The sequence below is a fragment of the Homo sapiens genome, chromosome 2, assembly GCF_000001405.40.
Source record: "Homo sapiens chromosome 2, GRCh38.p14 Primary Assembly".
NCBI lineage: Eukaryota > Metazoa > Chordata > Mammalia > Primates > Hominidae > Homo > Homo sapiens.
Window position 1 is genome coordinate 130,452,706 of NC_000002.12, and position 72,089 is coordinate 130,524,794.

The following is a 72,089-nucleotide window of genomic DNA, read 5'->3' on the forward strand; positions in this document are numbered from 1 at the left end:
GCTGCTTGTTTCCTCTCTGTGGCTCCATTTGTAGCACTGTTGTTGCACTGAGGCTTGTGCATGCCAGGCAAGGCCAAGCTGGCTCAAAGAGCAACCAGTCACCTCTGCAAGGGTGCGCCAGGAGCCGGTGCACCAGCCACCAACCTCACTTGCTGCCAGACATGGCACATCAGTACTTCTACCCTAAAGGTAGGGCCACAAGGCCATCTGCTTTTCCTAAGGCCTCTGCTCCATCAGCCATCAGGAGACAGCCACTCAGGCTGTTGGAACCTGGCCATCCCGGCTTCCTTCAGTGGGTGAAGCTGGTGGCTGGTCCAGTTGGTCAAGGCTCACCCTTGTAGAGGTGGCTGGTTCCGCTTTGAGCCAGCTTGGCCTTGCCTGGCATGCACAGGCCCCAGGTACTAACACACTGCTCCAAGTGAGCTTGTCCTGCCTTGACACAAATTCTAAGTCTGGCAAGGGCCACAGAAGGCCGAGTCCCCAGAGTGGTAATTCTGGCTGCTTTCTGCACTTCAACATAAAGTCTTCCTCAAGACAGCCTGTGGTCTGCCTCTTGGCAACCAAGAAGCCCGCAGTGCCATAGGACCCGAGGCATGGACTGGAGCCCCAAAGGCAGCGCACACCCTGCTCCTAAGTCTGCCACTCGTTTCCTCTCTGTGGCTCCATTTGTAGCACTGTTGTTGCACTGAGGCTTGTGCATGCCAGGCAAGGCCAAGCTGGCTCAAAGAGCAACCAGTCACTTCTGCAAGGGTGCGGCAGGAGCCGCTGCACCAGCCACCAACCTCACTTGCTACCGGACATGGCACATCAGTACTTCTACCCTAAAGGTAGGGCCACAGGGCCATCTACTTTTCCTAAGGCCTCTGCTCCATCAGCCATCAGGAGACAGCCACTCAGGCTCTTGGAACCTGGCCATCCCTGCTTCCTTCAGTGGCTGAAGTTGGTGGCTGGTCCACCTGCTCCTGGCACACCTTTGCAGAGGTGGCTGGTTGCTCTTTGAGCCAGCTTGGCCCTGCCTGGCATGCACAGGCCCCAGGTACTGACACGCTGCTCCGAGTGAGCTTGTCCTGCCTTGGCACAAATTCTGAGTCTGGCCAGGGCCACAGAAGGCCGAGTCCCCTGGATGGTAATCCTGGCTGCTTTCTGCACTTGAACATGAAGTCCTCCTCGAGACGGCCTGTTGTGTGCCTCCTGGTAACCAAGAAGCCCACAGTGTCATACGACCCCTGAGGCATGGACTGGAGCCCCAAAGGCAGCACACACCCTGCTGCTGAGCCCGCTGCTCATTCCCTCTCTGTGGCTCCATTTGTAGCAGAGTAGTTGCACTGAGGCTTGTGCATGCTGGGCAAGGCCAAGCTGGCTCAAACAGCAACCAGCCACATCTGCAAGGGTGTGCCAGGAGCAGTCGGACCAGCCACCAACCTCACTCGCTGCCGGACATGGTACATCGGTTCTTCTACCCTAAAGGTAGGGCCAAGAGGCAGACCACAGGCCGTCTTGAGGAGGACTTTATGTTCAAGTGCAGAAAGCAGCCAAGATTACCACCCAGGGGACTTGCCCTTCTGTGCTCCGCAGTGCCATACAAGCCTGAGGCATGGACTGGCGACATCTGCTTTATAGATAAATTAACTTAAGATCCATTAAAGAGTTAAATGTGCCATCTGACTTTCCCCAGGCCTCTCCTCCATCAGCCCCCAGGTGGCAGCCACTCAGGGTGTTGTAACCTGGCCATCCCTGCTTCCTTCAGTGGGTGAGGTTGGTGGCTGGTCCAACTGGTCCAGGCGCACCCTTGAAGAGGTGCCTCGTTGCTCTTTGAGCCAGCTTGGCCTTGCCTGGCATGCACAGGCCCCAGGTACTGACACGCTGCTCCGAGTGAGCTTCTCCTGCCTTGACACAAATTCTAAGTCTGGACAGGGCCACAGAAGGCTGAGTCCCTTGGATGGTAATCCTGGCTGCCTTCTGCACTTGAACATGAAGTCCTCCTCAAGACGGCCTGTGGTCTGCCTCTTGGCAACTAAGAAGCCTGCAGTGCCATACGACCCGAGGCATGGACTGGAGCCCCAAAGGCAGCGCACACCCTGCTCCTAAGTCTGCCGCTCATTTCCTCTCTGTGGCTCCATTTGTAGCACAGTTGTTGCACTGAGACTTGTGCATGCCGGTCAAGGCCAAGCTGGCTCAAACAGCAACCAGCCACCTCTGCAAGGGTGTGCCAGGAGCAGGTGCACCAGTCACCAACTAGTGGCCAGACATGGTACATCAGTTCTTCTACCCTGAAGGTGGGCCACAGTGCCATCTGCTTTTCCTAAGGCCTCTGCTCCATCAGCAATTAGGTGGCAGCCAAGGCAGGACAGGCTCACTCAGAGCAGCGTGTTAGTACCTGGGGCCTGTGCATGCAAGGGAGATGAAGCTGGCTCAAAGAGCAACCAGCCACCTCTGCAAGGTCTGGCCGGGGCCACAGAAGGCTGAGTCCCCTGGATGGTAATCCTGGCTGCTTTCTGCACTTGAACATAAAGTCCTCCTCAAGATGGCCTGTTTTCTGCCTCTAGGCAACCAAGAGGCCCACAGTGCTATACGACTCGAGGCTTGGACTGGAGCCCCAAAGGCAGCGCACAGCCTGCTCCTGAGCCTGCTGCTCGTTTCCTCTCTGTGGCTCCATATGTAGCAGAGAGGTTGCACTGAGGCTTGTTCACGCTGGGCAAGGCCAAGCTGGCTCAAAGAGCAACCAGTCACCTCTGCGAGGGTGTGCCAGGAGCCGCTGCACCAGCCACCAACCTCACTTGCTGCCACACATGGCACATCAGTACTTCTACCCTAAAGGTAGGGCCACAGGCCCATCTGCTTTTCCTAAGGCCTCTGCTCCATCAGCCATCAGGAGACAGCCACTCCGGCTGTTGGAACCTGGCCATCCCTGCTTCCTTCAGTGGGTGAAGCTGGTGGCTGGTCCAACTGGTCCAGTTGCACCATTGCAGAGGTGGCTGGTTGCTCTTTGAGCCAGCTTGGCCTTGCCTGGCATGCATAGGTCCCAGCTACTGACACGCTGCTCCGAGTGAGCTTGTCCTGCCTTGGCACAAATTCTGAGTCTGGCCAGGGCCACAGAAGGCCGAGTCCCCTGGATGGTAATCCTGGCTGCTTTCTGCACTTGAACATGAAGTCCTCCTCAAGACGGCCTGTGGTCTGCCTCTTGGCAACTAAGAAGCCCGCAGTGCCATATGACGCCTGAGGCATGGACTGCAGCCCCAAAGGCAGCGCACACCCTGCTCCTGAGCCTGCTGCTTGTTTCCTCTCTGTGGCTCCATTTGTAGCACTGTTGTTGCACTGAGGCTTGTGCATGCCAGGCAAGGCCAAGCTGGCTCAAAGAGCAACCAGTCACCTCTGCGAGGGTGTGCCAGGAGCAACCGGACCAGCCACCAACCTCACTTGCTGCCAAACATGGTACATTGGTTCTTCTACCCTAAAGGTAGGGCCAAGAGGCAGACCACAGGCCATCTTGAGGAGGACTTTATGTTCAAGTGCAGAAAGCAGCCAGGATTGCCACCCAGGGGACTCGGCCTTCTGTGGTCTGCAGTGCCATATGAGCTCTGAGGCATGGACTGGTGACATCTGCTTTATAGAAAAATTAACTTAAGATCCATTAAACAGTTAAACGTGCCATCTGATTTTCCTCAGGCCTCTGCTCCATCAGCCCTCAGGTGGCAGCTACTCAGGCTCTCGTAACCTGGTCATCCCTGCTTCCTTCTGTGGGTGAGGTTGGTGGCTAGTCCACCTGGTCCAGGCGCACCCTTGCAGAGGTGGCTGGTTGCTCTTTGAGCCAGCCTGGCCTTCCCTGGCATGCACAGGCCCCAGGTACCAACACGCTGCTCCGAGTGAGCTTGCCATGCCTTGACACAAATTCTAAGTCTGGCCACGGCCACAGAAGGCCAAGTCCCCTGGGTGGTAATCCTGGCTGTTTTCTGCACTTGAACATAAAGTCCTCCTCAAGATGGCCTGTGGTCTGCCTCTTGGCAACCAAGAAGCTCGCAGTGCCATACCATCCCTGAGGCACGGACTGGAGCCCCAAAGGCAGTGCACACCATGGTCTTGAGCCTGCTGCTCATTTCCTCTATGTGGCTCCATTTATAGCACAGTTATTCACTGATGCTTGTGCATGCTGGGCAAGGCCAAGCTGGCTCAAAGAGCAACCAGCCACATCTGTAAGGGTCCACTTGGAGCAGATGGACCAGCCACCAACCTCACCCACTCAAGGAAGTAGGGAATGTGTGTTTGTACCATGCATTTCACTACAAGTACATTTCCCCTGAGGTTGGTGGCCTACATTTTCTTCTAGATTTTTTGCTTTTAGGTCTTACATTTAACTCTTTTATCCTTCTTAAGTTAATTTTTGTATAAAGTGTAAGGAAGTGGCCCAGTTTCAGTTTGCTGCATATGGCTAGACAGTTTTCCTAACACCATTTATTAAATAGGCAATCCTTTCCCCAGTGCTTACCTTTGTCAGTTTTGTCAAAGATGTGGTGGTTTTACATGTGTGGTGCCATTTCTGTGGCCTCTGTTCTATTCCATTGGTCTATATATCTGGTTTGGTACCAGTACCATGCTGTTTCCGTTACTGTGGCCTTGTAGAATAGTTTGAAGTCAGGTACTGTGATGCCTCCAGCTTTGTTCTTTTTGCTTAGGATTGTCTTGGCTATGTAGACTCTTTTTTGGTTCCATATGAAATTTAAAGTAGTTTTTCTAATTTTGTGAAGAAAGTCAATGGTAGCTTGATGGGGATAGCACTGAATCTATAAATCACTTTGGGTGGTATGGCACTCAGGCACAGAAATGTCCTTGTGTTAGGCAATACCATTCAGGACATAGGCATGGGCAGAGACTTCATCACTACAACACCAAAAGCAATGGCAACAAAAGCCAAAATTGACAAATGGAACCTAATTAAGCTAAAGAGTGTCTGCAGAGCAAAAGAAACTATCATCAGAGTGAACAGGCAACCCACAGAATGGGAGAAAATTTTTGCAATCTATCCATCTGGCAAACGGCTAATATGCAGAATCTACAAAGAACTTAAACAAATTTACAAGAAAAAAAACAACCCCATCAAAAAATGGGCAAAACATATGAACAGACACTTCCCAAATAAGACATTTATGCAGCTAAAGAACATGTGAAGCAAACCACATCATCACTGGTCATTAGAGAAACGGAAATCAAAACCACAATGAGATACAATCTCACACCACTTAGAATGGCCAACATTAAAAGATGAGGAAACAACAGATGTTGGAGAGGACGTGGAGAAATAGGAACGCTTTTACACTCTTGGTGGTAGTATAAATTAGTTCATCCATTGTGGAAGACAGTGTGACAATTCCTCAAGGATCTACAACTAGAAATACATTTAACCCAGCAATCCCATTACTGGGTATATACTGAAAAAATAATAAATCATTCTAATATAAAGACACATGCACACGTATGTTTACTGCGGCACAGTTCACAACAGCAAACACTTGGAAGCAACCCAAACGCCCATCAATGATAGACTGGATAATGTGGCATATATACACTATGGAATGCTATGCACCCATAAAAAAGGATGAGTTCATGTCCTTTGCAGGGACATGGATGAAGCTGGAAATCATCATTCTCAGCAAACAAACACAAGAACAGAAAACCAAACACCTCATGTTCTCACTCGTAGGTGGGAACTGAACAATGAGAACACGTGGACACAGAAGGGTAACATAACACACCGAGAACTGTTGTGGGGTGGGGGAGCAGGGAGGGATAGCATTAGGAGATATACCTCATGTTAAATGACGAGTTAATGGGTGCAGCACACCAACATGGCACATGTATACATATGTAACAAACCTGCACATTGTGCACATGTACCCTAAAACTTAAAGTATAATAATAAAATTTAAAAATTAAAAAAAAGTTTTAAAAAATTTCCAACTGGATTTTTTTTTGTTTTTTGTGGTTTTTTTTTTTGTTGTTTTTTTGTTTTGTTTTGTTTTTGTTTTTGTTTTGCAGCCCCAGGAGTTTTAGCCAATTCAGATGCCTTGCTCCCCACAATTTGGAACATTCCTTTGGATTTGACCAAGTCAGGAAGAGATGGGAGAAAAGTGAAACAACAATAAAACCCCAAACATAAACAAAAAGAGTTAAGCAAAACAAACAAATGCACAATTCATATGATTAACTGAGTGTTCTAATGGTAAGGAGGAATTAAAAGCAGCTGGTGGGTAATCTTAAATTTTAGTCATTAAGGAAAAATTTTAAGACAAAACTCTAATTCAGCTACTTACCTGGAAATAAGGCTCAGACTGGGTGATCATTCTCTGCCATCTTAGAAGCTGGAAAAACTTACACTCACCTTCCCTGTCAGAAGCAAGCTGAAACTCAGGAAAGGAGGTGCCTGCTCTCCTTTGTCAATGGAAGCAGGAAAACTTGCCTTCCTTGTTGGAAATGAGTAAAACTTCAAAAAAGGAGTTGTACAGCAAAATCAACCTTACATCTCAACCAAATTTTCGGAGATCAGGGACTCTGTGAAGGGGAGAAGCTCCACAACCTCAGCAAATTATCCTATTGGTTTGGGCAATACAAATAGCCCAGGTTGGTATCAAGCAATAATGAGATTTATCAAAGGTCAGGACCACCTTTGTAATGTCCTTCTCTTTTTTTATCTTTATTGGTAGAGTCTGTTTTGTCAGAAACTGGGAGTGCAACACCTTTTTTCTGTTTTCCATTTGCTTGAAATATTTTTCTCCATTCCTTTATTTTGAGCCTATGTATGGCACTGCACGTGAGATGGGTTGCTTGAAGACGGCATACTCCAGTGGGTCTTGGTTCTTTACCCAGCTTGCCCCGTGTCTTTCAATGGGAGCATTTAGCCCATTTACATTTAAGGTTAGTAATGGTATGTGTGGATTTTATCCTGTCGTCATGCTGTCAGCTGGTTATTTTGCAGACTTACATATGTGCTTGCTTTTTAGCATCATTGGACTGTGTACTTCAGTGTGTTTTTGTAGTAGCAGGTGATGATCTTTTCTTTCCATATTTAGTGCTTCCTTCAGGAGCTCTCGTAAGGTAGATCTGGTGATACCAAATTCCCTCAGCACTTGCTTGTCTGAAAAGGATCTTATTTCTCCTTCACTTATGATGCTTAATTTTGCTGGACATGAAATTCTGGGCTGAAATTTCTTTTCTTTAATGGCAGTTGATGTGGGTTGGGGTGTGTGCTGCACTCCTGTGTGCTCTCAGGGCAAGTAAAGCAAAACCCACCCGTGTAAACACACACAGCAAAGTGATTTAGGAAGTTTCCAAATAAAGGGCTGCCGTATGGAGAGGCAATGTGCAGGCTGGTGCGTGGCTCTAGGGGCCACCTTGCTGCAGCTCTCCACTGATATGGTACAGTCCACTAGCACGGAAGCTATGGTGTGGGCATCTAAGAGTGCCCCGTAAGCAGGTGTGGCCAGGCTGGGGCCATGGGAGAGGCGAGCAGACTAAGGAGTGCTGAGATCAGACCAGCCCCATCTCAAGTGCAAGATTGCCCAGCCTCCAGAGATCAGGTCTCAGAGGAGAACTCTCTCAAAAGTGAACCCCCAGCACAGCACAGCCGCTCTACACAAACGTGGCTAGACTTCTTTTATTAAGCAAGTCTCCTTTTTTTAAAAAGGGAACTCTCGGACCTGATCTCTGCTGGGCAATCTTGCATATAAGATGTGGCTGGTATGACCTCAGTATTCCTAAAGTGCTGGGATAAAGTGTCTCACAAGGGCAAGTGGACCCTAGAGAGACAGCCATCCCTGACCTCTGGGCTCCACATCACCTGACTTGCTGCTCCACCACTTTGCTTGTTTCCTGGGTGCTCCATCCCAGAGACATGTGAGTTAGCAATCACTTAGTGTAATCAGCCCAGGATGGAGGGTCTGTGCTGTGGGCCCAAGCCAGGGTTCCCTGTCTGGTGATGAGTAGTGGAGGGTGTGTGGTACCCGTGGGAGATGGACTGGCTTGTTCTTTGGGTCAACTGCAGCTTATTGGAGGTGTTGATAGGGCACTTAGGGTCTTTGCTCCCTTGCATCTTCTGAGGGCAGCAAGGGCAGTTCCACTGCAGAGGCAGTGGCAGAAAGGATTTCATTTGCTCCTGGAAGCTCTGTCCCAGGAACTGCAGAGTTGCTACTGGCTTGATAGCTCCAGTGGTGGGCTGGCTAGAGACCCAGGCCAGGAGGATCTGCCCATCAAGTAGAGAGCCTGGCCACTTTTCTGTAGGGCTGCTGTGGTATGCTGGGGGTCCCCTCCAGTCCCTAATTGCCTTGTATTTTCCAGGGAAGATGATAGTCTGCCCCTTCCTCTGGAAGCTCTGTACCACTGAGGTACGAACCTGTTGCCAATCTGAACACACCTATAAGATGTGGCTGGAGGCAAGTTGAGAAGTCTTACCTAGTCAGGACGAACAAGAACAGGGACTTGCTTCAAAAAGAAAAGTCTGGCCACGTTTTTATAGAGCAGCTGTGCTGTGCTGGGGGTTCACTTCAGCCCCTGGTCCGCCTCAGACACTCTGAAGCCCTAAGGCTGAAATGCCTGGGTCGCCCCAACAGCAAAGATGACAATCTGGTCCTCCCCCTGGGAGCTCTGACTCAGGGAGGCCTGAGACCTCTGTCGGCCAGAGAACAGCAGTCAAGGTAGCCAGAGACCCTGGTTGAAAGACTTCACCCACTGACTAGAAATGTGGTCAGGGACTGACGTAAACAAGAGTCTGGCCACGTTTTGGTAGCGTGGCTGTGCTGTGCTGAGGTACCTCTTCCACCCCTTGTCAGCTTGGGCTCTCCAAAGCCCGCAGGCCAGAATGGCTAGTCACCGAAAGAGCAAAGGTGGGGGCCTGCCCCTCTCCGGGAGCTCTGTCCCAGGAACATTTCACATTTCCATTGGCCAAGGAATGCTGGTGGGGGTAGCTGGAGGCCCCAGTTGGGAGGTCCTGTCCAGTGAGATGGAACAGGATCAGGGGCCTGCTTACAGAAGCAGTCTGGCCATGATTTGGTAAAGCAGCTATGCTGTGCTGTGGGATCTCTTCTGTCCCTCGTCGGTTTGTACTCTCCAAAGCCCGCAGGCTGGAATGACTAAGTTGCCTGAACGGGAAAGATGGCGGCCTGCCCCGTCTTTTCTCTCAGAGTTTTATCTTGTTTCATGGAGCTTAATTTTTAGCCTGTTGATTTTACTGTCTACGTTAGACTTGTTGAGAAAGAATCTGTTCTCTTTTAGGTGAGATAAATGAGAATTCATTGTCTTCTGTAAATAAACCTGTTCATGTCTTGTTCTCTGGAAAGAAGTCTCTTTCAGCTATCTGACTTTGGTCACAATCATGTAGAGCAGCAGCCAGTCTACAATGACGTAATTGAATTTCCATTTCCGGTGTTTCCTCGTTGTGTCTTACATTGTCCAGTTCAGAACTGAGCATTTTATTCTCAGTTGTCAACATGCTAAGCTGTCCACTGTACTGAAATACTGTGCTTCCTCAATTTTTTTTAAGGTGTGCACTTTTATCCAACTCTCCTCAAGTCAGAGTACAGGTAAGCCCTGGCTGCCTCCAGCCACTCTCAGGGAGACCAAAAGCCTTCATACACCCCAAGTTGGGGTACAAAAGAGGGGGGCCACGAAGGCTGATCATTCAAAATAAAACAAAATTAAAAAGTATTAAGGCGAAGATTCAAAAAATTTTGCATTATGTAATCTGCACAAAAGCAATGCTATCACCTCCCCTGTGTGAACTAGGGAGAGGACTGGGCCATTCTCCTTAGAGAGAAGTGGGGTGGCTTTTAGCAGGGCAAGGGGCTTCCTGAAACAATGCGTCTCACAATATTTGGAATGACTATTGAAAAGAAGAACAATGTACAATCAAAGTCCTTGGCCACATTGTAGAACTTTGGAGGAAGCTTCCTCCAACCGACTGCTGTCACCTTCACCATTCCGGTTTTTAAATCCTGAGTCAAGCCAATAAAAAACAAAACAAAAAATGAAACAAGAAAACAAATAAAGCCATGCCAATCTCATGTTGTTTTCTGAGAAGTTTGGTTTTGTCAAGAAAGGGTGTAACGCAACTAAGTCAGAGTCCACCTAGAAGCATTTGCGGTGGACAATGGAGGGGCCTGACTCATCATACTCCTGCTTGCTGATCCACATCTGCTGGAAGGTGGACAGCGAGGCCAGGATGGAGCCACCGACCCACACGGAGTACTTGCGCTTGGGAGGAGCAATGATCCTGATCTTCAACATGCTAGGCGCCAGGGCAGCGATCTCCTTCTGCATTCTGTGGGCCATGCCAGGGTACATGGTGGTGCCGCCAGACAGCACTGTGTTGGTGTACAGGTCTTTGCGGATGTCCACATCAGACTTCATGATGGAGTTGAAGGTAGTTTCATGGATGCCACAGGATTCCATGCCCAGGAAGCAAGGCTGGAAGAGCGCCTCGGGGCAGCGGAACCACTCGTTGCCGATGGTGATGACCTGGCCATCGGGCAGCTCGTAGCTCTTCTCTAGGGAGGAGCTGGAGGCCGCCATGGCCATCTCCTGCTCGAAGTCCAGGGCAACATAGCACAGCTTCTCTTTGATGTCACGCACGATTTCCCGCTCGGCCATGGTGGTGAACCTATAGCCACGCTCGGTGAGGATCTTCATGAGGTAGTCAGTCAGTTCCCGCCCAGCCAGGTCTAGGCGCAGGGTGGCATGGGGGAGGGCATTCCCATCATAGATGGGCACAGTGTGGGTGACCCCGTCACCAGAGTCCATCACGATGCCAGTAGTACGGCCAGAGGTGTACAGGGACAGCATGGCCTGGATGGCCACGTACATGGCTGGGGTGTTGAAGGTCTCAAACATGATCTGGGTCATCTTCTCGCGGTTGGCCTTGGGGTTCAGGGGGGCCTCGGTCAGCAGGATGGGGTGCTCCTCAGGGGCCACACGCAGCTCGTTGTAGAAGGTGTGGTGCCAGATCTTCTCCATGTCATCCCAGTTGGTGATGATGCCGTGTTCCATGGGGTACTTCAGGGTCAGGATGCCTCTCTTGCTCTGGGCCTCCTTGCCCACATAGGACTCTTTCTGATGCATGCCCCCCATCATGCCCTGCTGCCTGGGGCGCCCCACGATGGAAGGGAAGACAGCCCGGGGGGCATCGTCGCCCGCAAAGCCGGCCTTGCACATGCCAGAGCCGTTGTCAATGACGAGCACGGCGGTATCATCATCCATGGTGAGCTCATTCAATTGTAGAGCCTTTAAAAGATTATCATTCTTTTTTTTCACACTTTCAATATCCTCCAAATATTTCTTTTTTCTTAGCTGGCTCTGATGTTTCATTGTGTCTAGCTCCAGTCTTAGCATGGCAATTTCTTCCCGCAACGTACTATTTTCATGCAAGAAGTCTTTTTCTTTCTTACAACTAAGAGAAAGCTAAGTAAACAAAGAGAACTTTTAGTTAGCACTCAATAGATTGACATATCATTATTTCTTCTGAAATTCAAAAATAACATGTATTTGTATAATGAAAGAATCCCCATAGTGGATATTTAACTGGAAAAAAATTGGACAAAACTTCAAACCTAATAAGAGTGTAAATTCCTCCAGTGATTTATTTTTCATCGCCTTTAAATAAATATTTAAACTTTTAGGAATCTGCTCCTAAATTCCTAAAAGTTTAAATATTTATTTAAAGACGATGAAAAATAAATCACTAGAGGATTTTTAAGAATCCCAGAATTAAAAAAGCCTTTTTCTGAGTTACAAAAAACCCAGAGGCATAAAATATAAGATTAACAATTTGACTACATTTTTAAGATTAGGTTTACACTCTGATATCTAACCTATCAACCACACCATCCTAAGAGCCTTAGCTATGCATATATTTGGACAGAAGCAATTTCTCAAAGTTCTTAAAGTTCTTTTACTGAAGAACATTTTACCGATATTCTACATTTCTAATATTTCTATACTCAGTTATAAGAATTACATTTATTTATAACTGTCAAATCTAAGCACTGTACCCTTCTACACTGTACACATCTGTATCTAGGCATTCCACTTCTACATATAACACTGAACTCATTTAAGATCGCGATTCTTAAAAGGAGAGGTCAAAAAATATACACAGATGCAGGATTTTCCCCAGGTCTGCTGATGCTACTTCTAGTGATCCTCCACAAAACCACACTTACTTCTGTGGTGTAAATATATAAATACAAAAGAAACCTTTTGTTTCAAAATATGAATGGTAAATAAGATACAACTTATAGAGATTTTCTTAGAAATCATGAGATTATTTGCCATTGCGGTAACTTTTATTTCCTCTTTATAATGTTTGAAACAGTAGTAATGGTGAAATAGGGGAAATATACTGAACTATTTCTCCAGAAACAAAATACTTATCAATAAATTATTACTAAATGTGTATCATGGCATGTCATTGTTTTCAAACCTCTTTACACTGAAATGAGAAACTACTTGGAGCAAACTGTTCCTCTCTGCAAAAGTAAGGATAATGGTATCCACAATGTGGCCTCTGACCCAGCTATACATTTCCTACTTTCTTATCAGTAAAAATAATCAATTGACTTCTCTATTAACATTTTTTAAAAAACTAATGTCCAAAAATGAGAAAATCTGTTTTCAGTAGCAAAACTTATTTCTGATGTGGAAAGATCGTCAATTCTTATGAAAAACATCAAATACTTCTCCTTTGGATTGAGGCCATTGTGCAAGTCACTACTCAACTGTTGCAGGCAAATGAAGGTGAATTAAGAACATGGCTTTATCCTATACGTACGTATATAGATATATGACAAAGGATATATAGAATATATACACACATATATATGACTTAAAAATCCTTTATATTTCCAAAATACAGTTCTTTAAAATATACACACATATAAAAACATTTGAAAATAACTAAAGAAAATACCTCAGAATTCATTTTTTCAACCACTTCTATCTGCTTTTCTTCATGAATCAGAATCTCATCGTGTAATATTCCAGTGTTCTGTTCTTCACAAAATTGCTTCTGAGTATCATTTTGTTCGTCACTAGAAGAAATTTTAATTTTCATGAAATACTGGAGCTGTCCCTAAAATGATGTACAGGGCAAGATGGCGCCATCAGATGTCATTCACACAATGCATATCTGCACATTATTCCAAGACAAGGCAAAGGGGTCTCACATCTGTTAACCAGGTGTCCCCAACCATGCTGGCACCAGGGACTGGTTTTGTGGAAGATAATTTTTCCAGGAACCTGAGGTGGGGGATGGTTCCAGGATGATTCAAGTATATTACATTCATTGTGCACTTTATTTCTATTATTATTAATATATAATGAAATAATTATATCTCACCAAAATGTAGAATCAGAGGGAGCCCTGAGCTTGTTTTCCTGCAACTAGATGGTCCCATTTGGGGGTGACGGAAGATGGTGACAGATCAGAAAGGCATTCGATTCTCATAAGGAGTGAACAACCTATATCCCCCTGCATGAGCAACTTACAACAGGGTTCAGGTCACACTCAGGACAATCTAATGCCACCGCTGATCTGACAGGAGGAGGAGCTCGGGCGGTAATGCGAGCGACAGAGAGTGGCTGTAAACAGATGGAGCTTCACTTGCTCACCTGCCTCGAACCTCCTGCTGTGTGGCCCAGGTCCTAACAGGCCAGGGATTGCTAATGGTCTGTGTCCTGTAACCCATACTCTTTATGTTTATTGTTTGGAAACACTTTCTACTTATATTCTTGATTCCTATGTATTTTATAAACAACTTAGAAATTCCTTTTAGAACAAGACAGGGTATAATATGTTTTTAACATAGGACTTTGAAATAATTTTATCTGTGTATGAGAGAGAGATGTGAAATAAACTCATCGTTAAGCACTTTCCATTTTACTTTTATTTCATGCATATTAAAAATAAAACTGGGAAGTCCTAGGCAGAGCAATTGGGCAAGAGAAATAAAGGGCATCCAAATTGGAAAAGAGGAAGTCAAACTATCTCTTCACCAATGATATTATCCTATACCTAGAAAACCCTAAAGACTCCTACAAAACACTCCTAGATTTGATACATGAATTCAGTAAAGTCTCAGAGGTTACAAAATAAATGAATACCAATCAGTAGCACCACTATACACCAACTACAACCAAGCTGAGAGTTCATATCAACAATCCAATCCCTTTTACAGTGGCTGCAAAAAAGTGTGAAGCACCTAGGAATATACTTAATGAAAAAAGTGAGTGATCTATATAAAGATAACTGGAAAACACCACCAAAGAAAATAACAGATGACACAAACAAATGAAAATACATCCTATGTTCATGGACTGAAAGAACTGATATAGTGAAAATGACCATAGTGCCCAAAGCAGTCTACACATTCTATACAATACCTACCAAAGTACCAATGTCATTCTTCACAGAATTATTTTAAAATGCTGACATTCATGTAGAACCACAAAAGAGCCTGAACAGCAACAGACATACCAAGCAAAAGGAACAAATATGTTGGCATCACATTACCTGACTTCAAATGATACTCTAAGACCACAGTAACAGAAGCAGCGTGGTACTCGTATAAAAACAGATACATAGATCAATGGAACAGAACAGACAACTCAGAAATAAAGCCACTACAACCAAGTGATCTCTGAGCAAGGATACAAAAACATACACTGGAGAAAGTACAGGTTATTCAATAAATGGTGCTGGGAAAAAAAGATAGCCACATGTGGAAGAATGAAACTGGATCTCTATCTCTCACCATATACAAAAATTAATTCAAGATGGATGAAAGGCCTAAACCTAAGACCTGAAAACATTGGCCTAGGCAAAGGATTTATGAGGAAGACCCTAAAAGCAAATCCAACAAAAATGTAAATAAATAAATAAGACCTAATTAAACTAAAAAGCTTCAGCACAGCAAAAGAAATAATCATCAAACAACAACTTATACAATGGGAAAATTTTGAAAATTATGACGCTAACAAACGACTAATATCTATAACCTACAAGAAACTCAAACAAATCAACAGGAAAAACGCAAATAATTCCATTGGAAAGTGGCCAAATTACATGAATAGACATTTCTCAAAAGAAGAGGTACAAACGGTAAACAAGCATATAAAAACATGCTAAATATCTCTAATCATCAGGGAAATGTACAATAAAACCACAGTGAGATATCACCTCACTGCAGCCAGAATGGCCACTATTAGAAATCAAAAAACAACAGATGTTGGTGTGGACGCGGTGAAAAGACAACAGTGATACACTGCTGGTGGGAATGCAACTTCATACAAATCTATGGAAAACAGTATGGAGAGTTCTCAAAGAACTAAAAGTAGATCCTACCATTTTATCCAACATTCTCATTTCCAGATATCTACACAAAATAAAAGAAATCGTACTCTCAAAAGGACACCCGCACACATATGTTTACTGCAGCACAATTCACAATATGCAAAGATATGGAATCAACCAGTGTCCATCAACTGATGAGTGGAATAAAGAAAATGGACGTATATACATATATATATCTCACATCACATATATGTATCATATATATGTATGTGTGTATATACACTCACACATATACATATGTACATAGCTGAGACTGGGTAATTCACACACATACATACCTGAGACTAGGTAATTCATAAAGGAAAGAGGATTAATTGATTCACAGTTACGCATGGCTGGGGAGGCCTCAGGAAACTTAACAACCATGGTAGAAGGGGAAGGGGAAGCAGGCACCTTCTTCATAAGGCGGCGGGAGAGAGAGAAGAGAGAAGTGAAGCGCAAAGAGCCCCTTATGAAACCGTCAGCTCTTGTGAGAACTCACTCACTATCACAAGAACAGCATGGAGGAAACCGACCCCATGAGCCAATCACCTCCCAGCTGGTCTTTCCTCAACACCTGGTAATTACAATTTGACATGAGATTTGCATAGAAACACAAAGCCAAACTATTGGGGGGGGGGGTATCCTTATTTTTAAAATATCTAAATGTCATTATTTATAATTCAAAATAGCAATTTTTATTACTTATGATTTTGTTTGAAAACAAAATGATCTCGTAAATTTTCTTCACTTTTAACCTATTCAGTCAAAATATAGAAAAAGCTAGATTTGCCAGCAGAAAATTGTAACAACTTTTTAATGAGATAAAAATGTATAACAATATCACTAGTATTGTACAGAGAAAAAAGTGAACAAGAAAAGGAATTTAAAAACACAGAATATGACTATCATATACATACATGAACTGACAAAGAGACTAAAATCTCCTACTGGAGATTATGTTAGGACTTGAGCAAAAGCTTCTAAAAATACCAAAAACAAAAACAAAACAATTATTTTTAAGAAATAAATTATACAGAGAACTCTTCTGGTTAAGATGATGTATCAAAAAAAAAAATCTTCGTGAGAGCTATTATTAACCAAGTCATCATAACCAAAACTTTAAATCCACAATTCTGGAATATTAAAAAGTTTCTTTTTGAACATAGTTAATGGAAGGCAACTTTTGAACAGAAAATTTCTGGTTAAAGTTGACTCAAACTTAGGAAAGAATTGACCTGTAGCCATGGTAACAAGAAGCCAGCCAGAGCCAGTTCAAAATCTAGTCAATCGATCAATGACCACTGGCCTTGCTCACCAACCAATATCAGTGTGAGCAGCCTGCTTCTGAAAGACAGCCAAGCAGCAACAGCTGCTCCATCAGAATAGACAGTGCCTGACCAGTATAGTCTTACTATCGGAAGCAAAAAATTCCAACTGTCTTTTTATTTCAAATACCGAAGGTCCATAATCCCTTGGAAAGAATTTGTGAGTCCATTACATTTACCACCCTAAAAAAAATAAAATACTAGTGGCCGGATGTGGTGGCTTACACCTGTAATCCACCCAGCACTTTGTGAGGATGAGGTGGGTGGACTGCCTGAGGTCAGGAGTTCAAGACCAGCCTGACAAACAGGATGAAACCCCGTCTCTACTAAAAATACAAAAATTAGCCGGGTGTCATGGCACGCACCTGTAATCCCAGCTCCTCAGGGGGCTGAGGTAGGAGAATCGCCTGAACCCAGGAGGCAGAGGTTGCAGTGAGCCGAGGTCACACCACTGCACTGCAGCCTGGGTGACAGAGCGAGACTCTGTCTCTAAATAAATAAAATACCAGTAAAGCTTGTAATTTCTCTAACTCATTTTACCATAATTGCAATTATCATGATTACCAGTAAAAGAATAGTGAATAACCACAATATTGGGCTTTTCTCCCTAAGTGAAAAAATATTAATATAAAGAATGTAGCTTATTATAAAAAGCCGAAAGAATTTTTAAAATACATATAATTACCAGGCAAAATTGTTAAAATGAACCTTGTCAAACATTTTTTAAGTGAGAATCAATCAAACAATATACCCGGGATAAACTCCATTCATTCATTTAATACCTATTTATTAGGTAGCTACGTCTGATAGGCTAGGCCTTTTTCTAGGAAGTGAGGATATGGTAATGAACAATAAAAACCCTATTCATGAGAGTGAGATAAACACACAATAACAACAGACAGATACGGCAAAATACACAGTACGTTAGAGGAGAAAAACCAAAGCAGGAAAATGAAATCTTTATGTGTTTGATGGGAAGGGTGGTGGGAAAGTTGGGATGGCCAGAAAAGTCCCTGCTGAGAAAGAGGATTTTTCTTTAATATAAAGAAACTTTTATTTGTACATCAAAGACTCTAAAAGATGATGATGTTAACAGAGTTGATGTCAAGACACAAATAGGTTTGAAGTTAGAGATGATAAATCACTTTGTTTCATTGAAACTTCCCTCAATTACGTTAGAGAGCATCCCTGGTATGTTCCCAATCGAATCTCAAGCCTGACGCGTCCTGATGATACAATCCTAATTCCTTTCTGTTAGTCCTCATTATCTCTCTTTTTTTTCATTTTCTTCATTTTCTCTGGGCTAGGAATTGTGCTGGTACATGGTTCTCCCTCAGGAAGTGGTTATTCCTTAATGGGTTTCTTTTTACCCTTTTTCTTCTTCTTAGAAAGGGGATTTTAAGTAAAGAGCTGAAGTAATGGAAACAGTAAGCTAGAAGAATATCTGGGGAAAAAGCATTCCAGACACAGGGAACTGCTAAGTGCAGAGGTGTGCCTGGAGTCTTTAAGCACTAAGGGATAGGTAAGGAATAACAACAAGTTCAGTGTGGCTGAAACACAGCAATAGAGATAAGAAACAGAAGTTTCAGCAGGAGAGGTAACATGCCAGATGGTTTACTGCCTTTCAGTTATTAGGAGGAACTCTGCCACATACTCAGAGTGAAATGGGAGGCAATCAGAACGGCTGGGGCAGAGGAATGACAACATTTGACTTATGTTTTAAATACATCCACTGAGATAAGAATTGATGAAAGGGGAAGCTTTTAAAAACCAGGACTATCAATTCCCAGTCTATGACACTCATCTAAACTGCAGATGACGGTGGCTCAGTTGTATAAGATAGACTGGCCTCTGGATATATTCTTCAGATAGACCTGACAAGATTTACTGAGAGATTAGATGTGAAGTGTCAGGACAGAGAGAAAGATCAGTCAAGAATAACACTGAGGTTTTTGGCAGAGCAACTGGAAGAGTTGCTGTTAACCAAAGTAGGAAAGACTACATGAGGTGTAGATTTCAGGAAGGACATCAGTAGCCCAATTTTGGATCTGACAAGTGTGTGATACCCAACAGCTAATCAAATAGAGATGTCAAGTAGGTGGGATGATATAGAGATCTGGAATTAAGGAAAGAGATCTAAGTTGGAGACATACATTTGGAAATCACTAGCATATACACAGTAGAAAAAGTCATGAGGGGCCAGGCACGGTGGCTCACGCCTGTAATCCCAACATGTCATGAGGCCAAGGCGGGCAGATCACCTGATGTCAGGAGTTTGAGACCAGCCTGGCCAACATGGGGAAACCTGTCTCTACTAAAAATACAAAAATTAGCCAGGCGTGGTGTCGCACACCTGTAATCCCAGCTACTCAGGAGGCTGAGGCAGGAGAAGTGCTGGAACTCATGAGGCAGAGGTTGCAATGAGCCAAGATCATGCCACTGAACTCCAGCCTGGGGGACAAAGCGAGACTCTGTCTTAAAAAAAAAAAAAAAAAAAAAAAAAAAACCATGAGAAAGAAGATTGAGGACTGAGCCATGAGAAACAACAATGTCCAAAAGGAGAAAGATGAGGAGCAGCAAGCAAAACAGACCATGATAAACGGACTAGAAAGGCAGGAGGAAAAGCCTGAGGGAGTGAGGTCCTGAAAGCCAAGTGAAGACGCCATTAGGGAGGAGATGCCCTCCATTGGCTCAAATATTGCTGACAGATTAAATGAGGTGTAAGAAAAATGCCTAGATTTAGTACAGAAAAAAATTAGTGATAATCTTGAGGAAAAACAACTCTGGAGGAGTGCTGAAATTGAAGACTTACCGGCATTGAGATCAAGAGTGAATGGAAAGAAAATTTGAGTTCATGAGTGTAGACAGTTCTTTAAGGACAACATACTTAACGCTCATGACTGAGAATGATGTAATTTTCATCCACAGTCATGGAAAAGTGATAGACAAGAAATAGTAGCTTCCAAATTTTACATAACAGGTGGAGTTTTCAAATTTTATGTAACAATTATATATTCTAAAGGTTATAAAAATTATACACATATGGCATTTAGAAATGTCAGACCAAGGTTTTTAAAGGCCCTTTGAACATTTCTAGATTACATAAGCTGATTATCATTTTGTTCATGCTTATACATAAAGACCAAGAAATACTAAAACTCTCAAGGAGAATATTTCTTGCTTGATAAAAATCAGCCAATTCTAGGACAGTTGACACTCATCAAATATACAAAGTAATTGATCACAGTAAAATACTGAGTTCTATTAACAGGAATAAAGTGGGAGAAATGCAGAAAATAATCTTATTTTATAAATGTAGTTTTCAAAATCATATGAAGTCACTGGAAAAATACGGTGAGGTGAATACTGAAATATATCCTTTTCTCAAAGGGAGGATAATGTCACACATGCAGGGCACTTTTACAAATAAAAGTCACTGCATTAGCAGCACCTTCCTTTTAGCACAAGGGTCAGCAAATAAGCACCTGTGGGCCAAATCCAGCCCACTGCCCGTTTTTGTAAGTCAAGTATCTTGGAACACAGCCATGCTTATTCACTTTACAGTCCATAGTGTCAGTTAGCTGGGTGTGATGTTGCACACCTGTGGTCTCAGCTAGTAGAGACTGAGGTCAGAGGATCACTAGAGCCCAGAAAGTCGAGGCTGCAGTGAGCCATGATCACACAACTGCACTCCAGCCTGGGAAACAGAGTGAGACCCTGTCTCAAGAAAATCAATATATGTAGTCCACAAAGCCTAAAATATTTACTAACTAGCTCTTTGCAGAAAAAGCTGGCCAACTCCTGGTTTAGTAGATCAAAGATTCTTTGATGTATTTTAATAAAAGTTTTACCAAATATACTGAAATGTTTATATTAAATATAGATCCCCATGTACAATCCCTTGGCAATATTCAGATTGAGGGTCCAATATTTCAGCACTCAGGCACTGACAACAAAAATTTAGTAACTAGCAATCTTGTTGCTAACAAGGTACAGTGTCAATGTAGCATGTAGCTTCCATTTGCAACACAGCAGATATTACAAGAATTTTAACAAGAACTCTTAAGATGTGTCATCAAACTAAACGCTTTAAATACATTTTAATTGTGAAATAATCAGTATACCCTACATCTAACCTCATTTTTTAAAAATGGTTGCATAATACATTATTTTGGGGATATGGAAATTGAGCTATTTCCTATTGATAAGCAATTAGACTAGTTCCAAATTTTTTACATAATAATACTATAATAAATGTCCTTATACATAAGTATACATATAACATATCTATACAAATATCCTTTACATGTATTATATATGCTTACTCTGTTATATATGTGTGTGTGAATATGCTACTCAATTAATGTTCAAAATGTATTTACCAACAGTATATGAAATGTCTTTTTCAATGAAACCATTTCCCCTGCAGCAACACGGATGGAGCTGGAGGCCATTATCCTAAGAAAACTCATGCAGGAACAGAAAATCAAATGCCACATATTCTTACTCATTAGTGGGAACTAAACATGAGAACTCATGGACACAAAGAGGAGAATAACATACACTGGGGCCTACTTGAGGGAGGAGCATGGCAGGAGGGAGACGACCAAAAAACTACCTTTCGAGTATTTTGTTTATTATGTGGCTGGTGAAATAATCTGTACCCCAAGCCTCCATGATACAGTTTACCTATATAATAAACCTGCACACGTACCCGAAGCTAAAATAAAAGTTCACTGAAAAGAGAAGAAAATGCCTTTTCCCTCACATTTGCCAATACTGGTTATTTTTCAAATAAATTAATGACTGGAAAAAAAACGGTAACTGATTGTTTGCTGATTTTCATTTTTCTGATTAACAGGCAAGGCTCAATATCCTAATAAAAGTATAAAATTTGTTCATCATGAATATTAGCTCAAATTAGGATTAGTTTGACAGCACAAAGTTACCTCCTGTTCAATGTTGCCATAGGCTTACCTGTGATACTCTTCATTCTCAGTGTCAGGAAATTGCTGGCTTTCAGGTGTTCTGCTCTTCCTTGGAGGAATTAATCCATCATCACCATTGCCAGCAGTGGCACCATTAGTCAGGTTTTCTGGGAATCCGACGTGAGTACTTCCGTGCTTCTTCATTTCTTCGATAGCCATAAAATTTTCTAGCTGGAAAATACAGAGAATAAGAAATTATCTACTTTAGGCACATTATCTACTGATAATCAGACTAAAACCAAGAAAGATAAAATAATTGGTCTAAAGCTCCTAAAGTGGCATTACCTAGCATTTTATGGCACCATTCGGGATTATTCCATAATAATGAAAGAATAGCTCTAGGGTTTGCACCTCTTCAAAATTCAATGTACAGAATTCTGAGTTAACTATTTAATTTTTCACTGATGATTTATGCTACTTACATGATAGGATCATGTATGCCTACATTTACTACACTTTGTTAAACAACATAATGTAAAAATCTAATTCAACACAAACATTTGAATATAAAGGTATACCTCTCTATCACCATCCTTATTTATTTCTGGTTCTTGAGATCTTTTCTGCAGATGTAAAAACAGAAGGTTAATTTGCTTGTTGTATTTCTGTGACATTTCCTCTTTTGGAGTGCATGTTTTTAAAATAATTTTATTCTGAAGTAATCAAGTATGGACAATAAAAATTAGAAAGTAATTAAAATTAAACTGTTTAAATAAATAATAATTAAAATTAAGAATTAACTTTTTAATCTATGTTTAGCTACTGCCACATCACTGGCTTCTAACATGTGAAAAATAATTCACCTTAGACAAAGGGAGAAGAAAAACATGAACCAGCAAACTTAACTTTCTCACTATTTGTTTGGACTAAACTTAATTTGTTATGTGTTAAATCTACCAAAAATGAATCAGCAGATGATTTGTAGTGTTCCAAAATCTTCCTCACTTGAAAAGAGTTTACCTCATGAAACCCTAACTAGTGAGCCCCTACAGTGCACTGAAGTGCTTTTTTAAAAGATTCCTAACTGGATTGTAGGCACCCTTTAAACTATTAGGAGCCGAAATCAACACCAAACAGAAAGAAATGCAAATTCTCACATTTTAATTGAAATTATATACTGTCATATGATAGTGTTATGTATCCAGATTATCTGCGTAAGTCCAGTTCTAATATATTCTAATGTGTACTAATGACAGCAGATAGAATTTTTTAATCTGTACTGATTTTCTGCAACTGAAATAAATTAGAATGTTATTGTGTTTGTGCACTAACACCAAAGGTCCCATTCTGCAAGATATGGTTCTTGTAATAGGCAGTTGGGTTGCTTTTATGACCTGGTTCCCTCCCTGAACAGAAACACTGAGGTCAACGAGAGACCACAAGGCAGGATATGTCCTTAACCTTGGTATCAGTGACTGACAATATAAAACTGTGGATTTTCAATCACAGGCCATGATTACTCTTTAACCATGAATCCAGCTCAGGGAATCAGTGTTACATTGTTCATAATTCCTATTGCTTAATAATATGATTCAATCATTGATGTTACTTTCTTTATCATGTTAGGGTGTTGTAAAAATAAAAGAACAAACAAAGTTCTGAAATTTGTTTTTGCCTCTATTCCAAAAGGAGAGATTAGCTATAAGCTAATCAAGAAGGCAGATAAGAATATTTTAAAATAAGAGTATTTTAAATTTTATAGTGGGTTATGTTGAAGTTAAATATCAAATATTAAATTAGAATCTATTGATTCTTCTGTTAAGAAGGTTGCTGATTTTATTACAATAAATTTTAAGAACCTATTAAAATATATATATATATTTTTTTCAGATGGAGTCTTGCTCTGTCACCCAGGCTGGAGTGTAGTGGTGGATGTCGGCTCACTGCAAGCTCCCTCTCCTGGGTTCATGCCATTCTCCTGCCTCAGCCTCCCGAGTAGCTGGGACTACAGGCACCCGCCACCACGCCCAGCTAAGTTTTTGTATTTTTACTAGAGACGGGGTTTCACCATGTTAGCCAGGATGGTCTCGATCTCCAGACCTCGTGATCCACCTGCCTCAGCCTCTCAAAGTGCTGGGATTACAGGCGTGAGCCACCTTGCCTGGCCAAAAGATTCTTAAAAAAACAATCTACTGATTCTCAAAGCCTAGTCTGAAAGGTAATTTCATTTGGACTATCTACTATTATTAAGGCAAAAAACACACAACATTAAACAAAAGTTTAAATTTAAAAGTTTCCATGCCTCTGGCTGGCCATTTTCACTGCCTTTAAGCCTTTGTGACTCTTCCTCTGATGTCAGCTTTAAGTCTTGTTCTGTTGAAAAATCCATATATTCAGTTAAAATCAACCACTTAGAACAGTTAAAAACTATTGCCTTTTAAAAACGGATTTGAGACATTTCATTTTATTTCATAAATTGAGTGTTTCATCTTTTGTGAAATTGTCATTTAAGAAATAATTCTCAAAAACTTCAAAAACCCACTTGGGGAGATACCAGATGTCACCAGATTGAAGACAAACAAACATGTCAAAAATTCCCTCACAAATTCATCCACCCAACATCCATGAACAAAACCACCAGAAACACAGCTTTAAAATACAGTAGAAACATATAAGGTGACACAGTGTACTGTTCTCCACTTCCTAATAGTACCTTATAAATGATTTCCAAAATCACTGCTGACACCTTTATTAGTGTACAACGTCTTCCTAATATCTAAAATGTTTCCCTCCACTATTCTGACAAATTTATTTTCTTTTTTTCTTTTTTCTTTTTTTTTTTTTATGAACCAGGGTCTTCCTCTGTCACCAGGCTGGAATGCAGTGGCATGATCAGCTCACTGCAACCTCCGCCTCCCTGGTTCAAGTGATTCTCCTGCTTCAGTCTCCTGAGTAACTGTGATTACAGGCAAGCACCACCACACCCAGCTGATTTTTGTATTTTTAGTAGAGATGGGGTTTCACCATTGGACAGGATGGTCTCGATCTCCTGACCTCGTGATCCCCTCTGAAAGTGCTGGGATTACAGGTGTGAGCCACCACACCTGGCCTTATTTTCATCTTTTGAAACAATGCTATGTGAAGTCTTCCTTGATTTTGCATGTCTTTCCCCAAATAAACAGGTACCTCCTTCCTTGAGGCTGCCTTAGTACTTTACTGATTTTTCTACTGCATCTTGACCACCTAAACTGTACATTATTCCTCCACATGTCTGTCCCCTCTGCTCCAAGACTGCAGGGGAGAGTCTTGCACATCATCTTTGTAAAAACAGTCTTTGTTTTACTCAGAAATATTTTATTGAGTCCTGCTAAATACATGCTAGGCATTAGGGTTTAAAAAGAATTAAAATAAAGCCTGTCAGAGATGGCTTTTCTAGAACACATGCCCAAGCAGAGACTTAAATATTGAGACTAGCCAGATTAAAAGGGGTAGAGGGCAGGAAAGGGTGACGGCATACCATGCAGCAGCAAGAGCGGGAGCGAGGCCTGAAAGAGTGAAAGTATTTGCCTACAATAGAAGGATGAGTGAGTAGGGCATTGCCAGCAGCTCAGTAATGCCAGAGACAGTGCACACAGGGAAAAGGGCTAAAGATGGAGAGTGGGGCAGAAGTCAGATTATGAAAGCCTTATGTGTAATTTTAAGATGCTTGGACATTAATGTTCAAAAGTGGTCCCGGGTCCTATCTGCATTTAGATATAGATCATTTCAATGCCAAAACCAATATTCCTAGTGAACAATTATTCATTAAGACAAGGTGACAGATAGCTCATGTGGACACAGCTGAGATGATACAATGTAGCAAATACTAAACAATTCTCATGAACACTTGGAAAGTCAGTTCTATAATAAAGTCATACAAATTATACTAAATCAGTAAATATTTGGTTTGGGAAGATGCTTTGTAAAGTTATAGTGCATATGAATACAATTAACAGTCGTGAATTCAGAGCTGTGAAAATAAATCAAAGAAACCACATTGTGTTTGAGTCAGCAATCTTTAGATTTCTATCCAGTCTTTCCATCCAGTCCATAAATTCTAAGTATAATCCTGGTACTCACTCTCAAGTTTACGTTAAATACTATCCCATACAAAAAAACACTCTTTCTCTTACTTCTTTTCATTATGTCCTGCTAAAAAATTCTGATTGGCTGCAGGCGGCAAGAGGGAAAAACACAAAGCACATTTTGCAGAAAATGATTATTTAGAAGTCAGAACTATGACATGAAGCCAAGCAGGGCACTCTAGGACCGAATTTGCTGTGCTGCCTTCATATGCTCCTTGCTCTTTCTTTTCTGGCAGCTGTGACTCACACAGGTCATGGAGAGTATCATTCCCTAAGAGGAACAACTCCGATATTCATCTTTATCTATTAAGTTCATCTGTCCCAATTCTGTGTTCTGTGGATGCTGACTTTCTGTCACGGACGATGATGCACATGGACATTTATTACTGACTTTCAGATTCTTGGATCTTTGACAAGTCTTATTACTGAGAATCAAACTAGTAGGATGTGAGTTATAAATGCTGATTATCCAATGACCTACTCAAAATATCCTACACGAATATTCCATTAAACATGCATAGAAAAAAATTAGTCATTCCTGCTGACCTGCTGCTCTTTGCTCTCCTGTATTCACCAGAAAATTTCCTACTCCTTCCTCATGTCCAGGTTAAATACTAGTGTACAATCTGGAAACCTGTACATCATCTGAGATTTCTCTCTGTCCCCCAAGCCTTTCTCATTCAATTATCACTAAATCATATTGACTATACCTCTCTTCTGCCTCTGTTTTATATTCCCACTGCCACTGGGAACATAAACATTTACAAAATGACTTCTATTTAAAAGAAAACTGCCAACTATTAATGTTATTTCTTACAGGAAAAAAAAATTAAGCAAAACAAGTGAAAAAGGCATAACGAAGGCCAACATAGTAAAATGAGTAACTGAGATTTCTAACATTATTTATTTCACCATGGACGGGTGAAAACCTTATAATACATTGATGCTACTCCAAGGATGTGTAACATGGAAACTATAGCTGACTACTGCAAAAGCTTCCTTTGTCTCCTGGTTTCTTTGCATGATTATCTCCCATCAATCCCAGGAAACTATAGGCCACAGGCCAAATCCAATCTGCATTATGGTTTTGTAAATAAAGTTTTATAGGAGCTCAGTCATGCCTGTTTGCTTACATATAATCATGGTGGCTTTCACACTACAACAGCAGACAACAGCAGGGTTAAGTAGATATGACAGAGACCACATAGTCTAAAATATTTCCCACCTGGTCCTTTAAAGAAAAAGCCTGCTAACCCATTTTACACCATAACCAGAACGCCTTAATACTCAAATTTAATCTTGTGACTCCCCTGCTCAAATTTCTCCAATGAGCCCCTGCAGCACACATTGTTGGCTCCCTATCAATAGCCATTCCTCATTCTTTCTGGCAGAAAAAATATAAGTCTATTGGGATATTTAATATCCCAATCCCCCTCCTCAGCCTCAGAAACAGAAATGTTTATTCTAAGCTAATCAGGTATTTACCTTCCCAGTGCCTGGTTTGGGAATGAGCATGTGGTGTGACCCAGCCAATGAAATGTTACAGGAAGCCCCTTGCATGCTTCTAAGTTTTCTCCCTGTTTAAAAGACACACGTGAAGAAAAGCAGCCCTTGCGATGTTGTGTTGTGAGAACAAGATGTTTGGAGCTGCTGCGGATTAGCCAACCACGAAAGGAGACGTGAGTAAAACACTGTCAACAGCACAGCTGAAAGAGGGACAGGTGGGATCCTAGGATATCAATGAATAAAAAAACAACTCTGGTTCCTACTGTTTTAGCCACTGCTCATCTAGTATTTGCAGTCCAAAGCATTCTACCTGGTCAATTCCCATGGCCCACAGGATAAGAGCTACTCATTTCTATAGTATTAAAAAGTCTATCATAAACTTGCCTTAGCTAAGTATTCACCTCACTCCCAACCTCTGGTATCTCACACTTTTGGTAATAGCAAAAGTGAACTGCTCAGAAACCCTGCCATGTTCACTCAAGCATCTTGTCTTCTGCACTTGCTGCTCTTCCTCCCAAACGGGCAATCTCATTAGATGTTCCTTCTGGCAAACACACAATCTCACTCCATGTTCCTTCTGCCAAATGTCATTCTTCTGCTTCTTTCCCTGAAAAATTCTTCTCACTCTGCATGCTTACATTAAATCCTGCCTCCTTTCTTTCTAAAGCTTTCACTCCTCATCACATATGTCTGGCACATAATCAATATCACATATAATAAATCATAATTATAAGATTCCAGTGGGCATCTAGCACACAGTAAGCACTGAATAAAGCAGCAAAATAATAAAAATGACAATGATAATAATAATAAGCTCCTGTCTGTGTTTTTGTGTTCTGTAGCCTTAGAAAAACTGCTTAGTATCTAAAAGACATTTGACAGTTATTTGTTAAGTGGACAAGTGAAAACATAAATAAAAATGTTTTCTTTGTAAATTCTGTTGAAAAACCACAGAAATGAAATAGAAACACTTCTGTTGTGAGCACCTTAAAGATTAAAACTACATCTATTCCATCTTGTCTCCTGCAACTTATAAAACCTAACTTACAGAAGCTCTTTGATAAATAGGTAGCCAAATTAAAGGTGTCCTCATACAGTTTGGATTGTACCATGTATTAGGTGTCCACATCCAGGTAGCATACTAGCATTTTTGTTACTGTGAAACATTTTTATATTTTTATTATAATCTGCTGACCCTTGCATTGGGAAAATTGTACATTATGACAATCTTTTGGCAAATGGTAGCAGAGCATCTTCTTCTAACAAAATTACTGTTATCATGACAATTAACCAGCTGGTGGAAGAACACATCTTGTTCCAACAAAGTAAATGCATCTCTTTCAACTTCAAAACAGGAGGAATGAAGTCAGTAATAGTGAGACCTTGTTGGCACAAGCATATGTAACATGATCTGTGCTTCACTGTTCTTTTGTGAACAAAAATTCCTTACTTTTACTTTTTAAATCTATGGTAGGACCTCCCAGAGCAGGGCTCCACAACTCCCAGGCCACAGACTGGTACCAGTCCACGGTCTGTTAGGAACCATGCCACACAGGAGGAGGTGCACAGCAGGCAAGCCAGGGAAGCTTCATCTGTATTTACAGCCACTCCTTATGGCTCATATTGCAGCCTCTACTCTGCCTCCAGTCAGATCAGTGATAGCATTAGATATTCATAGGAGCATGAACCCTGTTGTGAACTGCCCATCTGAGGGATCTAGGTTGTGTGCTTCCTATGAGAATCTAATGCCTGATGATCTGTCACTGTCTCACTTTGCCCCCAGAAGGGACCATCTAGTTGCAGAAAAATAAGCTCAGAGCTTCCACTGATTCTACATTATGGTAAGTCGTATAATTATTTTATTATATATTACAATGTAATAATAATATAAAGTAGCACAATAAGTGTAATGTGACCGAACAATCCTGAAACCATCCCCACCTTCCCCCAGCCCATGGAAAGATTGTCTTCCACAAAACCGGTCCCTGGTGTCAAAAAGATTGTGGACAACTGACCTAAAGTAATTCACTATCACAAGTCTTACCTGGGTTGCTGTTTTCAGAAGAGTATTTTGGCATCTGTTTTTCTTTGTAGTCAGAAACTAATTCGCAAATTCTATGTATAAAAATATAACAAATAAAATTACTGTTTTAAAATACTGATCTGGAAACTTACCAAATGTAAAATTCTTAGAGTATTTCAAACAATATCAGAATATCAGAACTTAACAGTATTATCCCATCCACTTATGCGTACGTTCTACAAACTTCTCATGAAGCTTCTAATTAAAGAAGAAAAAAAAGTAAGATGAAATACTCATAAATCGAGGGCACTGTGACCCAGTAAATTAACTTGCATTAGCCTGACATAATAGAAAGTGTCCCAACTCTAAATAAGTCCTAGCTCCATAATGAACAGCTATTTGCTCTTGAACAAGCTGCTTCTCTTAGGCTTAATGTCTTCTTCTACAAAGTGAGGACTACGCTGCCTTATTTTACTAGGTTGTTATAATGATTTAACAAGATAACATTTTTTTAAATGCTCAAAGAAATAGTAAAACAATGGAATAATTTGTTCCTAAACTTTATGACTGAAATTATCTTGGAATCCCAAATAAAACCCAGTGCGAATTTTGTTCATAGGTTCTAATATGCAAATGTTGTAGTTTTCAGGAAACGTTATTAAGTCCTAATTTTGCTTCTTAGTTGTCCTACTCTTTATGGCTTCTAATTCAGGGCATCTCAACTATGTCATAGTTTGTAACTAAATTTTTTCATAAATATCTCATTAAAGTAGATAATGTGATTGTCCACTATTACGGAGTTGATCAATCACGCCAAGGGCAGAAAAACCAATGGATGTTAAGACCTGACTTGGACCAATGATCCTTCTCTACAGACTCAAACTCTCAGCCAGATGTTTGTTACGATGATGCTTTATATACATGTTCATCTCCAGCTGACATGGGAGATGAAAACCCTACTTTTATTTTTTTTTTTTTAGGTTCCACGAAGAAGTTGCAAGTTGGCATTCTCTAATTTTTAACATACATACTAACAATATATTTTGTACACAACACCCCACATGTTATTTGGCTCTGGTGTCATCTCACAGACCACCTTACATGACTATTTTTATTGCGCAAATCACAATTTCAATGTTTTTGTGGCACCCATTCTGCTTTGATTCACACCATTTCCTTAAAGCTACTCAGCAAACAGTCAAATGACCTTCCAGTGACTGCGCAAAATATAGAATGCTTCAAAAATTTGTGTGGCCGCCTTATGCAAGGGCCAGCTCCTTGGGAGGCTGAGGCAGGAGAAATGCATGAACCCACGTTGCAATGAACTGAGATCGCGCCACTGCACTCCAGCCTGGGCGATACAGTGAGACTCCATCTCAAAAAAATAAAATAAAATAAAATAAAATAGTAAAGTTTGCAATTCCTCTGACTCAGTTTACCATAATTACAATTATGATTACTATTAAAGCATAAATAGTGAATAACCACAATATTGGGCTTTTCTCCCTAAATAAAAAAATTAATATAAACAATGTAGCTTATTATAAAGAGCCAAAACGATTTTAAAAATGCAGACAATTACCAGGCAAAACTGTTAGAAAGAACCATGTCAAACTTGTTTTTTTTTTTTTGAGACGGAGTCTTGCTCTGTCACCCAGGCTGGAGTGCAGTGCAACGATCTCGGCTCACTGCAAGCTCCGCCTCCTGGGTTCATGCCATTCTCCTGCCTCAGCCTCCATAGCAGCTGGGACTACAGGCGCATGCCACCACACCCGGTTAATTTTTTTGTATTTTTAGTAGAGATGGGGTTTCACTGGTCTCGATCTCCTGACCTCGTGATCCGCCTGCCTCGGCCTCCCAAAGTGCTGTGATTACAGGTGTGAGCCACCATGCCCGACCTACGGCAAACATTTTTAAAGTGAGAATCAATCAAACAATATACACAGGATAAACTCCATTCACTTATTTAACAAGTATTTATTAGGTAGCTACATCCAATATGCTAAGCCTTTTTCTAAGCAGTGAAGATATGGTAGTGAAAAATAAAAACCCTATTCATGACAGTGAGAAAAACACACAATAACAACAGACAGATAAGGCAAAATATACGGTATGTTAGAGGAGAAAAACTAAAGCAGGAAAATGAAATGTTTATGTGTTTGATGGGGAGGGTGGTGGGAAAGTTGAGATGGCCAGAAGAGTCCCTGCTGAGAAAGGGTTTTTTTTTTCTAATACAAAAAACCTTTTATTTGTATATCAAAGACTCTAAGAAACGATGACATAAGGTTAACAGCGCTGATGTCAAGATACAAATAGGTTTGAAGTTAGAGATGATAAATCACTTTGTTTCATTGAACCTTGCCTTGATTACCTTAGAGAGCATTCCTTGTATGCTCCCAATTGCATCTTAAGCATGATGTGTCTGGGTAGTACACGGCTCTTCCTCAGAAAGTGGATGTTCCTTAATGTGTTTCTTTTTACCCTTTTCTTCTTCTTAGAAAGGTGGTTTTAAATAAAGAACTGAAGGAATGGAAAGAGTAAGCTAGGAGGATATCTGGGGAAAAAGCATCCCAGACACAGGGAACTGCCAAGCACAGAGGTGTGTCTGGAGTCTTTAAGCACTAGGGGTAGATACGGGATGGCAAGAATTCAGTGTGGCTGAAGCAGAGCAAGGGAGATAATCAGGAGGAACTTTGACCCATACTCAGAGTGAAAAGGAGGCAATCAGAAGTGCTGGGGCAGAGGAATGACACAATTTGACTTATGTTTTAAATACATCCACTGAGTTAAGAATTGATGAAAAGGGAAGTTTTTAAAAGCCAGGACGATCAATTCCCAGTCTATGACACTCATCTAGACTGCAGATGACAGTGGCTCAGATGTACAAGATATGACTGGCTTCTGGACATATTCTTCAGGTAGACCTGACAAGATTTACTGAAAGATTAGATATGAGGTGTCAGAGGGACAGATGAGTCAAGAATGACACTGACATTTTTGGCAGAGCAATTGGAAAAGTTGCCCTTAACCAAAGTAGGAAAGACTACATGAGGTGTAGATTTCAGGAAGGACATCAGTAGCCCAATTTTGGATCTGACACGTGTGTGATACCCAATAACTAACCAAATAGAGACGTCAAGTAGGCAGGCTGATATAGAAATCTGGAATTAAGGAGAGAGATCTGAGCTGGAGACATACATTTGGAAATCACTAGCATATACACAATAGAAAAAGTCACGAGGGGCCGGGTGCAGTGGCTCACACCTGTAATCCCAACACTTTGTGAGGCCAAGGCAGACAGATCACCTGAGATCAGGAGTTTGAGACCAGGCTGGCCAACATGGGGAAATGCTGTCTCTACTAAAAATACAAAAATTAGCCAGGCATGGTGGCACACACCTGTAATGCCAGCTACTCAGGAGGCTGAGGCAGGAGAATCACTTAAACCCAAGAGGCAGAAGTTGTAGTGAGCTGAGATCACACCACTGAACTCCAGCCTGGGGGACAGAGTCAAACTCCGTCTCAAAAAAAGAAAAAGAAAAAGTCAGGAGAAAGAAGATTGAGGACTGAGCCCTGGGAAACAACAATGTCCAAAAGGAGAAAGATGAGGAGGAGCAAGCAAAACAGACCATGATGAATGGACTAGAAATGCAGGAGGAAAAGCTTGAGGGAGTGAGGTCCTGAAAGCCAAGTGAAGACGCCGTTAGGGAGGAGACGCCCTCCACTGGCTCAAATATTGCTGACAGATTAAATAAAATGAGGTGTAAGAAAAAATGCATAATTTACAGAAAAAAAATTGTGATAATCTTGAGGAAAAACAATGTTGGAGGACTGCTGAAATTGAAGACGCCGGTGTGAGATTAAGAGTGAATGAAAAGAAAATTTGAGTTCGTGAGTGTGGACAGTTCTTTTAAGGACATCATGCTTAGGAGTCATGACTGAGAATGTTGTAATTTTCTTCCACAGTCATGGAAAAGTAATAGACAAATAGTTTCAAGTTTTATATAACAGGTGTAGTTTTCAAATTTTATATAACAATAATATATTTTAAAGGTTATAAAAATTATACACATGTGGCATTAAAAATGCCAGACTGAGGTGTTAAATTCTTAAAACTATAGAACTAAAAGTCGCCTTGAACATTTCTAGATTACACATAAGCTGATTATCATTTTATTCATGCTTATGCATAAAGACCAAGAAATACTAAAAGTTTCAAGGAGAGTATTTCTTGCTTGATAAAATCAGCCAATTCTAGGACAACTGATACTCATCAAATATACAAAGTAATTGATCACAGCAAAATACTGGGTTCTATTAACAGGAATAAAGTGGGAGAAATGCAGACAATAATCTTATTTTATAAATGAAATTTTTAAAATTATATGAAGTCACTGTGGAAAAATATGGTGAGGTGAATACTGAAATATATCCTTTTCTCAAAGGAAGGATAATTTCACACACGCAGGGCACTTTTACAAATAAGAGTCACTTCACTTGCAGCACCTTCCTTTTAGCACAAGGGTCAGCAAACTAGCACCTTGGGCCAAATCCAGCCCACTGCCTGTTTTTGTAAGTCAAGTATTTTGGAACACAGCCATGCTTATTCACTTTACAGTCCACAGTGTCAATTAGCTGGGTGTGATGTTGCACACCTATGGTCCCAACTAGTAGAGAGGCTGAGGTGGGAGGATCACTAGAGCTCAGAAAGTCAAGACTGCAGTGAGCCATGATCACACAACTGCACTCCAGCCTGGGAAACAGAGTGAGACCCTGTCTCAAAAATAAATTAATTTATATAGTCCACAAAGCCTAAAATATTTACTAACTGGCTCTTTGCAGAAAAAGCTGGCCAACTCCTGGTTTAGCAGATGAAAGATCCTTTGATACATTTTAATAAAAGTTTTACCCAATATACTGAAACGTTTATATTAAATACAGATCCCCATGTACAATCCCTTGGCAATATTCAGATTGAGGGTCCAATATTTCAGCACTCAGGCACTGACATAAAAATTTAATAACTAGCAATCTTGTTGCTAACAAGGTACAGCATCAATATAGCATGTAGCTTCCATTTGCAACACAGGAAATATTACAAGAATTTTAACAAGAACTCTTAAGATGTCATCACTGATGCTTTAAATACACTTTAATTGTGAAATAATCAGTATACTCTAGATCTAACCTCACTTGTAAAAAATGGTTGCATACTACATTAATTTCTGGGTATGAAAATTGAGCTATTTCCTATTGGTAATGATTTACTTTTGATAATGATAATTTCCTATTGATAAGGATCCATCTTTTTGATATAATAATGCTGTAATAAATGTCCTTATACATAAGTATATATGTAACATCTACACAAATATCCTTTACATATATTATATATCCTTATTGTTATACATGTGTTTGTGAATATGCTACTAAATTAATGTTCAAAATGTATTTACCAGCAGTGTATGAAATGTCTTTTACAATGAAACCATTTCTTTTGCAGCAACACAGATGGAGCTGGAGGCCATTATCCTAAGCAAACTAATGCAGGAACAGAAGATCAAATGCCACATATTCTTACTCATTAGTGGGAACTAAATAATGAGAACTCATGGACACAAAGAGGAGAATAACAGGCACCAGGGTCTACTTGAAGGTGGAGCGTCACGGGAGGGAGACGACCAAAAAACTAACTTTTGGTGTTTTGCTTATTATGTGGCTGATGAAATAATCTGCAGTCCAAATCTCCATGATACACTTTACCTATATAATAACCCTGCACATGTACCCCTGAAACTAAAAGAAAAGTTCACTAAAAAGAAAAGAAAATGCCTTTTCCCTCACATTTGCCAATACTGGTTATTTTTCAAATAAATTAATGCCTGGAAAAATGGTAACTCATTGTTCGCTGATTTTCATTTTTCTGATTAACGGGCAAGGCTGAATATCCTAGTAAAACTATAAAATTTGTTCATCATGAATATTAGCCCAAACTAGGGTTAGTTTGACAGCACATAGTTATCTCCTGTTCAATGTTGCCATAGGCTTACCTGTGATACTCTTCACTTTCGTTGTCAGGAAATTGCTGATTTTCAGGTGTTCTGCTCTTCCTTTGAGGAATTAATCCATCATCACCATTGCCAGCAGTGACACCATTACTCAGGTTTTCTAGTAATCCCACATTATTACTTTCATGCTTCTTCATTTCTTCTTCAACCTTGAGTGGGATATTAAGGATAGTTATCACTTTATTGAATAAAAAGAACCTTTTTAATTGATTCTATCAATTGACTCAGTTTGTCATTATTTTAGTCATTAAAAATATTTCACACTTAAATTTGATCATATATATAGAAATATTACCATATAACTTTAAGATGTAATTATCATATCATTAATATATCACAGAAATTTTTGTAAAGTTTGCTTCATTTCTGTTTCAATGAATGAAACAGAATTTTCCAAAATTCAAAAAGGGCCCTCCTTCATTTTATGCTTTTATTCTCAATCACTCTTCAGAATCTTATGTATGTATTTACCCCATTTGACTCATGGGAACACGCAAATAAAAAGACAAAGATGCAAAATGTGTCTTCTGTCTTTACCACCTAGATTTTACATTAAACAGTCAGATTTAGAGGATGACACACTGTGCGGCTTCAGGAACAGAAAGGAAGTTTGCCCTTTTCTGCGCTAAGATATTCTTCTACCCCACTGCCTTTGAGCATTCTTTTTTCATTTGGTTGCTGGGATATCAAAAACATGATGGTGCTCACTGAAAATGGGAGCCAAAGTTTGCCACAACACAAGAAGCAGAGTGAAACTGCTGACGTGCAAGCATGGAATTCCAGAAAATGAGATGCTCCCCAAATTTCACATTGAATAGCCATACAATTTTCTAGCTGGAAGATACACAGAATAAGAAGCTATCTTCTTTAGCCACATTATCTATTGATAATCAGACTAAAACCAAGAAAGATAAAATGATTGGTCCAAAGCTCCTAAAGTGGCATTACCTAGCATTTTATGGCACCATTCAGGATTGTTCCATAATAATCAAAGAATATCTCTAGGCTTTGTATCTCTTGAAAACTCAAAGTACAGAATTCTTTCTGAGTTAAATATTAACTTTTTCACTCATGATTTATGCTACTTACATGATAGGATCATGTATGCCTACACTTACTACATTTTGTTAAACAACATAATGTAAAAATCTAATTCAACAGAAACATTTGAATATGAAGGTATACCTCTCTATCACCATCCTTATTTATTTCTGGTTCTTGAGACATTTTCTGCAGAGGCAAAAACAGAAGGTTAATTTGCTTGTTGTGTTTCTGTGATGTCTCCTCTTTTGGAGCGCATGTTTTAAAAAAATTTTATTCTTAACTAATGAAGTATGGACGATGAAAAATTAGAAAATAATTAAAATTAAAATTTAACTGTTAAATAAATAATAATTAAAATTAAGAATTAACTTTTTAATCTATGTTTAGCTACTGCCACATTACTGGCTTCTGACTAACATGTGAAAAATAATTCACCTTAGCCCAACGAAGAAAAAAAACGTGAACCAGCAAACTTAACTTGGTCACCATTTGTTTGGACTAAACTTGTTATGTGTTAAATCTACCAAAAATGAATCAGCAGATGATTTGTAGTGTTCCAAAATCTTCCTCACTTGAAAAGAGTTTACCTCATGAAACCCTAACTAGTGAGCCCCTACAGTGCACTGAAGTGCTTTTCTAAAAGATTCCTAACTGGATTGTAGGCACCATTTAAATTATTAGGAGCCGAAATCAACACCAAACAGAAAGAGATGCAATTTCTCAAATTTTAATTGAGATTATATACTGTCATATGATAGTGTTATGTATCCAGATTATCTGCTTAAGTCCAGTTCTAATATATTCTAATGTGTACTAATTACAGTGGATAAAGATTTTTTTAATAATATGTACTAATTTTCTGCAACTGAAATAAATTAGAATGTTATTGTGTTTGTGCACTAACACCAAAGGTTCCATTCTGCAAGATATGATTCTTGTAATAGGCAGCTGTGTTGCTTTTATGACCTGGTTCCCTCCCTGAACAGAAACGCTGAGGTCAATGAGAGACCATAAGGCAGAATATATTTTTAACCTTGGTATCAGTGACTGACAATATAAAACTGCAGATTTTCAATCACTGGCCATGATTACTCCTTAACCATGAATCCAGCTCAGGGACCATCAGAGTTACATTGTTCATAATTCTATTGCTTAATAACATAATCCAATAATTGATGTACCTTCTTCATCATGTTCGGGTGTTGTAAAAATAAAAGAACAAAGTTCTGAAATTTGTTTTTGCCTCTATTCCAAAAGGAAAGATTAGCTATAAGCTAATCAAAAAGGCAGATGAGAATATTTTAAATAAAAATATTATAAAATAAGAGTATTTTAAATTTTATAGTGGTTATGTTTTTTAAGTTAAATATCAAATGTTAAATTAGAATCCATTCTTCTGTTAATGAGATTACTGAATTTATTAAAATAAATTTTAACAATCTATTAAAAAATTCTTTAAAAAATCTATTGATTCTCAAAACCTAGTCTGAAAGGTAATTTCATTTGGACTATCTAATATTATTAAAGCAAAGAAAACAACATTAAATCAAAAATTTAAATTTAAAATTTCCCATGCCTCTGGCTGGCTATTTTCACTGCCTTTGAACCTTTGTGACTCTTCCTCTGATGTCAGCTTTAAGTCTTGTTCTGTTGAGAAATCCATATATTCAGTTAAAATGAACCACTTAGAACAGTTAAAAACTATTGCCTTTATAAAAATAGATTTAAGACAACATTTTATTTCATAAATTGAGTGTTTAGTTTTTCATGAAATAGTTATTTAGGAAATAATTCTCCCAAACTTCAACAAACCACTTGGGGAGACACCTGATGTCATTCACTCACAAATTCATCCACCCAACATAAATGAACAAAACCACCAGAAACACAACTTTAAAATACAGTAGAAACATATAAGGTAACACAGTATGTTGTTCTCCACTTCCTAATAGTGAAGCAGTAAATGTAAAGAAAAGGAAATTTAGTTTTAAAGAGAAACAAGTTTTCCCGCACTTAGCTAGTCTGACTCTAAGGATAGTAACAAGCAGGGCCCAGGAAAGGTCATGGTGACCCTGCCTGAGAAGCCAGAGCCCACAGGTATGGGCTCCAGACATCCCACAGCAAGGTTAAGAAAACAAAATCCTTTACTGTCTCCCCTTCCCCTCAGCATTCACTCAGAGCTGTTTTTACAAATGCATATTATTTGCAAGTTCCTGTTGTCCTTCAATGCAGCTGCAAGGTCATAAGCTACGCTGAGGTTGCAAAACTGTCACTATATGATTAACTGCCTTTGTTCTGCTTCTGTAAGCTTGCCTACATAAGCCAAGCCCTGTCTTTGTTCAGGGCTCAGCTTTCGGATGCAAATCCGCTGAGCTGGTGCGAACCTAAATGAAATCCTCCTGTTTCACCCACTTGGTCTCTCCTGCCTCCTGTTTTCTGCAACAATAGTACCTTACAAATGATTTCAAAAATTACTACTGACACCTTTATTAGTGTACAATCTCTTCCCAATATCTAAAATGTTTCCCTCCACGATTCAGACATATTTATTTTCATTTTTCTTTCTTTTTTTTTTTTTGAGCCAGGGTCTTGCTCTGTCACCAGGCTGGAGTGCAGTGGCGCAATCTCAGCTCACTGCAACCTCTGACACTCCCTGGTTCAAGCGATTCTCCTGTCTCAGTCTCCGGAGAAGCTGGGATTACAGGCATGCACCATCATGCCCTGCTAATTTTCGTGTTTTTAGTAGAGACGGGGTTTCACCATTGGCCATGATGGTCCTGATCTTTTGACCTTGTGATCTGCCTGCTCCAGCCTCCCAAAATGCTGGGATTAGAGGTGTGAGCCACCACACTTATCCTTATTTTTATCTTTTAAAACAATGCTATGAGAACGTCTTCCTTGATTCTGCATGTCTTTCCCCAGATAAACAGGTACCTCCTTCCTTGAGGCTGCCTTAGTACTTCACTGATTTTTCTACTGCATCTTTACCACCTGAACTCTACATTATTCCTCCACATGTCTGTCCCGTCTGCTCCAAGACTGCAGAGGACAGTCTTGCACATCATCTTACTCACATTTTACTCAGAAATTTCTTATTGAGTCCTGCTAAATACATGCTAGGCATTAGGGTTTAAAAACAATTAAAATAAAGCATGTCAGGGATGGCTTTTCTAGAAAACATGCCCAAGCAGAGACTTAAATATTGAGACTAGCCAGATTAAAAGGGGTAGAGGGCAGGAAAGGGTGACGGCATGCCACACAGCAGCAAGAGCGGGAGCGAGGCCTGAAAGAGTGAAAATATTTGCCTACAATAGAAGGATGAGTGAGTAGGGCATTGCCAGCAGCTCAGTAATGCCAGAGAAAGGGCACACAGGGAAAAGGCCTAAAGATGGAGAGTGGGGCAGAAGTCAGATTATGAAAGCCTTATGTGTAATTTTAAGATGCCTGGACATTAATGTTCAAGAGAGGTCCCTGATCCTATCTGCATTTAGATATAGATCACTTTAAATGCCAAAACCAATATTCCTAGTGAACCATTATTCATTAAGACAAGGTGACAGATAGCTCATGTGGACACAGCTGAGATGATACTATGTAGCAAATTCTCAATAATTCTCATGAACACTTGGAAAGTCAATTCTATAAGAAGTCAGAGAAATTATAATAAATCACTTAATACTTGGTTTGGGAAGGTGATTTCTAAAGTTATAGTGCCTATGAATTTAACTAATAATTGTGAATTCAGAGCTGTGACAATAAAGCAAAGAAACCACATTGCGTTTGAGTCAGCAATCTTTAGATTTCTATCTAGTCTTCCTACCCAGTCCATAAATTCTAACTCCTGGTACTCACTCTCAAGTTTATGTTAAATACTAGCCTATACAAAAAACACTCTTTCTCTTTTTTCATTTTGTTATTTATATATTGCTTTGTTTAAAGGAAGAACACAAAAATGCCCTGCTAAAGGGATTCTGTTTGGTTGCAGGCTGCAAGCGGGGAAAAAATCAAAGTGTATTTTGCAGAAAATGATTTTTTAGAAGTCAGAACTATGACATGAAGTCAAGCAGGGCACTCTAGGACCGAATTTGCTGTGCTGCCTTCATATGCTCCTTGCTCGCTCTTTTCTGGCAGCTGTGACTCACACAGGTCATGGAGAGTATCATTCCCTAAAAGGAACAACTCCGATATTCATCTTTATCCATTAAGTTCATCTGTCCCATTCTATGTCTGTGGATGCTAACTTTTGATCATTGATGGTGATACACATGGACATTTATCATCAACTTTCAGATTCTTGGATCTTTGACAAGTCTTATTAGTGAGAGTCAAACTAGTAGGATGCGAGTTATAAATGCTGGTTATCCAATTACCTACTCAAAATATCCTACATGAATATTCCATTAAACGTGCATAGAAAAACATTAGTCATTCCTGCTGACCTGCTGCTCTTTGCTCTTCAGTATTCACCAGAAAATTTCCTCCTTCTTCCTCACATCCAGGTTAAATACTACTGTACAACCTGGAAACCTGGAAATTATCTGACATTTCTCTCTGTCCCCCAAGCCTTTCTCATTCAATTATTACTAAATCATATTGACGATACCTCTCTTCTGCCTCTGCTTTATATTCCCACTGCCACTGGGAACACAAACATTTACAAAATGGCTTTTATTTAAAAAAAAAGCCTGCCAACTATTAATGTTATTTCTTACATGAAAAAAAATTAAGCAAAACAAATGAAAAAAGCATATCACCAAAAAAACAAAGGCCAACATATTAAAACAAGTAGTTGAGATTCCTAACTTTATGTATTTCACTAAGGACGGGTGAAAACCTTGTAATACATTGATGCTACTCCAAGGATGTATGACAAGGAAACTATAGCTGACTACTGCAAAAACTTCCTTTGTCTCCTGGTTTCTTTACATGGTAAAGAACCTTCCATCAATCCCAGCAAACTATAGGCCACAGGCCAAATCCAATCTGCATTATGGTTTTGTAAATAAAGTTTTATAGGAGCTCAGTCATGCCTGTTTGCTTACATATAATCATGGTGGCTTTCACACTACAACAGCAGACAACAGCAGGGTTAAGTAGATATGACAGAGACCACATAGTCTAAAATATTGCCCACCTGGCCATTTACAGAAAAAGCTTGCTAACCCGTTTTACACCATAACCAGAATGCCTTAATACTCAAATTTAATCTTGTGACTCCCCTGCTCAAATTTCTCCAATGAGCCCCTGCAGCACACATTGTTGGCTCCCTATCAGTAGCCATTCCTTATTCTTTCTTGAAGAAGAAATCCAAGTCTATTGGGATATTTATTATCCCAATCCCCCTCCTCAGCCTCAGAAACAGAAATGTTTATTCTAAGCTAATCAGGTATTTACCTTCCCAGTGCCTGGTTTGGGAATGAGCATGTGGTGTGACCCAGCCAATGAAATGTTACAGGAAGCCCCTTGCATGCTTCTAAGTTTTCTCCCTGTTTAAAAGACACATGTGAAGAAAAGCAGCCCTTGCGATGTTGTGTTGTGAGAACAAGATGTTTGGAGCTGCTGCGGATTAGCCAACCATGAAAGGAGACGTGAATAAAACACTGCCAACAGCACAGCTGAAAGAGGGAAAAGTGGGATCCTAGGATATCAATGAACAACCAAAACAACTCTGGTTCTTACTGTTTTAGCCACTGTTCATCTAGTATTTGCAGTCCAAAGCATTCTACCCGGTAAATTTCCCATGGCACACAGGATAAGACCTACTCATCTCTATAGTATTAAAAAGTATATCATAAACTTGCCTTAGCTAAGTATTCACCTCGTTCCCAACCTCTGGTATCTCACACTTTTGGTACTAGCAAAAGTGAACTGCTCAGAAACCCTGCCATGTTCACTCAAGCATCTTGTCTTTTGCACTTGCTGCTCTTCCTCCCAAACAGGCAATCTCATTAGATGTTCCTTCTGGCAAACACACGACCTCGCTGCATGTTCCTTCTGCCAAACATTCTTCTTCTGCTTCTTTACCTAGAAAAATTCTTCTCTCTCTGCATGCTTACCTTAAATCATACCTACTTTTTCCCAAAACTTTCATTCCTCATATGTCTGGCACATAATCAATATATAATAAATCATAATTATAAGCTTCCAGTGGGCATCTAGCACACAGTAAGCACTGAATAAAGTAGTAAAATAATGAAAATGGCAATGATAAGAAAAAGCTCCTGTCTGTATTTTTAATTGTCTGTGGTCTATAGCATTAGAAAAATGGTTACCATCTAAAAGACATTTGATAGTTATATGTTAAGTGGACAAGTGAAAACATAAATAGCAATGTTTTCTTTGTAAATTCTGTTGAAAAAGCACAGAAATGAAATGGAGACAGCTCTATTATGAGCACCTTAAAGATCAAAACTACATCTATTCCATCTTTGTCTCCTGCGACTTATAAAACCTAACTTACAAAAGCTCTTTGATAAATAGATGGCTAAATTAAAGGTGTCCTCATACAGTTTGGACTATATAATGTATTAGGTGTCCACAACCAGGTAGCATACTAGCATTTTTGTTAGTGTGAAACGTTTTTCTGCTTTTATTATAATCTGCTGAGCCTAGAGTTGGGCAATTTGTATATTTATTATGACAATCTTTTGGCAAATGGTAGCAGAGCATCTTGTTCTAACAAAATTACTGTTATGATGACAATTAACCAGCAGGTAGAAGAACACATCTTGTTCCAACAAAGTAAATATATCTCTTTCCAACTTCAAATGAGGAGGAATGAAGTCAATAATAGTGAGACCTTATTGGGACAAGCATATGTAACATGACTTGTGCTTCAGTGTTCTTTTGTGATCAAAAATTCCTTACTTTTACTTTTTTATCTATGGTAGGACCACGCAGAGCAGGGGTCCTCAACTCCCAGGCCACACACTCATACCAGTCCATGGACTATTATGAACCACACCACACAGGAGGAGGTGAGCAGCAGGCAAGCCAGGGAAGCTTCATCTGTATTTACAGCCACTCCTTATGGCTCATATTACCGCCTGTACTCTGCCTCCAGTCAGATCAGTGATAGCATTAGATACTCATTGGAGCATGAACCTGTTGTGAACTGCCCATCTGAGGGATCTAGGTTGTGTGCTTCGTATGAGAATCTAATGCCTGATGATCTGTCACTGTCTCACTTTGCCCCCAGATGAGACCATCCAGTTGCAGAAAAATGAGTTCAGAGCTTCCACGGATTCTACATTATGGTAAGTTGTGTAATTATTTCATTATATATTACAATGTGATAATAATATAAAGTAGCACAATAAATGTAACATGATTGAATAATCCTGAAACCATCCCCACCTTCCCCCAGCCCATGGAAAAATTGTCTTCCACAAAACCGGTCCCTGGTGTCAAAAAGGTTGGGGACAACTGACTAAAGTAATTCACTATCACAAGTCTTACCTGGATTGCTGTTTTCAGAAGAGATTTTTAGCATCTGTTTTTCTTTGTAGTCAGAAAGTAACTGGCAAATTCTATGTATAAAAATGTAATAAACCAAATTACTATTTTAATACTGATATAAAAAAACTTACCAAATGTAGAATTATTAAGAGTATTTCAAACAATATCAGAATATCAGAACTTAATAGTATTATCCCATCCACTTATGAGTACATTCTACAAACTTCTCTTTAAGCTTCTAATTAAAGACGAAAAAAATGTAAGGTGAAATACTCATAAATCAAGGGCACTGTGACCCAGTAAATTAGCTAGCATTAGCATGACATAATAGAAAGTGTCCCAACTCTGCATAAGTCCTAGCTCCATAATGAACAGCTATTTGTTCTTGGGCAACTTGCTTCTCTTAGGCTCAATGTCTTCTTCAACAAAGTGAGGACTTTGCTGCCTTATTTCACTAGGTTGTTATAAAGATTTAACGAGATAACATTTTTTAAATGCTCAGAGAAATAGTAAAGCAATGGAATAATCTGTTCCTAAACTTTATGACTAAAATTATCTTGGAATCCCAAATAAAACCCAATGCGTATTTTGTTCATAGGTTCTAATATGCAAATGTTGTAGTTTTCAGAAAATGTTATTAAGTCCTAATTTTGCTTCTTAGTTGTCCTACTCTTTATGGCTTATAATTCAGGGCATCTCAACTATGTCATAGTTTATAACTAAATTTATTCATAAATATCTCATTAAAGTAGATAATGTGATTGTCCACTATTACGGAGTTGATCAATCACACCAAGGGCAGAAAAACCAATGGATGTTAAGACCTGACTTGGACCAACGATCCTTCTCTACAGACTCAAACTCTCAGCCAGTAGATGTCTGTTAGGATAATGCTTTATATTGATGTTCAATTCCAGCTGACATGGGAGACCAAAAGTCTACTTTTATTTATTTTAGTTTCCACGGAGAAGTAGCAAGCTGACATTCTGTAATTTTCGACATACATACTAACAATATATTTTGCACCGAACATGTTATTCAGGTCTAAGTCATCTCATAGACCATCTTACATGACTATTTTTGCAGCAGAAATCACAATTTCAATATTTGGGTGGCACCCATTTTGCTTTGATTCACACTATTTCCTCAGAGCTAGTCAGCAAATAGTCAAATGACCTTCCAGTGACTGCACAAAATATGGAATGCTTCAAAGATCTGTGCTGCCTCCTTATGCAGAAGCCACGCTAACTTTCCCCGTATTGTTCCAATTTTAGGATATGTGCCGCCGAAGCAAGCACAAAGCCCTACTTTTACACATGATTAGTGATGCGTCATGGACAAGGCTTGGCTCTGTGAAGTCCAACTAACCTACTTGAGATTCTGAGAATTCTCTTCAATGGCTTCCTGTGAGCTAGAGTTTGAAAATATTTTAAAATCTTGAGCTAGAGATGGAAGTAGCTTCCACGATTTTCATTATCATGTAAATCAGATCACTCAAGGGGCCAACCACAGCTGGGAGCCACTGCTCAGGGGAAGGTTCATATGGGACTTTCTACTGCCCAAGGTTCTATACAGGATATAAAGGTGCCTCACAGTACAGATCTGGTAGCAAAGAAGAAGAAACAAACACTGATCTCTTTCTGCCACATTATTTGAACCCCTCTCACCCTTTAGAACAAGCCCACCTAATATCTGCTAGAGAAAAGACCAACAACAGCCTCAAAGGATCTCTTACCATGAAGGTCTCAGCTAATTCCTGGCTAAGATGTGGGTTCCACATTAGGTTCTGAATATGTGGGGAAGGGTCAATTTGGTCACTTTGTGTGCGGATAAAGTCAAGATGCCCAGCGGCCAGAGCAGGGGGCTGGTGCTCTGGGAACAATGGCTGAGCATATAAGCATAGGTATGGGAATTAAAAAACATCAAAGTCACTGTATGAATCGCCATGAAGACTTGAGGGATCTGAATCTACTGATTCATCTTAAGGCAGCAGGACCAGTTTGAGTGGCCACAAAGCAGCAACAGAATCAACGGAAACAACAGAATGATTGCAATGTCTTTTTTCCTCCTCCTTCTGACTTGATAAAAGGGACTGTCTTCCTTGGATTTAGTAAACCCCTTCGGTTCTTGAAAAATTCAAGGAGTATGTAGGACATAGTGCCCAGAAGACAGTACAAGACTTTCCGCTAAACTGGACATTTCAAGACCCAAATAACTAATCAGAAAAATTAAAGATGTGACACTATTTTTTATCCCATGCATAGGTGTTACACTTGGATCAAATGAACAATGCTGGGATCTCTAAGGATAAAGATCTTAAAAGTCCTGAGATAAAGAATCCCGCACCCATTGGTACTTCTAACTTGTCTTGCTTTTTGTCTGATTTCTGGCTGATGCAGGGGACTAACTCACTGCCACGCGAAAACTACCTGAACCAAACTATGACATCTCACCTGATATGTCAGATGCAACTGTTATAATTATTTTAAACCTCAATTCAGCATTAACTAGCCTTTTAATGTGAACACTTACACATGATGATGACTAGAAACAGCATACTCTCTGGCCGTCTGTCCAGATAGATCTTGAGAAGATACATCAATATTTTGCTCAAGTAGAAGGCTGACTATACTTGCTGATCCACAACATACAGCAAGTATGAGAGCAGTTCTAAAATGACAGAGATAGGAACTGTAATAAAGTTATTTTTAAAGCTAATTTGATATACTTTACCAATGTAACATCTTGCCTGTCTGTGCAGAATCAAACATTTACATGCACTAAAAGACATAAGCATCTTGAGTGCTCAAGTGTTCATCTTTGTAAAATACCACAAAAGTTAAAAGGAAGGGACCAAAAAAAACCCTCTTATCTCAGTGGGGTATTGCATAGCAGAAGCTACTAATTTAACATCCTTTGATGGGCAAGAAACAATGTTAGGGCCACTTATCTGAAGTGGACAAAGATTTAAGTGAAGAGTTTGTCACAGCTTCCCTAGACAGATATGCTGTAATAGAAAATCAGCTAGGGGGTAAGAGAAATAAGAGCTCTCTGCATGCTCAAAGCAGTAATATTAACAATGGTAAGAATAGTAGTCATAGGAGTTTCAGTTAATGGTGCCAATAACCATGTGCTAGGCACTGAATTAAATCCTACATTTATCTTTCTTACTTATGCACAGCCAACTTTTAAGGATATATTCTCCTACTTTTCATACATGACAACACATTTGGTGGTAAATAACATCCCCAAGGTCACACACCTAGCAAGTAAGAAAGTTAGGAATTAACCCAGTCTTGTGTGAATCCAAAGCCTAGCTCTTTTCTCTTTATCACCCACCTACATCTTGCCTTCATTAAAGGAAAAGTGTATCCACTTAAAACTATCTTCACTCCCTCTCTCCATACCAATTAAAACTAAAAACACCAAAATACACTGGAAATAAAAAAGGAAAAAAGCTGTTGAACCCACAGTATGTGGGAACAGCAATTAATTGTCATGTAGCGATAAGCTAACATTAATATTCTTCAAAGAAAGCAACTTAAAGCAGAGTCATTGAAAAGACAAAAGGATTTTCAACCCCTATTTATGTTTAATACAGTATATTTAGTGGAAAAGCATGTAAGACACAGAGGTTAAAAACTATTAGAAAGGGTTAAGAAGTTCAATACTGAGTCATAAAGTAAACTAAAAGTTAAAGTTCAAACTTCATAAAATTAATATGAAATGCCTTTAGCTAACATAAGATCATGTAACCAAAAACGTCACATAACAAATAACATCAGTCAATATAATGAGAAGACGAATCCTACTAAAACTGTTCTTTATGTTGCCCAGTCCAAGTAATTGTTTTTCTACCTAACTGATTTGTGTTGATACTGATCACTACATCCCAGTAAGTATACATTAATCTTATTAATTTAATATTTATGACTTGAGTGACTGCTATCCATCTAGAACACAGATTAAAAGAAAGAACTATACCTTCCATATCTATCCAGCGCATTTAAATTCGCTTTTTTCTTGATTAAAAATTTCACCACTTGCTGTTTTTGCTCATGTACACCAAGTAGCAGTGGTGTGAGGCCATGCTGTAAAACAATATAAAGCAAAAACCTATGTAATTCAAAAAAGTACATATTCCTCAACCGAAGTGGAAACTTTATATAAGATCTTATGGACTTACACGCATAGAAGTAAATAAAATGTAGTCGCTTCCTTCTCACTCTTCTGTGCTTTCCCACACGCTGCTCCTTCCCTTGGAAACACCCCTTCTCTGCCTCACCACAGTACCTCTAATCATCTCAAAAACTCACTTTAAACATTTACTGCTTCCAAGGCTCTTTGCTTCTAAACCAGCATTTGGCATGGTGTTATTGGATGATAATATTTTTCCCATCTAAACAAAAAGCTTCTTGAGGGCAGGGGCTGTATCTTTTGTCTCTATATCCTCAACCCTAAGACAAATTGTGTATAAAGCAAGAATCTGCATGTAAAATATTTCTTTAGTTTCATGTTTTACCAAAAGTTCAACCTCCAACATGCAACAAAAATTGCTGTTAAAACTCATACTGCCCATTTGAAAAAATTTTCCAACATTTATTTATTTAAAATCTATTTGTATTTAATTTTCCCAGATTGTTAACTAAACCATCAGTTCATAGGACTACTGAAACTAAATTAACAGAATTCCTATCTGTATTCTTAATAACTCCATGGTTTTTAGTGTTTAAAACTGCCATGCTGATTATGCCAAAGCTCTACATACTTAAGAGACACACTGGATAGTCCATAATACAGCGTCAATTGACAAAAAATGGTTTAGAATTTGCTACAATTCTAATTGAGAAAACTCTGCTCTTAACGACTTACTGACCTAAGTACTTGAATGACTGAACAAAGAGACACAAAATCCTGAGAGGGCCATACTCACAGCAAATTTCTAAAGACCTTCTGAATGGCAGTGAATAACTGATGGTAGAAAGGAAAAGGTATTATTCTGTAAGCTGATACATACTACCAATAATATTCATTTTAAGGTCTCAACCACAGAGATAAAAGTCAGACTAGGTCAGGAATGGTGGCTCACACCTGTAATCCTAGCATTTGGGGAGGCTGAGGTGGGTGAATCGCTTGAGCCCAGGAGTTCAAGACCAGCCTGAGAAACATGGCAAAAACCTCATCTCTACTGAAAAATAAAAAAAAATAAAAAAAATAAAATAAAATAAAAAAAACTGAGGTTGGAGGACCATCTGAGCTTGGAGAGGTCGAGGCTGCAGTGAGCTGTGATCACACCACTGCATTCCAGCCTGGGAAACAGAGTGAGACCCCATCTCAAAAAAAAAAAAAAAAAAAAAAAAAGTCAGATTAATGTTATTGGAAAGATTTAAAGAAATCAGCACATATCCAACCCCAACTCTTCTAGAGATACCTTAAGTTTCTGAGACATAAGAATTTACATATTACATTTATGTATTGAGTGGTTCTTAAGCAGGAGTGTATCCAGATTTTGAGAAAATTGTTGTTGTTGTCGTCGTCGTTGTTGTTGTTGTTGTTGTTAGAGACAGGGTCTCATTATGTTGACCAGGCTAGACTCGAACTCCTGAGCTCAAGCAATCCTCCCACCTCAGCCTCCCTAGCAGCTGGGACTACAGCCATGCACCACCATGCCTGGCTTCAAGGAAACATTTTCAAATATACATATCCAGGCTTTATTAGACTTACTGTATCAAAATATTCAGAAAAAGCCTAGACTTGTTGATTATTTAAACATTTTCCTCAGGTTACTGGGATGCACAATTCTAGCTGAAAGCTAGTGCAACAGACAATTACTTCAGTCTCATTTCTCACCCATATGACCAGTTCCCTTTCTCATTTGAAGATTTGGCCAAAAAGAGTAAGGAGTAGGAGAGAGACCCATTTGCTGAAAACACCACATGATTTTCCCCGGTAAGAGAAGAACAGGGTCTAGTCAACTCAAAATCCAACTTGATCTTGTTACTTATTTATCTTCCACCTTCCCATCCAGACACTCTAGATTTGAAAGCAGAGCTGAGACTCTAATTGGCCATTTCTACCAGAATAGGATACTAAGTCAGTTAATTACTTGATATTCCCTCTGCTCAAGGGTTTCCCCTTACATTACCACCTATTCACTGCCAATCTGGTTCCTCAGAGGCCTCCTAAAATTGATCTCTATTCAGTTTACAACCCACTAACTCCCTCTCCCAAACTGAAAACTGTCATTCTCTAAAATTGAAGAGAACCTTGTCTCAACATACAAAGGGAACAAATCAATCAACAACGACAACACACACACACACACAACCTCTTCATGGTCTTTTCCCTCTATTACCTAATTTCCAAATTGGCCTTGATATTTCTGATTGCTCTCTTTTCCGCTTTCCACTTCTGCCTCATGAGCAATCAGAAATATCTTAAGCCTTGCCACTGACAGGCGCATCACCTTCGTATCTATTACTGTTTCTTAGGAACTTGCCAAAGGGGCAGGATCTCTATTCATTGAAACATATTTAAGTTTTCTTGGAGTTTTCATGTAAAACCTATTTCAGGGCAAATTTTGCCATTTTACATTCATTAGGGGAAAAAAATCCTAGGAGGGAAAAATTGAAAAATAGTAAGTATTACCTTCTACAAATTCAGTGCTTTCAAAAAAATTATTTACCACAAGCGCATTAAAAAAAAAACTGTACCCTCTAATGCTTCTTTGAAAGTAACAATATTTAAAATGAAGTCTTAGATAATTAGGTCATTTCAAAATATTTTCATTCAGGTTATGCTTGAGCTTCCAAATATGGAAGACTGGCCCTTACACAGGTCAATGTTAAAATGAATGCATTTCAGTATTTGAAGATAAAATTGGTAGATCTATACCTTGTTTTTTGATTCGATATCAGCACCGTATAAGAGCAGTGCTTTGGCCATTAATTTATCTTCATTGTAGATAGCGTAGTGTAGAGTGGTATTTCCATACTCATCTGGAATGTTTGGATCAGTGCCATGTTCCAGCAACATTAACGCACATTCATCTTCCTGGCATTGTACGGCCTGTCAGTATTAGACCAAAAACAAATTACAAATCCTAGGAATTCAAAATAACATTCCACAGCTTTCACCACCTAAGTTATATTTAAAGGAGAAAACTCATTTTTATGCTATGTATTGAAATCAAACCCACCTCATGCTGATATAGTTGGCTACTGCATACCTTTGTCAGAGCTGTCCTCTTTTTGTTGTCAAGGACATTAAGTTGACATCGTCTGTCCAGCAGGAGTTTTACTACTCCTGAATTCCCATTGGCAGAGGCCAGATGTAGAGCAGTCCTATGAGAGTGACAAGACTTTTTAGGAAATTGTAGTGCACTAGCTACAGCCATAGCAATGATTCATGTAATTGCAAACACTGAATAGCCTGCTATTACTCTGCCTTCAAAACAAACATTTAACTTTCCCATGAAAAAAGCACACTATTTATTATCTCTCTTTACTCGCTGTATTAATGAAAGAGCATCCTATATGAATACAAAGAGCATAGCCCTTGGATGACATTCAACTTGAGCTGGAATCCTACTTGAAGCTCTGTCACTTCCTGGCTGTTGCTTAGCCTTTTGGGGTCTCAGTTTCCTCATCAATAAAATAGGAATGAAAATAGTAGCTTTCTTACGGGAAACCACTGTAATGCTTAAATGAGACTCTGCACAAAAGATATAGAATAGTTCCTAACACAAATAACAGCTCAATAATTGTTAGATATTTTAATTTTTACTAATACCACTAAAGACAACATTTGAATTGAGATGATACAATTATACCTGCACTTTCAGGTGTGTTTTAAATATTACAGCTAACATTGTATTTTAGTGATTCTGAGATGATCATTGTCTCCATGTTGTCTCCACTGAAATACCACTTACAATTCATGATTTACTATAATTTGCGGCATTTAAATAATTCTCTTATTGAGGCATAAAATAATGGGGCATCATACAATCCCTGGTGTCTTACATTAAGTAGAATATGTTACAACAGGTCTGGGGCGGTTCCAGTCAGATGACCAGCATTTAGATAAATTTTAGTTCCTAAAAGAACTATGGAATAAGAGAGCAGAGGTGAAAACAAAAACAAATTTCTAAAATAAACCAATTCTTACTTTGGTTTTCAATAAACTTTAAGTCAAAGAAAACTTGGAATTCAAATGAATAGCATGGGCTCATTTTTGTCAACACTTAGATTTATACAATGTATGTACATCAGATATTTCCAATCATTCATATTAGGATTTAAGACTGTTATAAATTTTCTTGTTTTAAAATGGATTTATGAAACTATTTGTGGAGCTTTTTTCAACTTTTACATTCAGGGATACATGTGCTGGATGTGCAGGTTTGTTACATAGGTAAATGTGCACCAAGGGTGTTGGTTGTACAGATTATTTCATTACCCAGGTGTTAAGCCCAGTACCTGTTCATTCTATTTCCTGCTTCTTTCCCTCTTCCCACCCTCCACCCTCTGATAGGCCCCAGTGTGTGTTCCTTCCCTCTAGGTATCTGTGTGTTCTCATCATTTAGCTCCCACCTGTAATTGAGAACGTGCTGTATTTGGTTTTCTCTTCCTATGTTAGTTTGCTAAGGATAATGGCTTTCAACACCATCCATGTCCCTGCAAAGGACATGCTCTCGTTCCTTCTTTTATGGCTGCATATTATTCCATGCTGTTTATGTACCACATTTTAGTTCTTAAAACAACTAAAACAGTCTTTTCCCCAAGACATAAATTTTCAAAAGGGCAGTTAAAGGTTATCTATTACTATTTTCTACCTCCAGAAATGCTTTTGTTTGAAAGGAGGGAGGAAAAGCTTCAATTGAGATTAAGTCCTAATGCCCCAATTTTAAATCTCTCAGCTTGCTCAAGCCCAGCAGGAAAACATGTAGTTTTCAAAGACGGAAGGATCCTGAGAGATAGTAGAATATGCCTGCCACATAATAGGTGTCTGGCTTATGTCTGATGACTAAATGGATAGGAAAAATGGATGAACACAGCTTGGGAGTTCAATATTTTTAAAGAAAACTCCTATAGAGTAGCGCAATACATTTGCAATAGCAATAATCATTTATATTTGCTATTTTAATTTTCATAAATATATAACTCAACTAAAATGATTAATTCATACTTTTTACATGTTAATCTATATATAATGAAAAGATAATTATGGAATAAAATGTATATATAATAAAATCTACAGGAACAGGTAAACACGACCCCTCTTCTTCTGAAGAGGGTAAAAGTTCACAGAAAATAGCCAACCACAGAAATAAAAATAAATAATAGAATGTGAGGAATTATTTGCATCTATGCAAGAAGCATATTCCTTCTCTTCCCAAGGATTATTGCATTAGTAATGAACCTTAACTACAACTTCAGATGTTCATTGCAGAAATCACAGATAAGAGAAAGGGAAAAACTTCACTTACAAATCCCCAGAAACAAGTTTGATTATATTTTCTACAGATTTGCAGCTAACACGAGCAGATTCTGTTCGTGTATATGTGTAACAAACTGATTTTTTTCTCACTTGATATAGCAAAGTACATCTTTGCACGTCGACATATCTCTGTATCTACTGACACCCTCAATAGTTACATATTATTCCATCCTATGGATGCACTGAAATTTGTTCATAAAATCTTTATATGGGTTCTTCTAAATACACTGCTATTTTAAGCAATACTAAGAAAAACACATCTATTTCGTAAAGATATTTCAGTATAATGGAATTGATAAGTAAAAAGCATACACATTTTTAAAATGTAGTTCTTACCACTAAAGTGTCTGTTTGAAAAGCTGCAGCAACTTAAACTTTAAACAACTACATAAGTACCACTGTTCTTCATCCTCACAAACTTTGTGGATGGAAAACAGTATTTCATTCCTTTTTTTTTTTTTTTCTTTTTTTTTTGAGATGGAGTCTCACTCTATCACCCAGGCTGGAATGTAGTGGCGCGATCTCGGCTCACTGCAACCTCCACCTCCCTGGTTCAAGCAATTCTCTTGCTTCAGCCTCCTGAGTAGCTGGGATTACAGGTGCGTGCCACCATGCCCAGCTAATTTTTTGTATTTTTAGTAGAGATGGGATTTCACCACACTGGCCAGGCTGGTCTCAAACTCCTGACTTCATGATCCACCGCCTCAGCCTCCTAAAGTGCTGGGATAACAGGCGTAAGCCACTGCACCCGGCCTTTCATTCCTCTTCTAACTTAAATAGAAAGCAGTATTTCATTCCTCTTCTAACTTAAATTCCTTCTTCTACCAGGAACACTGTATTTTCCTATGTGCATAGGTCACTGGTAGATATGCAAAAAAAGTACTTTGCCCAATTTTAAAATGAGCTTATTTTATTATGTCTGCATATATACACCAGGCACGGTGGCTCACGCCTGTAACCCCAGCACTTGGGGAGGCCAAGGTGGGTGGATCACGAGGACAGGAGTTCAAGACCTGCCTGGCCAAGATGGTGAAACCCCATCTCTAGTAAAAATACAAAACAATTAGCCAGGCATGGTGGCAGGCGCCTGTAATCCCAGCTACTCAGTAGGCTGAAGCAGAGAATTGCTTGAACCTAGGAGGCAGAGGTTGCAGTGAGCCGAGATCACACCACTGCACTCCAGCTTGGGCTACAGAGTGAGACTCCACCAAAAAAAAAAGGATATATATATATATATATATATATATATATATATATATATATATACACACACACACACACACACATATATATGTATATATATACACACACATATATATGTATATATACATATGTATATATATGTATATATGTGTATATATATGTATATATATATATATCTGCGTATATAAATAGGCATTTATATTTTTTCTGGTATGTTTCTCCTTTTGTATGTTTAAAATTTTTAATCTATACTCTTATTTTTGTGACATAAAAATCTAGCTAGTTTTCTCCAAAAATGAATTATGAACAATCCATCTTTTTTAAATAATACAAAACATCACCATTATCAAGTGCTAAATTCTTACATATATTTGGGTATTTCTAAATTTCCTATTCTGTTCTATTCATTGATGTCTTTTCAGCTGTTAGTAAACAATTTGTGGAAATAAATAACACATGCACATTTTGATATCTGGAAAAGCAAGCCTTTTTCCATTCTGTTACAAAAAATTAATTTATCACAATAATAAAAGACAGCATGTGTAATTTAAAAACGCTAAAACTTTGCTATTTTTATTTGGCTTATGTAAAAGTGATAAATAGAAAAAGCTCACATCTTTTTTTTTTTTTTTTTTTTTGAGACGGAATCTCGCTCTGTCTCCCAGGCTGGAGTGCGGTGGCACTATCTTGGCTCACTGCAAGCTCCGCCTCCCGAGTTCACGCCATTCTCCTGCCTCAGCCTCCTGAGTAGCTGGGACTACAGGCACCTGCCACCGTGCCCGGCTAATTTTTTTTATAATTTTTAGTAGAGACAGGGTTTCACCGTGTTAGCCAGGATGGTCTCGATCTCCTGACCTCGTGATCCGCCCGCCTCCCCAAAGTGCTGGGATTACAGGCATGAGCCACCGCGCCCAGCCAAAAAGCTCACATCTTAAGAAAATTCAATCTTCCTATTCAAGCACAGGAACCATCTTCCCATTTCAGTTTCCTTCTAAGGTTCCTCAGTAAAGAACGTATTTACATAGGGTACATTGATATAAAATCCATACTGGATTTTATTTGAAGAATATTTAGCCCTGAAGTTGATGTGTTATGGGGCTTCATTCTTAGTTCTCAATATACACTTTTCTATAATGTATAGAACATTGTTTTAAAATCTGTAGATTAAAAATAATCTGCTGCATTGACTTAATTAATTTTGCAAGTTAAATCACTTTAAAACAGTCTATTAGTGTTCTACGAGGGAAATTATAATTTGATTGGAAATCAGCTAAAGTTTTTTTTGTGTGTGTTGCTGTTCATAAAGGGGCCTGTGCCCTGACCTCTCTGAGGTTTCCACAACCAGGGTGCTGTGAGGCCTGCGGAGGTGAGAAAGCCAGGTCCCCCTCCTCCCCCGCCAGGAGGGTATGTCCCCATCATCCCCCGACCTCCCACCTCCTCCCAGCCCAGGCCTGGTTACCTCTTTTGCTTGTCCTGCTTGTTCACGTCAGTGTCCCTGAGCATGACGATCAGATCCTTTCTGGCGACTTTACCCCACCAGGCAGCTCTGTGGAGCTTGTCCAGATCTTCTCGACGGACGTGGTATCTCGGCTCCACGAAGGCGCTGTCGTCGTAGTCTCCCCAAGCACCCACGTTGCTCTTGCCGCTCCCCCTGCAGCAGGGGAAGCAGTGGCAGCACCACTTGCCCATCTTGCTCCTGAGCGTCTTCATAGCGGAGTCGTCGTGGTCTCCAGAAGTGCCCACGTTGCTCTTGCCACTCCCCCTGCAGCAGGGGAAGCAGTGGCAGCACCACTTGCCCATCTTGCTCCTGAGTGTCTTCATAGTGGAGTCGTCCTGGTCTCCAGAAGTGCCCACGTTGCTCTTGCCGCTCCCCCTGCAGCAGGGGAAGCAGTGGCGGCACCACTTGCCCATCTTGCTCCTGAGAACAAATGGCTTCTTCACAGAAGAGGCAGCCGGCATTGAATCAACCTCAGCTACCATCTGCTTTTAACAGCCTGGGGAGGCCGGTAGTAGCGAGCAGATCACGTCTACCAACCAGTTTCACCAACTAGCAGGTAACTCCGGGTTTCCAATCTGTTTGAAGAGAAAAGTCAATCCCAGCCAAAACCTGCCAACCCCAGCAGGTAAGCCCAACCCACCCCACCCAGGGAAAACCCACACCCACCCGGGGAAAGCCCACGCCCACCCGAGGAAGGGCCAACCCCCCCCCCCAAGAAAACACCCAGCCCACCCAAGGGAATGCCAAACCCAGCAGAGAAAAGGTCAAGCCTAGCAAGGGAACGCGAGAGAGGAAACGCCAATCCAAGGAGGAAACGTCAATCCAAGGAGGAACACCAGGCCAAGCGACCAACACCAAGCCAAGCAAAGAACGCAAAGCCAAGCCAAGCCGCTACAGGCCAGCCAAGCAGTTACCCGCGTGCAGCATGCGCGTGCAAGCCGTTACAGGCCAGCCAAGCCATTACGCGCGTGCGGCGTGCGCGTGCAAGCCGTTACAGGCCAGCCAAACCGCTATGCGCGTGTGGCGTGCGCGTGCAAGCCATTACAAGCCAGCCAAGCCGCTGCCGCGTGCGCGTGCGGCGTGCGCGTGCGGCGTGCAGCGTGTGCATCTCAGGTGGCGTCAGTGCATGTGGCACAGACAGTGGCCAATGCGTGCAACCGCGTGTTTAAATCTTGGCGCCACGAATGTCACCGACAGCCTTATGTTCCTGGCAAACTTCATGGGACTCAGCTGAGCTTTCAGGCCATTGAGAAGCCTCTGGTGAAAAAAAAGCCTCTTGAAGCAGGACTGGGGCTAAGCGGCTGGAACTTGAGGATGCTGACAGCCTCCTCTGAAGAAAGCCCCCAGGACACTCCTGGCGGTGCTGTTGTGCGTGGCAGCGTCTGCAGCTCGGAGCTGGGGCTGGAGGAGCTGGCTGCAAATGGCCTCAAAATCCCGGAGCACAAGATGCCCACTGAGCCCAGCGCCTGCCTGAGGTGCCTTTGACACCTGGTCCTCTTTGCTCTGCACCCAGAACACGAGGCCATCAGCGAGGGGGCATTTGGGGCCACAGGATCGCGGCCAGCTCCTGCCCCGGTGCCCCCTGCCCGGTGTCCAAGCCAGGGCCAACAGCTATAGGGCTTCTGGCCTGGGGGGCTCTGCTCCACTGGCATGCAATAGGGTCAAGGTGCAGACCGCTGTGTCCACGCCGGCAAGAGGGGGCTTGGAGGAGCAGTCACAGGACAGTACTCTCCCCTCCTGTGGATGACTCCTTCCTGCCCTTTCCTCTCTCTGCTAAAGCCTCCAACGTTCTCTGTCCCATCCATATGCTCCACTTATGCCCCTGCTTTTGCTTTGATTTTCTCATTAAAATAAATCTGCAGGCTGGCTGGGTGCAGTGGCTCATGCCTGTAATCCCAGCACTTTGGGAGACCGAGGCAGGTGGATCACCTGAGGTCGGGAGTTCGAGACCAGCCTGACCAACATGGAGAAACCTTGTCTCTACTAAAAATACAAAATTAGCCAGGCGTGGTGGTGCACGCCTGTAATCCCAGCTACTTGGGAGGCTGAGGCAGGAGAATCGCTTGATCCCGAGAGGCGGAGGTTGCGGTGAGCCAAGATACTGCCATTGCACTCCAGCCTGGGCAACAAGAGCAAAAGTCCATCTCATAAATAAATAAATAAATAAATAAATAAATAAATAAATAAATAAATAAAATAGATCTGCAGGCTGCCCCCTCACGGCAACGTGTCTTCCCTGCATTACTGCAGAAGGATGGCCACACCCCTGCCCTGGCGGACTAGACCTCTTAAGGACACCTCTGCCTTCCACCTCACTCCTGAATCACCCACTTCTTCCTCTCTAGTCAGTTGGACAAACGTGCTTTTTCCTGGCCCATCTTTAAAACATCCTCTTCATGCTTCGCTCTCCAGCTGCATCCCATTTCTCTGTTCCCCTGTAGAGCAAAATGGCTCCAAAGCGTGGTCTCGTCTTACCTTGAACACCCCTCCTCCCTCTCGCTATGTGAGCTACTCCAGTTCAGCTCTCCACCTCTGCACTACCCTGAACCTGCTCCTGCCGGCAGCAATGGCCTATGGAGAAGTGCAGCCCCCAGCTGTAAGACAGGGGGCCTCCCTCCCTGCTGCTCCTCAGCACCCCCTGCACGTGGCTTCCTGGACCACTCCTCTCCCGCTCCAAGGCCCCTCCTCCGCGCACATTTCGGGACTCCTGGCTGCCCAAGGCCGCTCTTCTGTTTTCTGTCCACACCTGCTCCCTGGGGTTGCATTTATTCCCGCAGCTCCAAATGCCACCTGCCTGCTCATCGCGCCCCGCCCAGGCCTCTCCCTCGCTAGGAGCGTCTCCTCCGTTTTTCCACTTGATGCTCATAGACACCACCTCTCGCCCTTCCTTCACAGTCAGCTCCAAACAAAACAGTCTCCGTTTCAGTTCATGGCTCCTCAGGACGGAAAACCCCGAGTCCTCCCCGTGTGCTCTTTCTCTCACACCCAGATCCAACCCAGCATTAATCCCTGCGACTCTTGCAAGCTTCCAGCCTCCACCGCCCTGACCTAGGCTCCGGGTCCCCTCGCAGCCGCCTCCACCCTGCGCCCTGCGGTTCATGCTCCACACAGGCTCAAAAGTCAGATCGCGCCTCCCTGGCTCCACCAGAGAGCAGGCCTGCGAGGCCTACAGCAGGGGCCAGCACTCCCTGCTCCTTCCTGGGCCCAGCGCACTCTTTGCAGGCATCCTGGCTCCCTCAGCAGAGGAGGTCTTGCCAGAGTGTCACTTTCTCTGTGAAACACTCCAAATGTCCCTTTATGCCCTCATTTTTTTACTCTCCATAGCATTTTTCTTCCTCTAATATACTATTTACTTATGTTGTTTATTTTCTTTCTTCTCCTACCAGAATGTACTGGCCATAAAGGCAGAACTTTTTTTCCTGCTTTGTTTACCTTTGTATCCCTGGTAGCACAGACGTATTTAATATTTAATTGTTGAGAGAATGAATGAATATGCTCCCCCTATTTACCTATCACTCTGCTGCCCTGCAACGGGCCCTCAGCTTCCTGCTAACAAAGATTCTCTGCTTGGCCAAAGGGTAGTCCAGCTCCCGAGCCTCCTCCTACGTCCATCTGTGCACGTCCTGGTAAAATCCAGTTTCACCAAGAACCTTGGTAAGTCAGTTTAGCAAGAAGCCCCTACCCTCAATACCTCATCGCCCTCCATATCTGATGAGGCTCCTCATCCTCCATCGTCCCCAAGGTGAAGTCTGACCACCATGGCCTGTCGTCAGCAAGAATCCTATTGGGCCAGATTAGCCAGAGTCCTTTAACTCTGAATCACCTTTTAGTCATTTTCCACCCACTGCCCCCAACCCTGCTCCTTGGTTATCAGCTCCCCCTCGCCCATGCTGTATTTGAGTTGAACCTGATCTATCTCGATCCACCTATACCTACCTCAATGGTCTGGAATAAAGTCCACCTGCCATGCTAGTAACGTTGAGTAATTTTTCTTTAACACTGCTCATGCTGACCTTATACCTGCTGACCTCAGCCCCTCTCTCCACCACTCTGTGTCCTCCACCCAGTTTTGCTGGCTCTTCCAAGCAGACAATGTCCTCCCTGCTTTCTGTTTCCACAGTCTTTCCTCCGCATCTCTTCTTGGACACTAATGATTGATGTGTTCATCTCCCCTCCCTTCCACACTAAGCTTAGCCCCACAGCCTCTTGTCTAAGACTAGCTGAAGTAGTGCTTGAAGAAACCAGCTCTGAGAGGTTAAACGGTCTGCCAAAACCAGTGAGGTCCCTACCTCTGTGCATTCACACCTGCCACCTCTGGAAAGAGACCTGGCACTGCACCCTGCTGAGGCTGCCCAGCTACCCTGAGCCCTCGCCCAATGCCACCAACAGTGAATCTGCATCAGAGACACTGGACTGAACCCTAGCTTTTGGCGATTTGCTAAGTTAGAGAAATCACGTGTTTAGCATTGAACCCAAGCAGCACCTGTCTTAGTCTGTTATATGCTGTTTATAGCAGAAAACGTGAAACTGGGTAATTGATAAAGAAAAGAAATTTTCATTTCTCTCCCAAGGTCGAGGGAGCACATCTGGTGAGGAACTTCTTGCTGGTGAGGACTCTGCAGAGTCCCAAGGCAGTGTAGGACAGTCCATGGCAAGGAGGTGGAGCATGCTGATGCTACCTCTTCTTCTTCTTCCTTTAAAGCCTTCAGTCCCATTGATATCATAATGCACTAATCCATTAACTCATGGTGGATGAGTCCATTCGTGAGAATGAAGCCCTCAGGACCCAATCGCCACTTAAAGAACCCAACTTCTCACACTGCCACACTGGGGATTCAGTTTCAGCAGGAGTTTCAGACAGGACAAACACTGCTATCATAGCCACCCCTCTTCTCATGCCACCCAGGCTGGGACCCCAGCCTACCCTGCAACTTAGCCACAGGGCACAAGCCCCAAGGCCTCCTACCCCCTGCCACATTCAGGAGTCCCACCCAGTCTTCCTGAAAGGCTCCCACTCTTCCTTCTTCTTTCCAGCCAGAATGGCCGTAAATCACACACCCCTCCTTCCTGTTCAAATCAGGTACCCCTCCTTCCGTCTCCCAGCATGTGACCTCTATCACACCTCACACTGGAGCTGGCAGAGGGAAGGTGCTTTCTTCTTAACTTAGTGAGCCAGGGCCTGAGCAGGCTCTCAGGAGTGCTGGTGACTGAATTAGGAGGGTGGGAGCGTGCAGCAATGTCAACAGAGGTGCACCTGCTGGAGAGATTTCAGGAAATCCCTAAGCAGCTATTGTTCATAAACAGTTGTGTGACAATAGTTATTTGCAGCTCAAACACAAAGTCAACAATTAATAAACTATGTGGCATGAGGGGATTGTTGTCTTTGTGAAAATAGGAAGCTTATTTTTTCATTTGTACACATTCATGGGGTACATGTGCAATTTTGTTACATGCATGGATTGCATAGTGGCCAAGTTGGGGCTTTTAGGATATCCGTCACCAGAATAATGTACATTGCACCCATTAACCAATTTCTCCTCCTCCTCCTCCCTGCCACCCCTTCACCCTTTGTCTCCATTGTCTCTCATCTTACTTTCAGCATACATATTTTTTAGCTCCCAATTATGAGTGAGCACATGCAATGTTTGTCTTTCTATGCCTGGCTTATTTCACTTAAGAACTTAAGATAATGGCTTCCATTTCCATCCAGGTTGCTGCAAAAGACATGATTTCGTTCTTTTTATGGCTGAATAGTTTACCATTGTGTATATATGGCACATTATCTTTATCCGTTTATCCAATGATGGACACCTTGGTCGATTCCTTATCTTTGCGATTGTGAAGCTTTGACTTATTAATGAAGTGGCTTGAAATTCACCCAGGAAATTGCTGAGGTCTTATCAGAACTGAGTCCTTTGCTGGGTCTGCAGTCATTTGGATCAAGCATGACCTTATTCCCAGCAGGGTGGGCATTCAGAACTGCAGAGCTCTACTCCACACAGCCCCTCTGGGTCCCTTATTGGACCTGGGCCTGAAGAAAAGAAAATCTGTCTCTGCATTTTATGCAAAAGTACGGTTATTACTGGTTTGTTTTGTTGTTGTTGTTTGTTTTTTGTTTGTTTGTTTGTTTTGACAGAGTTTTGCTCTTGTCGCCCCGGCTGGAGTGCAATGGCATGATCTCGGCTCACTGCAACCTCTGCCTCCCGGGTTCCAGCGATTCTCCTGCTTCAGCCTCCTGAGTAGGAGGGATTACAGGCATGTGCCACCACGCCCGGCTAATTTTGTATTTTTAGTAGAAACAGGGTTTCACCATGTTGGCCAGGCTGGTCTCCAACTCCTGACCTCAAGTGATCTGCCTGCCTTGGCCTCCCATAGTGCTGGGATTACAGGTGTGAGCCACTGCACTTGGCCCGATTATTACTTTTTATCTTAAAACCTTGAAATTATCCCTCAAAAAAGGCTGTTCATGTTATTAAGTTTTTTGGTTTTTGTTTTTTTTTTTGTTTTGTTTTTTTTTGAGACAGAGTCTCTCTCTGTTGTCCAGGCTGGAGTGCAGTGGCGCGATCTCGGCTCACTGCAAGCTCTGCCTCCTGGGTTCACGCCATTCTCCCGCCTCAGCCTCCCAAGCAGCTGGGACTACAAGCACCTGCCACCGCGCCCAGCTAATTTTTTGTATTGTTAGTAGAGACGGGGTTTCACCATGTTAGCCAAGATGGTCTCGATCTCCTGACCTCATGATCCGCCTGCCTCGGGCTCCCAAAGTGCTGGGATTACAGGCGTGAGCCACCACTCCTGGCCCATTTTATTAACTCTTAAATTGAGCTCAGTTCTCTATGTGAACTCAGTTGTCAATCATTAAAACTGGTAGGTTGGCTGTTTCAAGGCAAAATCTACTTCTTACTCCAAACTGGTTTCCTTTTCAAATTTAAACAGGGAGGAAGCCCCAGCCCAACTGGCTGGATCCCAGAGCTGCAGGTGACAACCCCCATGCACCCTCTGAGTCTCACTGTGAAATCCAGAACATTGGTGTGCAGTCTGGAGGGACTAGTGTTAAGCTCTTTATATATCAAGTGCTATCTATGAACAAATGAGGTTGATTCACAGAGTTTCATCAGCAGGGCATCATCCCCCAATAAAATACTAACTTTAAAGTTAATTCTTATTGTAGATCCATATAGAAGTGCTTCATATGGAAAATTACCTTTTAAGGGGCCCAAAAGACATGTGGCTATACCAAGAACAAAATGCAGGTTAGCAAAGCCCTGCATCAATGTTTATAATTAAGTGGTTCTTATTATATTGAGGCAAAATCCAGACTTTTGCTTCATCAAATTTTAGAATAAATCAGCTTTAACAAGTAGAATTAAATGAGATATAATCTAGTAAGAAGTTAGAAATTGAGAACAAAATCCAATAGAAAGGAAGATTGAGATATGAACTGAGGGGTTCATGGTGCTTACCGCTTGGGATTCTGAGGCAAAAACGCATCTCATCCCCAAATGGAATTTAGGCTGGATGGTCCAGGGTTCTGGAGCACTGTTGTTAATTCAGTTCCATCTAATACAGATTTGTGGGAACACAGCCTCATTTTTCAGACATCCTAAATATGAAAATATTCAGGAAGAAGATGTCATGATGTATGTAATTTACTTTAAAATTCTTCACTAAAAACAAAATAGCACATATGGCAAAACGAGTTTAATCTATGGGTGTGGCTAAGTCTCTGACAGGGCCCCAAAGAGTCCTTCCTGGCCTTCATGCCAATGTGCAACCTCCACCCTTAGAGTGGCCCTGGACTCACCTCTAACAGACAGCAGGTCACAAAAGGCGGGGACTCCCACTCTCTCACCCTCTCCCTCCTACCCTAGGGGAGGCCATATGTGCTGGTGCAGGGGAGAGGCCACCAGGCTGGAAGTGGAGGGTGTAGGGGCTGGGTGGAGGAAAGGGCAGGAAAGACCCTTCCAAGCCCAAATGCTTCTGGTCAAAGCACTCAGGCACTGCAGGGTCCTGGCTGTTTCCTGAATGCCACCCAGTTGAAAGGGAAGCTCCTGAGGGAGGGTGCTTCTCTGTGTCCCAGTCCTCAGGGCTCTGCAGCAGCACTGGCACTGCCATGGGAAGATAAAATGGTCTTGATGCCTGACCCAGCTCTGAGCCCAGAGGTGAGGACAGACTGATTCCCCTCCTTGAGCCTGCACTCCCAGGAGGGCCCCTGCACGCCAGGCCTGTCCTTCAGCACGTGACTGCCTGCCTCCCTGAAAGATCCAATCTCTCTCTTTTTTTTTTTTTTTTTTTTTTTGAGACAGAGTCTCACTCTGTCACCCAGGCTGGAGTGCAGTGGCACAATCTCAGCTCACTGCAACCTCCGCCTCCCAGATTCATGTGATTCATTGCTTTTGTTTGTTTGTTTGTTTCTTGAGACAGAGTCTCACTCTGTTACCCAGGCTGGAGTGCAGTGGCGCAATCTCAGCTCACTGCAACCCCGCCTCCCGGGTTCAAGTAATTCTCCTGCCTCAGCCTCCCAAGTAGCTGGGACTACAGGCGCCCACCACCATGCCTGGCTAATTTTTGTACTTTTTTTTTAGTAGAGACAGGGTTTCACCATGTTAGCCAAAATGGTCTCCATCTCCTGACTTCGTGATCCACCCGCCTCGGCCTCCCAAAGTGTTGGGATTACTGGTGTGAGCCACCGTGCCCGGCCCCCATCTCTCTCTTAAAGTGCATTATTTTCAGCTTCCATTTTTACTTCAGGGAATTTTTGCTTTCTGCACCATGTTTTGTTCAAGTACATCTTTTCTGGCAGGTATTTTGTATGATTTAGAGACTAAAAGCATTGCTAATTATGCTAAATAAAAATTGGTATAATTAATAAAGGTCCTTATCTGAGCATAGCATCATCTGGAAAATGAAGTTTGGTCCTGGAGCCCGACTGCTTGCGGAGGTGATGTTCTGTCCAGCATGGTCACTGCCTGGAGGCCAAAATGAGCATCTCAGACTGTGCTGGGCTTTCTGAAGGGCCACACAACAGTTCAGATTCACCATTTGATTTAAAGGAACATCAGCCGGACTCACGCCATTGCCTTTGAGGACTGTCTACAGGGTCCCCCCGTGAATGAAAATGTCTGTGTAAGGACCCTGCGTAAAAGATGCTCTCTGTAATTCTAGAAAGCCACCAGTACAAATGCACTCTAAATGCAGCAAAAATTACTAAATTACATAACACATAACAATCATGGAAAAACAAAAACCTGGTGTATCTGTCAGCTCGGGCTGCCCTAACCAAATGCCGCAGGCTGGGAGGCCTAACCCACAGAGACATTTCCTCTCACAGTTCTGGAGGCTGGAAGTCTGAAGTCAAGGCGTCACCAGATTTGGGTTCCCCGGAGTCCTCCTTTATCGGTATGTGGATAGCTACCATCTCACTGTGCTCTTCCAAAAGGTAGAAAAACCAAATATGCATCAACAGATGACAAACAGACAAAATGCGGTGGATGGGTGTTCGTGAAATATTATTCAGTCACAAAAGGAGTGAAGCTCTGATGTGCGCTACAGCACAGATGGACCTAAGACATTATGCTACGTGGCATAGGCCGGACGCAAAAGGAAAATACTGCATGATTCCCCTCACATGCAATCTCTAGATGAGGAAAATGTGTGGAGACAGAAAGCAGCCCCACCCAAGAAGCCAGGAGGGTGGAGAAAGGTGTTTCTCACTCCCCACAGGTGCCGGGGACAGCCCACTTGGACAGCCATCGCTTTAAAGTCCTCCTCAGAGAATCCCTTCACACCTAATTTGTTGCAGAGCATTTTCCTTCATGATGGATGTGCTGAGAACATTGACGGGGCCTCCAGTCCTGGCACGGGGTTCCGGTCCCACACACTCTATGAGCCAGAACATTCCTCTGGAGTTTTGACGGGTGGGTCGGCTCCAGCCTTATCTGTTCACAGCTGATAAGGAGAAAAGAGGCCCTTTCCTGGCAGGGACCCACCTCCTCCCTTCCAGTGCTCCCAGGCAACCCTTCCAGCTGGGCCTCTTGATGGCAAACAGGGCAGCGCCTCTGCAGTAAAATGCAAAACCCTTTTATAAGACCTTTGAGTCAATGCGGCAACCTGGGACCGCTTTGTGTGGAGAGCAAGTGACAGTTTGGCGAAAATAGGTCATCAGAAGCTTTATTGCCTGGCCATCAGCCCTTCTCCTCAGAGCCGACTGCAGAGCTTAAGCAAACAGCTTAAGCACGTCGCACTGCTATTTCTTGCTTCTCAGTTCTGTCTTGCTGGCAAGACATTTTTTTTTCCTAGTTTCCACTTATAAAGTGCAGATTTTCAAAATCTTACTCTACATATGAAATGTCATGATGTATTGGAGTTTTTAAAACTTCAAGAAAAAAGTTAGGGAGGAAACAAATGAAATAAAATTGGCAAAGGCTGATACTTAATTGTTGAACCTGGGTTTATTGGCTCATTCTACCAGCCTTTGTGTATGTTTGGAAATGTCCACTAAGGTAAAATTTAATAAATAAACTGTGGGGGAAAGTTAGATTTTAGAGGCTGCTTTTAAAGCTTTACTATTGTCAGAGAGGTTTGGTTTCAATATCACTCTGTAAAATGAACAGTTTTAAAACTTATTTATACAAAAAATACAATCATCTAGCTTATATACATCTTCATTTTAGTATACAAACAATTTAGCTCATGCAAAAGATTCTATTAACTTAAAGTCATAAAATGTACTTACTTTTACATATAATTAAATGATGCAATTAACCAGTAGTAACCACTGAGTTTAAAAGTGTATTTTTCGGCCGGGCGCAGTGGCTCATGCCAGTAATCCCAGCACTTTGGGAGGCCGAGGCGGGTGGATCACGAGGTCAGGAGATCAAGACCATCCTGGCTAACACGGTGAAACCCCGTCTCTACTAAAAATACAAAAAAATTAGCCAGGCATGGTGGTGGGCGCCTGTAGTCCCAGCTACTCGGGAGGCTGAGGCAGGAGAATGGTGTGAATCCGGGAGGCGGAGGTTGCAGTGAGCCGAGATTGCACCACTGCACTCCAGCCTGGGCCACAGAGCTAGACTCCGTCTCAAAAAAATAAAGTGTGTTTTTCACCGGACACGGTGGGTTTGTGCCTGTAATCCCAGCACTTTGGGAGGCAGAGGCAGGAGGATCGCTTAAGGCCAGAAGTTAGAGGACAGCCTGGGAAACATAGCAAGATCCCTATCTCTACAAAATAAAAAAAAAATTAGCTGGGCATAGGGGCGCGAGCCTGTAGTCCTAGCCACTCAGAGGCTGGGGTAGGAGGATCACTTAAGCCCAGAAGTTCGAGGATGTGGTGAGCTATGATCGCCCACTGCACTCCAGCCTGGCTGACAGAGTGACACTTTGCCTCTAAAAAACAAAATTAACAAGGTGTTTGTCTCATGACTTACAGCACTTACAGATGCTTGATGAAGTCCTGGGGCACCTTCCTCCATGTGCTCTGCCCACTCGGGTCTGCTGGCCTTGACCTGGTCCTTGCAGCCCACAGGACCCATTGCTGGGAGGCCCCCCAGGGTAGCCCGGTCCTCCAATTTCCTATTGCTTTATTTAACAGCCTCTTTAATAAACCTCACACGTAAAGATGTAAGAAATTAAATCACCATTAAAGACTATTTCAGCCTTGGAGGAAGAATACTATTTTTAGAAATGAGTTTTTATATTAAAATCACAGAACAATTTGCAACACTGGGTTGCAAAGTGTCTTCTTTAGTGCTGATAAAAGGGGCTCAGTCCCTATTCTGGTAGTTAGAAAAGCAGATTTAGAAGGTGCTAGAAAATACCCCAAATCACTCCTTCCTTGGGTTCCGTTTGGATTCAGCAGGCTCCTCTGGCGATGGGCGGGCGCCGCAGTTGCGCCTGTGCTCCCAAGGGCTCGCCTTAAATACCTGTGGGTATCTCCTCATCATATCGGTGCCATTCATGTTTCTCAGAGATCTAACTGCCAAAGGACTTAAACTCTCTAAGCCTCCCTTTCTCTCTTTTCACGTGGGGGATAATAATAGTGCCTACCCTAGAGGGTCCTATAGTAAATGGGGGCAGTGCCCCTCCCCCACTTGCTGGGCACAGAGAAGAGGCTCCATCTGCAGAGTAAGGGGGCCTCTCTTAAAGCAGGGGTGACGTGCTTTCCCTTATCCTCGTGTTCCCCACTCAGGGCGGCTGGGACCCCAGGCTGTTGCCTGTGCCCCACACAGGAGCTCCCTCTCCCACAGGGCCCCTCACCATCTCCCAGTACAAGTAGTATGCAGTAGAAAATCTCCACCTTCCTGTGAAAGCTTTTTGTTCATGTTGGGATTTTTTTTTTTTTCCAGTGAGAAAATGGCTCGTCACCTTGGATACCAATGTTTTACATCAGGGATTGGTCACTCCTGCTGCTGTCAGCACTGTAAACACTGCTGGGGGGAGTCAGCCCAAGTCCCCACCCCCCAGCCAGGTCTCATAGAGGGAATTGTTCTTCAGGCTCGGAGGGGCCTGCCTGTCACTGCGCCCCCGACCCTAGCTCAGGGACTGCAGAACTCAAGATACCATCCCGTTTCTCCTGGCTGAGGAAGGGAAGGGAACATCCACATCTTCTGTACTCGTCCATTCTGTGTCCCCGGGGCCTGGAGTAAAGACACCTTCAAATGCAGAGACTCTTCAGATTCAGCTTTCCTGGAAACTGATCTTCAATGCACTAAGAGAAGGAGACTCTCAAACCAAAAATGACCTGGAGGCACCATGTCAGGTAAGGACAGAGGTCATGAGATCTTAGAGCCAAGAAGGGGTCTTAAGAGCCTCAGAATAAATCGTAGTGCATGAGCCACTGTTCATTAAAGGAGGTGTACACTTTCTGTCTCAAAATCTTTCTAAGCCATAGCAAAATTAACAAAAACCTACAAGTTACAAAATGATTGCCTTATTCATTATAATTATTTTACATAATTTTATATTTATATATAATGATGGCATTGTATTTTTATGTGTATGTGAATTTCTGCTTATACTTCTAAAGATACTTTCAACTTCAATGATTTTCTTTAAATATTCTAGGCTTCTGTTTACGGTCAGTTTGGCATTACAGATCATCAATTTGGGAAACAGTAAGAAACATTTTATTCATAATTTCAGTTTTAATTGCATAAAATATTTGTTTCTCAATCATTATCAGTCTCACATTTTCAATATTTTTTAAAGGCTATCAAAGAGAGAAACATAACGGCGGTAGAGAGGAAGTCACCAAGGTTGCCACTCAGAAGCACCGACAGTCACCGCTCAACTGGACCTCCAGTCATTTCGGAGAGGTGACTGGGAGCGCCGAGGGCTGGGGGCCGGAGGAGCCGCTCCCATACTCCTGGGCTTTCGGAGAGGGTAAGTTGCAGCGCTGCCCACAAAATCCGGGGCGTCATCTCAGTCTGCGGACTCAGAGTTTAGGACCTGAGAATATGTAGGATAAATTCAGGATAAAATCCAAGGAGAGCATTTTGTTATCTTCAAATGATGATGCACTTACAAAGCTATAAAGCTAGAGACAGTTCCTAGTGAGGTGTTAAAAAGTTTTACTCTTTCATTGGTAAAACGTTGTATTTGCTCTTCAATGGTTATTTTGCTGCAGATCTAGAGAACTGTGATTTAAATGTGTTGAAAATAAATATCCCAAGCCAAGATAACAGCGGACTCTTGCTTGGCTTCTCCCAGACACCGCGTCCCCAGGAGGCCCCTCGCCGGTGGGTTTGGCGTCATCACACCCGTGGGTGGTCCCGCCCAGGAGGCCTGTGCTTAATCACTGTCAGGTGAAGCCACAGCCAGAGGTTAACATGTGAAAGGAAGGGAGAGAGCAAGCCCGGCTTGCAGGCCGCACCCCTGATAGTTTGTTTCACATCCCTAACAAGCAGGGTTTACCTGAGCAAACACACTTGGCTGGAGGCTGATTTTACTGCCTCCCCTGGGCGGCCACGTTCGGCCCCGTCCCTGCGGGGAGGGCCACGGGCCGCGGGGGGCGCGGGGCTGACGCCCGGGTGACCCCGCAGGTGCGTCCGCGCGGCCGCGCTGCTGCAGGAACGGCGGTACCTGCGTGCTGGGCAGCTTCTGCGTGTGCCCGGCCCACTTCACCGGCCGCTACTGCGAGCATGACCAGAGGCGCAGGTGGGCACAGGGGTGCGCGGGGTGGGGACGGGGGTGGGCGCCGGGTGAGGGACCTGCGGGTCTGGGGGCGCGGGAGTAGGCGTCAGGAGAGGGGCGCGCGGGTGCGGGGGCGCGGGAGTGGGCGCCGGGCGATGGGCGCGCGGGTTGGGGGGCGCGGGAGTTGGCGCCGGGGGAGGGATGCGCGGGTGGGGGAGCGGCGCAGGAGTGGGCGCCGGGCGAGGGGCGCGCGGGCCACCGCATTGATGCAGGTCCCCGTCTTCTCAGTGAATGCGGCGCCCTGGAGCACGGAGCCTGGACCCTCCGCGCCTGCCACCTCTGCAGGTGCATCTTCGGGGCCCTGCACTGCCTCCCCCTCCAGACGCCTGACCGCTGTGGTAAGAGGCCCTGTGATTCGGTCCCCAGCTCACCCCCGCACGCGGTTGCGCCTTCATTGCGGCTCACCCTCCATACCGATCCACAGTGCATCTTCCAGTGCCAGGCCACATAGCATTTAGCAAAGTAGATCGATTCATCATTGAAGAAAGTCGCATTCATTGGGAATCATATAGTGAATTAAATTTTGTTTTGAAGTTCTCATATCCAGATTGCTGAGTTTAAAAATGATTTCCAAACCATGTCCTCACATGTCCGTTTCAGTGAGCAGAATTTCAGGAGATGACCAGCTGGTAATCGGAGAGGAAGCTGGGAGACAAGTTAGCTGCGTAAATCTCAGGTGGTTTCCCTGCACTAGGCCAGCACCATCTGCTCAGCTGTGGGACCAGCAGGGACACAGGCAGGAGCCGCATTTCCCTCTGGAATCCTGTGCCTTCTCTCCTCTCCTCTTTGGTGATCACTGGCTGGGGCTAGCAATGGAGGGCACAGCTAGTGAAGGCCCAGCCTCTTGGCCCCAGCCCGAGCTCTGCCCTCTCCCAGGCCTGGGTGGGCTGGTGGTGCAGTGTCCAGAGGCACACCTGATGAAGCCAAGGCCCCTGATCCACTCTCCTGCCCCCTCCCTCCACTTCAGTCAGCCCTGGGCACCTCCATCTGTCAAAGAGCACAGCCCCGCAACCCCACTTCCCACCTGTCGCTCTCAGGCCGTCCTGCTAGGGCTGCATGGAGGGCAGCACCAGTGGCCCAAAGATCTTCAACCCGGCTCCCCCAGCCTCCCTCTTGCTCTTGGAGGCCCACAATGGAGGAGTACACAATGCATGCTTAGCTCTCCTTCACCTTCCTGTCCTCTCTTCTCTCCCTGGTAGGACCAGCAGTCAAGGGACACTCTTAATAGAGGCACAGCCCCCAACCCCACTTCCCACCCTGCTCCCTTCTCCTCAGCTAGCTCTGCATGGTGCCAGCAGGGAAGAGCACTCCCCCCCTGCCGTGCAGACCACATTTTCCCAAAGCACCCCCTCTTCTATGTGTGCTCCTTTTGCTGGGCCTCTGCCTCTGAAGTCACCAGCTGCTCCTCTATGCCCTAGAGACAGGAGGACACAGATTTCATGGACAGGCATCAGAATCACAGGGGGTGCTTGTGTGGTCCTCACAGATGAAGTCAGTTCCCACCTGCCATTAGGCCGCCCCAGCAGGAATGTGGGGAAGGGACTAGCTGTCATGACTTCCAGGATATCTGGTCATGATTTTACATTCTTGGAAACATCCAGTGCTGGGACTGCTATTTGCCAAGGACAATGATAATGGCTCTGAAAATGTGGCCTCTGTTCATCAAAGCTAGACAAAATAGTGCAGTCATCCTTCAGAGTCATCTGTCAGGTGCAGAGAGGGCAGTAACACCTTTGTGTTCTTTTACCCATTCATCCTGCTTCAAGGCAAGTTACAGTGATGCTGGTGATGGCTGTGCTGATGGTGGTTATGATGACTTGAAGTTTGACAACAGTGATGATAGATGGAACATCC

General features: G+C 42.0%; 2 protein-coding genes and 1 pseudogene across 7 annotated transcripts in view; 1 reads left to right on the forward strand and 2 right to left on the reverse strand.

The window, feature by feature from the left end:
- Positions 1–6,749: 6,749 nt before the first annotated feature.
- Positions 6,750–57,002, reverse strand: POTEI (POTE ankyrin domain family member I). 6 transcript variants are annotated; one of them, NM_001371926.1, is made up of 17 exons: positions 56,963–57,002; positions 56,010–56,623; positions 51,075–51,189; positions 50,741–50,914; positions 47,831–47,937; positions 46,379–46,516; positions 43,847–43,917; positions 37,965–38,035; positions 36,530–36,574; positions 35,327–35,493; positions 31,109–31,174; positions 29,298–29,368; positions 23,926–23,996; positions 22,202–22,246; positions 21,673–21,854; positions 12,947–13,067; positions 6,750–11,439 (listed from the first exon to the last, which is right to left on the reverse strand). In NM_001371926.1, exons 2-17 carry the CDS (start codon positions 56,528–56,530, stop codon positions 10,111–10,113), a joined length of 3,294 nt encoding a protein of 1,097 aa, NP_001358855.1. In that variant the 5' UTR covers positions 56,531–56,623; positions 56,963–57,002; the 3' UTR covers positions 6,750–10,110. The 6 variants fall into 6 exon arrangements, with proteins under 6 accessions (NP_001358855.1, XP_024308814.1, XP_016860221.1 ...); XM_024453046.2 differs by lacking the exon at positions 31,109–31,174; XM_017004732.3 differs by lacking the exon at positions 31,109–31,174 and having other exon boundaries at positions 51,045–51,189; positions 56,963–56,988.
- On the reverse strand, positions 45,038–45,144 carry RNU6-473P (RNA, U6 small nuclear 473, pseudogene; annotated as a pseudogene).
- Positions 57,003–68,516: 11,514 nt separating the features above from the next.
- CFC1B (cryptic, EGF-CFC family member 1B) overlaps positions 68,517–72,089 on the forward strand; it is a 7,382-nt gene continuing 3,809 nt past the window's right edge. Inside the window, exons 1-5 of the mRNA NM_001079530.2 lie at positions 68,517–68,802; positions 69,108–69,157; positions 69,252–69,425; positions 70,085–70,199; positions 70,464–70,573. Coding sequence (NP_001072998.1) covers positions 68,780–68,802; positions 69,108–69,157; positions 69,252–69,425; positions 70,085–70,199; positions 70,464–70,573 — 472 coding nt within the window. The 5' untranslated portion in view covers positions 68,517–68,779. The remainder of the gene's footprint in view (positions 68,803–69,107; positions 69,158–69,251; positions 69,426–70,084; positions 70,200–70,463; positions 70,574–72,089) is intronic.

What these genes read in the sequence shown, in the direction of transcription:
- POTEI (NM_001371926.1), bottom strand. Translation starts at nt 56,530, where the DNA reads ATGGTAGCTGAGGTTGATTCAATGCCGGCTGCCTCTTCTGTGAAGAAG. An exon ending in ATAAGGATGGTGATAGAGAG is followed by an intron (nt 35,494 to 36,529) that starts GTATACCTTCAT and finishes ATCCCACTCAAG; the next exon opens with GTTGAAGAAGAAATGAAGAA. An exon ending in GTGAAAATGGCCAGCCAGAG is followed by an intron (nt 22,247 to 23,925) that starts GCATGGAAACTT and finishes TTACATCTGCAG; the next exon opens with AAAAGATCTCAAGAACCAGA.